Below are 72,089 nucleotides of genomic sequence, written 5' to 3' on the forward strand. Positions count from 1 at the left end.
CTCTAATAGATGTCTAGCCAATGAAATGGGCACGTTAGATCCTTAAACAAATTACACTATACTAGATATTTCAGGCTGGGTCTTCCTGTATCAGTTATAGGCTGTACTTTTTTGTGATTGCAAAACAAAAAAACCCTTAGCAATACACCCCCCTCATATATCTCTGTCTACAAATCCTTCCCCACTCTTTTATTTACCCAGGACCTAAGTCTCTTTTCCTCTCTCATTACTTTCTTATATTTACGTATATAAATGTAGGATTTTAATGTTTAAGTTTTAGGGGTTTTTTTCTGAAAAAAAAATGTTCTTGTGCTGGAAAAAAAGTGTTAGGCTTTATGTTTATGGGGATTCTCAATCAATAGAGCCATGGAATTGCCCATGTGATATCAGTCCCTTAAAGGGACAGTCAACACTAAAATTATTATTGTTTAAAAAGATAAATAACGCCTTTACTACCCATTGCCAAGCATTGCACAACCAACATTCGCCTAGATTTAGAGTTTTGCTGGTAAAGACCCGCGGTGCTAACGCTGCTTTTTTTCCCAGCGCACCCTTAAGACAACGCTGGTATTTAGAGTTGTCTGAATGGCTGCGTTATACTCAGAAAAGGGAGCGTAGAGCATAATTTAGCTCCACTTCAACCCTCAATACCAGCGTTGCCTACGGTAGCGGTAAGCTGGAAAAACGTGCTCATGCACGATATCCCCATAGCAAACAATGGGGCTGAGCTGGCTGAAAAAAAAACCTAACACCTGCAAAAAAGCAGCGTTCAGCTCCTAACACAGCCCCATTGTTTCCTATGGGGAAACACTCTCTAAGTCTACACCTAACACCCTAACACCCCGAGTCTAAACACCCCTAGCCTTACACTTATTAACCCCTAATCTGCCGCCCCCGCTATTGCTGACACCTACATTATATTATTAACCCCTAATCTGCCGACCGGATATCGCCGTCACCTACATTATAGCTATGAACCCCTAATCTGCTGTCCCTAACATCGCCGACACCTACATTATATTTATTAACCCCTAATCTGCCCCCTCCAACGTCGCCGCCACCTACCTACACTTATTAACCCCTAATCTGCCGACCGGATATCGCCGTCACCTACATTATAGCTATGAACCCCTAATCTGCTGTCCCTAACATCGCCGACACCTACATTATATTTATTAACCCCTAATCTGCCCTCCCTAACATCACCGCCACCTACCTACACTTATTAACCCCTAATCTGCCGACTGGACGTCGCTGCCACTATAATAAATGTATTAACCCCTAAACCGCCACACTCCCGCCTCGCAAACACTATAATACATTTTATTAACCCCTAATCTGCCCTCCCTAACATCGCTGCCACCTACCTACAATTATTAACCCCTAATCTGCCGCCCCCAACGTCGCCGCTACTATAATAAAGTTATTAACCCCTAAACCTAAGTCTAACCCTAACCCTAACACCCCCCTAACTTAAATATAATCAGCCAATAGAATGCGAGGTCAATCCGATTGGCTGATTGGATCAGCCAATCGGATTGAACTTCAATCTGATTGGAATCAGCCAATCAGATTTTTCTTACCTTAATTCCGATTGTCTGATAGAATCCTATCAGCCAATCGGAATTCGAGGGACGCCATCTTGGATGACGTCCCTTAAAGGAACCGTCATTCGTCGTTAGTCCGTCGGTTGAAGAGGATGGCTCCGCGTCGGCTGGCTGGAAGATGGCTCCGCTCCGCTCCGGATGGATGAAGATAGAAGACCCCGCTTGAATGAAGACTTCTACCGGATGGAGGACCTCTTCTTGCCCCGCTTGGATGAAGACTTCTACCGGATGGAGGACATCTTCTTGCTCCGCTTGGATGAAGAATTCGGCTTGGCTGGGTGAAGACGACTCAAGGTAGGGAGATCTTCAGGGGGTTAGTGTTAGGTTTATTTAAGGGGGGTTTGGGTGGGTTAGAGTAGGGGTATGTGGGTGGTGGGTTTTAATGTTGGGGGGGTTGTATTTTTTTTTACAGGTAAAAGAGATGATTACTTTGGGGCAATGCCCCGCAAAAGGCCCTTTTACGGGCTGGTAAAAGAGCTGATTACTTTGTAATTTAGAATAGGGTAGGGCATTTTATTATTTTGGGGGGCTTTTTTTATTTTATTAGGGGACTTAGATTAGGTGTAATTAGTTTAAACTTCTTGTAAAAATTTTTTATTTTCTGTAATTTAATGGGGGTTTTTTGTATTATAGATTAGTTTATTTAGTTGTATTTTAGTTTAGCTAATTGTAGTTAATTTATTTAATTAATTTATTGATAGTGTAGTGTTAGGTGTATTTGTAACTTAGGTTAGGATTTATTTTACAGGTAATTTTGAAATTATTTTAACTAGGTAGCTATTAAATAGTTAATAACTATTTAATAGCTATTGTACCTAGTTAAAATAAATACAAAGTTGCCTGTAAAATAAATAGAAATCCTTAAATAGCTACAATGTAACTAATAGTTATATTGTAGCTATATTAGGGTTTATTTTATAGGTAAGTATTTATTTTTAAATAGGAAAAATTTATTTAATGATAGTAAATTTATTTAGATTAATTTAAATGATAGTTAAGTTAGGGGGGTGTTAGGGTTAGGGTTAGACTTAGGTTTAGGGGTTAATAAATTTATTATAGTAGAGGCAATATTTGTAGGTAGGTGGCGGCGATGTTAGGGAGGGCAGATTAGGGGTTAATACTATTTATTATAGTGTTTGCGAGGCGGGAGTGCGGCGGTTTAAGGGTTAATACATTTATTATAGTGGCTGCGAGGTCCGGTCGGCAGATTAGGGGTTAATAAGTGTAGGTAGGTGGCGGCGACGTTGGGAGGGGGCAGATTAGGGGTTAATAAATATAATGTAGGTGTCGGCGATGTTAGGGGCAGTAGATTAGGGGTTCATAGCTATAATGTAGGTGGCGGCGATGTCCGGTTGGAAGATTAGGGGTTAAAAAAATGTATTATAGGGTTGGCGATGTGGGGGGGGGGCTCGGTTTAGGGGTTCATAGGTAGTTTATGGGTGTTAGTGTACTTTATAGCACAGTAGTTAAGAGCTGTATGTTCCCACGTTAGCCCATAAAGCTCTTAACTACGGACTTTTTTTGACGGTAGGAGTTTTGTCGGTAGAGGCTCTACCGCTCACTTCTTCCAAGACTCGAAATACCAGCGTTAGGCAAATCCCATTGAAAAGATAGGATACACAATTGACGTAAGGGGATCTGCGGTAGCCTCGAGTCGCAGAAAGAAAGTGAGCGGTAGACCCTTTCCTGCCTGACTCTAAATACCAGCGGGCGGTAAAAAGCAGCGTTAGGACCCCTTAACGCTGCTTTTGACGGCTAACGCCAAACTCTAAATCTAGGCGATTGTTATTAATATACTTTATAACATTTAAACCTCTAAATTTCTGCCTGTTTCTAAGCGCTACAGACAGCCTCTTATCACATGCTTTTTTATTTGCTTTTCCCAACAGGAGACTAGTAGTTCACGTGGGCCATATAGATAACATTGTGCTCATGCCCGTTGAGTTATTTAGGAGTCAGCACAACACAGCACTAACTGGCTAAAATACAAGTCAATAGATAGTAAATAAAAAGTAATGTGATCAGGGAGCTGTCATAAGATGCTTAGATACAAGGTAATCACAGAGGTAAAACATACATTAATATAACAGTGTTAGTTGTGCAAAACTGGGGAGTGGGTAATAAAGGGATTACAATCACAATTATTGTGCAGACTGTCCCTTTAAAGTTAGTTCGGCACTAACATGAACTGCCTGTTATTTTTAAAAACAAAATAAAAATAAATATATGATATATGTTAAATAATGCTGGTACATTTTTTATTTTTTAAAAAAATATTCCTTTAAAGGGACAGTCTACACCAGAATTGTTATTGTTTTAAAAGATAGATAATCCCATTATTACCCATTGCCCAGTTTTGCATAACCAACACAGTTATATTAATATACTTTTAACCTCTGTGATTATCTTGTATCTAAGCCTCTGCAAACTGCCCCTTTTTTCAGTTCTTTTGACAGACTTGCAGTCTAGCCAATCAGTGCCTGCTCCCAGATAACTTCTCGTGCACTAGCACAGTGTTATCTATATGAAATACGTGAACTAACACCCTCTAGTGGTGAAAAACTGTTAAAATGTAATCTGAAAAAGGTGGGCTTCAAGGTCTAAGAAATTAGCATATGAAACTCCTAGGTTAAGCTTTTTAACTAAGAATACCAAGAGAACAAAGCAAAATTGGTGATAAAAGTAAATTGGAAAATTGTTTAAAATGACATGCTCTATCTGAATCATGAAAGTTTATTTTGGCCTAAACTGTCCCTTTAAACTTTAATATATGAAGCAATCCCGAAAAAACACACAAACTGTTCAGGAATTGATATAACCCACATTAGCTGATTTCCTCGCTACATATATTTCACTTTCTTTCACAATTGCTCCCAGTGCACTTGATTTGACATAAACTCACAAACCCTCCACCCCTGTAGAGATCACCTTGCATCAAGGTGCTGTATATAAATCAGCAGCGCCCTCTATCGTCCTAACGTATAATTTCCTTGCATTTTACATTGTAACTATGCACCCAATACATTATTATTATTATTAGTAGTAGTAGTTATAGTAACAATAATAATAATAATAATAATAATAATAATAATAATAATAATAATACTAATACTACTGCTACTAATAATAAATAGTATAAAGCACTCTTGCTAGCTATATATTAGGTTTCAGTTAACAAATGCATACGATGTACAAAGGGAAGGAAACAGGGGATGTATTAGCAAATCAAGAAAAGATATGTGTTTAATTTGGTCTAGCACAAATTATCAGCAGTTTTGTGTAATGACCCTTTCATTCTCAGACTGCATAATAATGTGTGATAACAAATAGAGAAAGGTGTTTATAGTTAACTGTTAACAATAGTACAATCACAATAGCACCTTTGTGTGTATATGTTGTTTATTGCGATAGGGGTATAGAATAGATGGGTAGCAACATTTCCTAGTTGAGACCCCATATAAGTATAAAGTAAATAGGCTAATTACTTTGCTGCATCTTTTTATCACTGTCTGATACACTGAATTAGTATCGAGCAGGAGACTTTAGGAAAACAATAAAATAAAAAATAAAGTGAGACAACTAGGTCTCACTTTATCTCATCTCTGTAATAAATACATGAAACAAATATAATGAAAATATTATAGTATCAATGGCTAATTAGGAACAATGAAACAAGGTTTTTGGATACTAAAATCTGTTTCTGATTATTATTTTTGTTGCAGATTTATCCTGATGTTGCTACAATAAAAAAGGCACAAGACAAAAGCTAATTGTAAACGTTACTAGCAGTTTATAAAGGCTGAATAAAGTGGAAATATCCACCAGAGTGTATGTAGCTAGGGCATAAACTGACATTATCTGCTTAAAGGGACACGAAACCCAATTTTTTCTTTCATGATTCAGATAGAGAATACAATTTTAAACAACTTTCAAATTTACTTCTATTATCTAATTAATTTCATTCTCTTGGTATCATTTGTTGAAGGAGCAGCAATGCACTAATGGTTTCTAACTGAAGACATGGGTGAACCAATCACAATCGATATATATATATATATATATATATATATATATATACAGTATATATATATATATATATATATATATATGCAGCTACCAATCAACAGCTAGAACCTAGGTTTCTGCTGCTCCTGAGTTTGGCAAGATAAACCGTTCAGCAAAGGATAACAAGAGAAGGAAGCAAATTTAATAATAGAAGTAAATTGGAAAATTGTTTAAAATTGTATTCTCTGTCTGAATCATGAAATAAAAATGTGGGGTTTCATGTCCCTTTAAATTCCAAATCAAATCATAAATTCATGGTGCTTTTGTTAAATGTTTTTTTTTTCTATTATTACAGAAAAAAATATTTTTATTACTAATTTAAAAGAATCCGCTATTGTCTTGCAATTAAATTGTAGCAGCTATAACAAAGAACTTTCACTCATTTAATTTACTGACCTAAAATGCATTTTGATTTTATTTTATTAATCTATAGCAAAGCTTGACTCTAAATTTATATCTAGGAAATGAAACAGTAATTTAAATTATTTTGTTCTTACTGAAAGTAAATTATATGCTGAGTGGCAGAATAGTTTGTACACCACAGAACAGCAGCAAATTATCTTCAGGACCACTAAGAATAGTTTTCTCGCAACTTACGAAATGCAATAGCAATCTAAGGAATGTCATTTTTTTATTTATTTCATAAAAAATAATGTTAACATCTTGGAGAAATTGTTTATATCGTTTCAATCATAGAGTAATAGTAATTACAAACATGTTTTTTCAATAATTTTATTGATATGTACAAAAAACATATAGGCAATATTAAGCTTCGTGCATTAATTGTTACTCTTTTATAAATCACCAGTTTGGACATAATGGTTATTAGCAAATGTTAGTGTTTGTGTGTGTGTAATATATATATATATATATATATATATATATATATATATATATATATATATATATATATATATATATATATATATATATATATATATATATATATATATGTATATATATGTGTGTGAGTATGTGTGTGTGCATATATGTGTGTGTGTATATATATATATATATATATATATATATATGTGTATATATATGTCTGTGAGTATGTGTGTGTGCATATATATGTGTGTGTGTGTATATATATATATATATATATATGTGTATATATATGTCTGTGAGTATGTGTGTGTGCATATATATGTGTGTGTGTGTATATATATATATATATATATATATATATATATATATATATATGTGTATATATATGTGTGTGAGTATGTGTGTGTGCATATATGTGTGTGTGTATATATATATATATATATATATATATATATGTGTATATATATGTCTGTGAGTATGTGTGTGTGCATATATATGTGTGTGTGTGTATATATATACATATATATATATATATATATATATATATATATATGTATATATATGTGTGTGAGTATGTGTGTGTGCATATATGTGTGTGTGTGTATATATATATATATATATATATATATATATATATATATATATATGTGTATATATATGTCTGTGAGTATGTGTGTGTGCATATATATGTGTGTGTGTGTATATATATATATATATATATATATATGTGTATATATATGTGTGTGAGTATGTGTGTGTGCATATATGTGTGTATATATATATATATGTGTGTGTGTGTGCATATATGTGTGTGTGTATATATATATATATATATATATATGTATATATATGTGTGTGAGTATGTGTGTGTGCATATATGTGTGTGTGTATATATATATATGTGTATATATATGTGTGTGAGTATGTGTGTGTGCGTATATGTGTGTGTATATATATATATATATATATATATATGTGTATATATATGTGTGTGAGTATGTGTGTGTGCATATATGTGTGTGTGTATATATATATATATATGTATATATGTGTGTGAGTATGTGTGTGTGCGTATATATATATATTTGTGTGTGTGTGTTTTTAAATTAGTATATTAATTATATTATTCAATTAATTGGTACTCTTCTTTATAAATCCTTACTTTGGATGTTGTGGTTTTAAGAGCTGTGTGCATATGTGTGTGCATGTATGTGCATGTGCATGTGTGTGTATCGTTATTTAAATTCATTGTTACTCTTTATAAATCATCAGTTAGGACATTGTGGTTTTAGCAGATGTTAGTGCATGAGTGTTTTTATTTACATGTATATATTTATTTTATATATTTACTAATATGTGCACATTACCCCCATAATAAGATACTACAGAAGCTTATAATAGGTAGGCTAACCATATTGCCGCTTTAAGAAGAACACATATGAAAAATACATATGTGAGGGTTCTTATACAAAACCATTTCTTTAAACAGCACTGAAAACAGCCCTGACATATGTATCTGTCATGTGTCCCTTTTTAAAGCGGCAATATGGTCAGCCTAATGAAAGGTTGAGAATACCTGTGGTAGGTGGGGCCTCTTGCGTTCGCTATAAAAGCTGTACAAGGTACTTGCAGAACAAATGCAGCCGGAAACATTTATGTGACAGAGGGAGTAAAAGTGACATTATTTCACCCCCCAAGAACAGGTTTAACGCTGACATAAAAAGGTCCTTGCTTGGGGAATAAGTAATCAAAGGATCGTACATTACAGACTCAAGAATTCCATTTGAATTAGTGACAAAAAGTGATTGATCCTCTGATAAAGGGGAACTGAGACTTCTGGCACCCAGACCTCGGTAGGTACCTACCTCTTACCCTTCTTACAGATTGTTTAGACTGATGCTAAAAGGGTTTTCATTTGTTTTATCTACTTGGTATGTTTTTTTTTTTTACTGTGTTATTATTTAATGAAAAACAATCTGGTTCTGCTTGGATGAATAATAAACTGTACATAGGCATGTAGTGAATCACATAGCATAGGATTGAAATGCCTATCGGTGTAAACAAAGGAAATGACACTATCAAATACTTGGTGAATAAAACTTTTTAGTTTATAATTAGAATAGATAGTAAAGAAATCTTTCAGAAAGAAAGAGACACCAGAAGGAAAGAGACCTCAATTTGTTCCTGCATGTGATATGGAAACCACGCAGGTACTTGTAAAATAGCTTTTCTTTTAGATTGATTTACTAATGTAATTAACATTGCCATTCTTTAAGCTGTTCTTCAATCATTATGGGTGTTTACTTGAGAAATAAGTAGCTGGGTAGCTGCCATTTACGCACAGACCTATTTGGCATATTAAGTTATGATTCAGCTTGTCATTTTTTTGTCTGAGATTGATATTTAACTCATTCCTTTATTCATAGAATTCTATTATAAGTGGTACTTCCAATAATTTACTCTCAATGACTATCAATAGAATTCTGTATAATGTACAGCTGTATTTGTGCCAGACAGTGTAGACAAATACATTTATGATAATAGTGGGTATAACTGGTATAAAATATCTGTTCTGTAATGAATACAGAGAGATAATGAGTATATCCTATATGTTATCAGTAGAGTGATCATCATTTTATAGGAAATATAGAAATAAACATAAAAAAGAGAGAATATGTAGCAGAAGAAAACCAAGAAATAAAATCTAATGCAGTTTTCTATGCGTGTTTCAACAAAGTGTAGGATGACTACAGTACTAATTAAAGGTGTATATTATGACACACCTGGAAATATATAGCTTATGAAAAATATACTGGTTGAATAGAAGCCTGGTTAATCAGATCACATGGAACTGCCCATCCCAAACAGATGACATTTACCTGAGGTTTTTTTTTGTTTGGGATTATAGTTTATCTCTCATTTCTCAAGAAAGGAAATGTTTGATTTTTGACTTCCCTTCATGAAAAAGTCATAGATCACAGTGATTAAAAAACGCATTAATTTGCAGAATGTTTAATAGGAATGAGACTTGTCTGTGATATCCTTATATAGAGAGTACTAGTGTGTCAAGAATTTAGGAAAGAGAGGGGTTCTTTGCTCAAAACAGCGTTTGATGCTAATCCCAGGAGATTATCCCTGCACAATGAGTTTATAGTGTAGCAGAAGTAAAGGTTTTTCTCAAGTGACATATTTATAAATTGACCAGCCTTGTTTTAGGTTAAAAAAGAATAAATTAGGCAGAATTCCTGGTGTCTTCAATTTCCATATATATATATTTTATCTAAACTATATCATTTTCAAACACTGTAATAATGAATCAGTTTGTGTATGGCTATTTTCTGCTTGTTATTTCTTGCTTTTTTTGTAGGTTTGAAAAAAACAAACACAAAAAAAAACCCATCGGTTTTGCATGTTTAATAAAATCCAGAGGTTTCAGAATTATTGCATAAATTGCTTTAGTTGACTAATTATGAAGGAGTTTAAAATTGAGGCCTTTGCCAGCTCACACTATTTGCAATGTGCCAGAACATTTCATAGTTGCAATATTGCTTGCATAACCTATGTGCTTAAGCTAAACGTTAAACACGTGAGGGCAGCACTGCCAAACAAAAACTGAAGTCAAACAGTGCATGAGACACCCCTGGTTGGCACACTGCCCACCTTCAGCTACAGACCAGTGGAGTACATTGTCAGTATGGAGCTGATGTGATTATAACTATGGGTTTGCATTGATAGCATTGTATTTATTTATTTGTATGTCCCTTCATCTGAGAACATAATTGATGCACAAACCACCACTATAAACAGACCATGCTGAGTATGAGCTAATATGTTTGAGATATTCAGTGGAATTTATGTAGATATCAGTCTTTCTTGATAGCTATTCTCTCTCGTTTTCTTTTATTTCTATTGATCTTTCACTCCCTTTCCTATTTCTCTATCTATTGATCTGCCAATCTCTAAATTTGTGTCTGTCTGTCTATCATCATATCAACAAGTATTTATAACTGTACAGACCCAGCATGTCTAGTTAGCAGCTAGTGCAGATTGTGTAATAACATCAATTCAGAAGGCCACTGAGTACATACATTTAGCTATTTACAGAACACTTGTGCCAAAAGATTTATTCTGATTAATTACTTTCTAAACCTGTATGGAATAATACCCCACCCAAATAATTCACTGTGATGTACGTAGATTATGTATTTAACATTGTGTCCATACTGTCTTCATTAATTTTCTATAATTACCAAGGTTAATACATTATTATAAGCTCTTAATTTAATTCCACCCTTTGTACCGCTCGGATCCAGATGCCGTACCTGCTATAACCCGTACATTTGTTGCGTCACACAGTCACTAGGTACATATTTATTTATGCCATCTGTACACAATTCACTTTCAGATATATGCCATTACCGTTTTCACCTCCAGATGTCACTGTTTTGTTTATTCCTTACACCAGTTTGTTCGCTAACCTGATGCTGAAGCTGCAAGTATTTACTAGATCCCAGTATCCCACGATACTTTTTGCTGTAGTAAGTCTTATAAATTCGCTGACTTGCAGGAAGAGATGACAGAGGTTTTCATTTTAGCTCACAGTTTAGCAACATGTACTTCCTATGAACATGTGGGTAAAGGAGCAAATTCCTCGTGTGTTGTAAACATTAACAAACATTAACATAAGTTGATGAATTAGATTGTGTTGTGCGCCCTCTAGCGTTGAATCTAAATAGTTGGTTTAATCTTAAACTTTTGCCGAGTATCTCACTCAGGGTGAGCAGTGGTTTTACTACCTATGCACTGCACAGGAACATATTATCGTACAAAATGTTCCTAAGCACTATCAAACTCTTAAAGATTAATATAAAGTCTCCTTCGTAATAATTTATTCTGCAGAACTACATGTGGAACAAACCTTCCTAATGTGTTGCTGGTTTCACTTGTAACTGAGCTAAACTGCAGTCATCAGTCTTATTATTATTATTATTATTATTATTATTATTACTACTACTAGTATTTCACTAGTCCCAGACTGATAATAAATTACAGAGGACACATAAGACACAGTAGGCTTTTATCTATATTTAGCATTGAGTATATGTTCTGCTTAAATGGACATTTCACCCAAAAATGTTATCCCATTTCAATTATTCCCAAATGATCTTTTTTACCTGCAAGAGTGTATTAAATTAGTTACAAGTCGCTCCTTTACTCCAATTTCAGCATTTGAAATAGATTATTTAGTCTGTGGTTTTGCCACCTATACTGAAAGATTTGATACTTGAGTATATGCTATTGAGATGCTATTGAATAGCCTAAGTAAACACAGCCAGCAGAAGAAGTTACACTCTCAGTGGGATGCAGGATAGTTAAGTAATAAAATTATAATTTTCCATTGTTCTCTCTATGTATTGAGTTTTGATGTTCCAGACAAATATAAGATAAGGATGTAAGTCTGTGTACATAAAGTTATAACATAATGAGATCTGATATTACCTGAAGCTCAACCCATTGTATAGGCTGTGGTTTCAAATCACAAAACCAGCTACTTCATTGTGGCAAACCTAGCCACTTCTGGACTATAACGTAAGAAAGCTTGTCTATAGGCTGTATATTGTGCTATGTAGATGTGACAGACCCTTCTGTCAGCACTGAAAGAGTTAACTGTGTTCAGCTTTAGCCTCAACTATTGTGCACTGTCATTAATGTTATTAATACACAGTCCATTGTTTAATCACCCTCAGAGAGCAAATGCTTAGGTGATAAGAAAAGCCAAATGTATCTTGTGTTTAAATTGTTATCAGCTTAAGCAAGGTAAATCTATTGTATCATGTCAAGGGTGTGTTCCCTTCATCTAATGTACAACATTCTTTCAACCCCCCTTCTGGGGGGGGTCAGACCTGCATAAATACTGGGCATATGAGCCTTAATAAAAGTCATTCTGTTTTAAAACCTGAAAACTGGCTGGGTTGTGAATTGCTGATTCCCTATGCAGGACATTGTTCCCTGGTGTTAACCCTTGGTATCCGGTTGGTACCGTTACAATTGGTGGCAAGCGACGGAATGAACCTTATCGCCCAGAAGAGCAACTACACAAGCCAGTAACCTCAGGAAGAGGGGGATTACTACAATACTGACTAAGATGGAAGGAGTACCAGGGACCGAAGTGAATGGAGATGGATTATTCTAAGCTAAAGAGACAAACGTTAAAGGAACTGCTAGAAGCCAGGGGAAAGATAGGCAGCAGCAAACCCAAGGCTATATTAATTGCTGAGCTGATGGAGGGAGACAGAGCTCGCAGCGCTACGCCTCCAGCAGCCATGGAGGAGACCCTATACCAGAGGGAAATGAGGACCAGGCTGGAATTTTTACCCCAACCTGTACCACGGGATATGCTATCCGTGGTAATGGCAGATGTGCAGGAGTACGTGATGGCACACAGTCCGCGGAATGCATCCTCCCGAGCAGAATCCATTTTGGACGCACTCAGCAACCCAGTAAGACCTAAAATCCCATACCATGCATTTAAAATGTTTTGTGAGGAGAAGGATGAGATCGATGGGTATTTACAGGATTTTGAGAGACTGTGCGAGTTACATGATTTGGAGCAGTCCGTATGGGTGCCGGTGCTAGCAGGTAAGCTAGCCGGTAGGGCAGCGGAAGCGTATCGCGCTGTACCCAGGGAGGACAGCAAGGATTACGCTAAAGTGAAGAGAGCGATCTTGGAAAGATATGCCATTACCTCAGAGGCATACCGGCGCAAGTTTAGAGGCCTGCGCAAGCCAGAAAGAGATTCACATGCAGAGTGGGCCCACAAGCTGGATCAAGCATCTCAAGGGTGGATACAGGCCAGCCAAGCTACCACCATGGAAGAATTGCGACAACTGATGCTGTTGGAGCAATTCTTTAACGGCTTGTCCCCAGAAGCCCAAGAATGGGTGAGAGATCGAAAACCCCTCACCTTAACCGAAGCAGCCAGATTAGCAGACCAGCATTTTGATGCCAGGAGGCACCATGGACTACAGCCTAACAACGGACGGGCGAATATACAATGCCACACCTGCAAGCAGTGGGGACATATGGCACGTGAGTGCACCCAAAATCGGAGCAGACAAGCTTGGAACCAGGTCAGACAGAACCAGGCCCCAAGGGCGGCTGCTCACCATTACCAAACGGAGCCAGCCGCTCATGAGGTGTTGAGCACCCAAGCCGAGGAACCCCTGGGAATTCTGCATGAGGTGATGTCGGTCCGGGCCGCCGATAACTGGCAACATCCCCGCCAGCTGGGGACCGTAGAGGGGAAGGAGGTCCAGGGACTTCGGGATTCGGGAGCTACTTTAACCCTGATAGCTCCCCATTTGGTGCCGGATACAGTACACACGGGCGGATCCGTGGCAGTACGAGGAGCAGGGGGAGCGGTATACCGATTGCCCACTGCTAGAGTGGAGTACAGACCCCCAGTCACCCCAGCAGCGGCCAGTTACCAGCCCCCGGCGCACCGCTATACTACGCGGCCTCCGGCCACGAACTACCCTCAGAGAGCCCGGTTCAATTCGCGGGGCTACTCACAACCTATTCGGTGCTTTGGATGTAAGCGACTAGGGCACAAAAGACCAGAGTGTCCCCTAAACGCAGCAAATCAAGCACAGTCCTGGAGAAGACCCGCCGGCGGAATCCCACATGATCCTCAGCCTGCGGCCCGCTACGTAGAGGCGCCAGAATGCTGGGGCAGCCTACATGAAGCAGACCCCGTGCAAGCTGCCCACCGGAATAACCGGCAGCGGGTTAAAGTGAATGGGAAGGAGGTCAGTGGTCTACGGGATACTGGTGCTACCATGACCTTGCTTCAAGAGAACTTGGTGTCTGAGAAACAGCACACTGGAGACACTATGGCTGTGAGGGTAGCAGGGGGCACTGTGTTCCGCCTACCTGTTGCCAGGGTACATTTGGATTGGGGAGTGGGCGCTAGACTTGTGAATGTGGGGGTCAAGAAGGACTTACCTGCTGATGTTCTCCTTGGAAATGACTTGGCCCCCCTTGTTTCTGCCTATGCTCCCATGGATCCCGCTGATGTTAACCCTGTGACTACCCAAGCCCAGTCCCTCTGGGAAGAGACGCTTCCATGTTTGGGGTGGGGGCAGTACTGAGCCAAGTTGGAGCAGATGGCGGAGAACACCCCGTAGCTTACTTGAGCCGAAAGTTGCCCCGGACATCCCCAAGCCGATCCGTTGGGATCAGACTGTGTATGCCGGCTTGGTTCTGGGGGAGCATTGTGGCAAACCTAGCCACTTCTGGACTATAACGTAAGAAAGCTTGTCTATAGGCTGTATATTGTGCTATGTAGATGTGACAGACCCTTCTGTCAGCACTGAAAGAGTTAACTGTGTTCAGCTTTAGCCTCAACTATTGTGCACTGTCATTAATGTTATTAATACACAGTCCATTGTTTAATCACCCTCAGAGAGCAAATGCTTAGGTGATAAGAAAAGCCAAATGTATCTTGTGTTTAAATTGTTATCAGCTTAAGCAAGGTAAATCTATTGTATCATGTCAAGGGTGTGTTCCCTTCATCTAATGTACAACATTCTTTCAACCCCCCTTCTGGGGGGGGTCAGACCTGCATAAATACTGGGCATATGAGCCTTAATAAAAGTCATTCTGTTTTAAAACCTGAAAACTGGCTGGGTTGTGAATTGCTGATTCCCTATGCAGGACATTGTTCCCTGGTGTTAACCCTTGGTATCCGGTTGGTACCGTTACATTCATATAAACAAATAAACCTGAAAATGCAATTTCTCAAATATTTTATACTCTGCAGCTGGTATAACAAGTCAATAAAATACATTAAAGAAAAAAACTATTTTACAATGTACTGTCTCTTTAAAGAGACAGTCTAGTCAAAATTGCACTTTCATGATTCAGATATAGCAGGCAATTTTAAGCAACTTTCTTATTTACTCCTATTATCATTTTTTCTTCATTCTCTTGGTATCTTTATCTGAATAAGCAAGACTATAAGTTTAGGAGCCAGCCCATTTTTGGTTCAGCACATGGGTAGCGCTTGCTGATTGTTGGCTACATTTAGACACCAATCAGCAAGCGCTACCCAGGTTCTAAACCAAAAATGGTCCGGCTCCTAAGCTTACATTCTTGCTTTCTCAAATAAATATGCCAAGAGAACAAAGAAAAATTGATAATAGGAGTAAATTAGAAAGGTGCTTAAAATCACAGTTTATGGGACCTGGATCTATGCCTTCCCTACAATTTCAATCCAAACGTGGATAGCTGGATGGGAATGGGGAAAGGAGAACAATTATTGTTTATTATTTACAGAACCTATAGAATAATGATGTGCTTGTTCTATAATTCTATACTGAAGTACATTTTTAAAGCAACATTTTGGGGGCACACATTTTGCAATGTGCACATAGCTTTATTTTATTTTTTTTAGTTCATAATCTTTCAAAACATTTCAGAGAAAACAACATATGTTTAAAAGTATTTTCGATTTCCCCAATGTTTATATTGATGTTTTCTGTCTATGGAGATACAAAGTGCAAGTTTGTTGTTAATATAAAAGAAGAATCATTTTTAAAACATTAATCTTTAACAAGTTTTATGCACTTTGACAACAGTTTCCTTTTTTAGCAGTGACCTTTGTCATTATGGCAAGAGAAGATGTCTTAGATTCAATTTTCATTAGATAAACGATTTTGGTCAAAGAAAATAAGATATAAATAAATACTGCATATTACAATATTTCAACAATTTTGTAAAAATCAGATTGGACTTAGAGAAGGTGATTATACCCTCCCATATGTTTAAGAATATAAACACAAATTATATTATATATTCATTGTACAATAATATTCTGAATGCCATGTATGACTCTGTTAATACATTACAGATTTATTTTTCACAATAAAGGGACATACAACTAATTTTCATATTAAAGGGACATAAAACAGAATCGAAATAACCCATAGATATTTATTTATGTGTATTGAAAACACTTTATAGTAAAATGTCTTTGGTCACTTGCCCCTTTCTTTTATATAATACAATTCTGAAAATTTTAGTTTCCCAATGTTTTGGACAGGTTGAAAAGCATATTCCATTCTGCACATTGTTCGCTTACTAAATAACTTATTTATAACTGTCCTTAAAGGGACAGTTCACCCAAAAACTTTCTCCCCTTTAAATTATTCCCAATGATCCTTTTTACCTGCTAGAGTGTATTAAATTGGTTGCAAGTAGCTCCTTTACTCATATTTCAGCATTTGAAATAGCTGATTTAGCTTGTGGTTTCCCAACCTATACTGAAAGTTTTGATACTGGCGTATAAACTATTGATAAGCCTAAGTAAACACAGCCAGCAGAAGAGATTACACCCTCAGTGGGGGCATGATAGTTAAGTAATAAAATGATACTTTTCCATTGTTCTCTTTATGTATTGAGCTTTGGTGTTCCAGACTAATATAAGATAAGGAAGCAAGTCTGTGTACATAAAGTGATAACATAATGAGATCTGATATTACCTGAAGCTCAATCCATTGTAATAGGCTGTGGTTTCAAAGCACAAAACCAGCTACTTCAGATACACAAATAAACCCGAAAATGCAATTTCTCAAATATTTTATGCTCTGCAGTTGGTATAACAAGTCATTTAAAATACATTTATGGAAAAACAATTTTACAGTGTACTGTCCCTTTAATTGTGTGTGTCGTCCCTTTAATTTCATGTAATACATTGTACCCTTTCTCTGTCTCTCACTGTAATATATAATAATTCTGTTTTGTTTTTTTAGACACGTTGTTTAAATAACATGGATTGGGGAACTCTCTATGAAGTAATTGGAGGAGTCAACCGACATTCCACAAGTATTGGCAAAATCTGGTTGTCAGTCCTCTTCATATTTCGCATTATGATATTGGTTGTGGCAGCAGAGAGTGTCTGGGGCGATGAACAATCAGACTTCACTTGCAATACTTTACAGCCTGGGTGCAAAAATGTCTGCTATGACCATCACTTCCCAATATCTCACATTAGGCTCTGGTGCCTTCAACTCATCTTAGTGGCTACACCTGCCCTTTTGGTAGCCATGCATGTAGCCTATATAAAACATGGAAAAAAGAAGGAGGCAAAGAGCAAAGGTGGCTGTGAAGAGAAGGATTTGGAAGAGTTGAAGAACCGTAAAATTAGAATTAAGGGAACCTTGTGGTGGACCTACACAGTCAGCATCATGTTCAGAATCTTGTTTGAAGCTGCCTTTATGTACCTCTTCTACTTTTTGTACACTGGTTTCCACATGCAACGCTTGGTCAAATGTGACAACTGGCCCTGTCCTAATGTGGTTGACTGCTTCATTTCCAGGCCCACTGAAAAAACGGTGTTTACCATTTTCATGGTCATTGTATCTGGTATCTGTATGGTACTGAATGTGGCAGAATTGTGCTATTTGATCATACAGGCTTCCTTTAGAAGGTCGAGAAAAAATGTCCAGAAACATAGCCTCAGCAATGGCAAGGAAGAAAAACAAAATATGTTGAATGAACAAAAAGAGGCTTGAGTTGGCCAAATATGAGTCTTGGTGATATTGTGAAAGCTAGTTGCAATTCACTAACTGACTTATTATGTCTTATTGTAGCATTAAGGACATGCAGACAGGAAACAAATTAGGCAATAATTGATGTTAAAAAAGAAACATTTTTTTAACATGTTTTCCTTATCAAACCAATACCAGCATTGTAACAAAAGTGTTCAAAGGGACACGTTTGAGTTCTGAGCTAGAATTGTAGCCTTTACTTGACTGACAATCAATAATAGTATTTTATAAAGCAATGTGTGTATTTATGTTACAAAACTGATTTGTTTTAGGGTCATTATAAATGTAAATATTAAAAACAAATATGTTTTGTAACTCTAGTGATAATATTTTACTGAAACACTGCCACTTTTATTATCCATGAAATGAGTCATGGGCAATGAATTTATATTTGTTTGTTTTGTTATATATTATAATGTTTTTGTGTAATTTTATGATCTATGTAAAAAAAAAAATGTTAATTTTTAAACTTGCCGGAAAATACATTTGCCAATCTTTAATTTTGTTTGTTAGTGAAGAAGAGTGTGTACATATTTGATTCTAAACTGGATTACTGCTCATTAATTGATAAGAACTAACTTGACACTTGAATAATACTGAACTTTTGAACTGTTTGTATTTTTGGCCGGTGATCCTATTTTGGGTCAGATCCTGTCAGCTAAGGGGTTAAGATACTGCCTGTGTAGATTTAAATGTTATGTGGATCAATTTATGTCGGATGAATGTGAGTGTATTTGCTTCTGTTTTACATTAACAGGTAAATGGTTATTTTATTGTAATTATTTTTTTTTTATTGACCTGCAAAGACTTAGAAAAAGTCGTTTTAGTGAGTGAAAAGAGCACAATGAACTTACACCCCTCTCACTTATTTTGAGAGCTGGGCTTCAATGGTTACATCATTATGACCTAGTTGTATGTCTGTTAGTACTTCCACAACTGGTCACTAGAGGGAGCTGTACGTGTACACAATGTCTGAATGTAAGAATTGCTTTTGTATTAGTTTTAATAAAACAACATTTGTATTACGTCTGCTTTATGTGTAGCATTTAATATCTTGAAATACTTGTTTAACAAGTATTTGAGTTGTGTTTTATTTTAGTTATGTATGTTTGTGAGCATAATAACATTCTATCTATCTATCTCTATCTATCTGTCTATAGATTATCTATCATCATCTATCTATATATCATCATAGCAAATCAACAACTCATTGGGTGTAACTGAATACTTTCAAAATGTATTTATAACTACTGACCTCTGGGTGGGTTTAAAGGGACAGTCAAACCCAAACACTTTCATGTTTCAAATAGGGCATGTCATTTTAAACAGCCTTCCAATTTACTTTTATCACCAATTTTGCTTTGTTCTCTTGGTATTCTTAGTTGAAAGCTAAACCTAGGAGGTTCATATGCTAATTTCTTAGACCTTGAAGGCCGCCTCTAATCTAAATGCATTTTGATCGTTTTTCACCACTAGAGGGCATTAGTTCAGTGCTTCATATAGATAACATTGAGCTCATGCATGTGAATTTATGGAGACAACTCTGATTGGCTAAATTGCAAGTCTGTCAAAAGAACTGAAATAAGGGGGCAGTCTGCTGAGGCTTAGATACAAGGTGATTGCAGAGGTAAAACGTGTATAATTATAACTGTGTTGGTTATGAAAAACTAGGGAATTGGTAATTAAGGGATTATCTATCTTTTAAAACATAAAAAATTCTGGTGTTGACTGTCCCTTTAAGTAGTAAAATCCAGACTCAACATGTCTAGTTAACAACCGATTTAGATTATGTAATAACATAAATGCAGTAGGTCCTCAAATACATAGGTGAAGCGTTTAACAATATCTATCTATATCTATCTATCATCTATCTATCATCTATCTATCATCTATCTATTATCTATTATCTATCATCTATCTATCATCTATCTATCTATCATCTATCTATCATCTATCTATCTATCATCTATCTATCATCTATCTATCATCTATCTATCATCTATCTATCATCTATCTATCATCTATCTATCATCTATCTATCATCTATCTATCATCTATCTATCTATCTATCTATCTATCTATCTATCTATCTATCTATCTATCTATCTATCTATCTATCTATCTATCTATCATAAACATCCAATTAAATTAAATAAAAACGCTTCTGATCTACTTTTATTGGGTATTTATACATTAGATTGTTTAATTACTAGTTAATTACAGATAAACATTTATTGTTAAAGCCAACATATATGAACAACGTTTTTCTAAAATGTTTTCTTATCGGTACCGTATTCTGAACGTGGCACAAAGTTTGTAACTGATCATAGCATGCACAAAATAATACATGGTATTGGTTATTGACAGTGTAACCTTATTGAATTTAATAGTTTATTTTTTTAATAAGAAAACACTGTTTGAGTATTGCATTACCTATAACCTGAACAGTATGTGATAGTTTACCTGCAAATCGTGTCCAATAGGACCTGCAGGTGCATTAGGGCTTCACTGGGGTAGATGAGGTTTAGGTTTGGCACACAGGGCGTGGTTTTGCCCAGCCTGCTGCTAACTTGTGGGATTCAACCATGCATGGGCACACAATGTGACAGCAGAGATGGATGAAGAGGGGATCCTGGACTCTATGGAATCCAAACGTTTACAATAAGACAATCCTGTTGTCTACAACTACTTTAAAGATTTTCCCCACCTTGGCCCTTACCCAATGCCCACAGAAGGAGATCTATAAAGTAAAGGTGGCTGGCTGCGGTCAGAAGTGTTTGGTAAGCTTGTGCTTTGTGAGTTGGGATGTGGGAGGGTTGTGTCTGGTTTTCCACTACACTGTTCTGTTTTCAGCTATAGGACTCCTGTCCTAACCTTGTTTACCACGTTGTTGATACATCAGAGTTGGATATATTTTCTAGAACGTTATCTAAAACCTCCAGGTCTGCAAACTGTTCTAGTGAATTAAACCCCTGGCACAAGGTACCCAGACCACATCTGTCACATACCTATACCTGGAGATACGCTTAAAGGGACATAAAACCCAATTTTTTTCTTTCATGATTTAGTAAGAACATACAATTTTAAACAACTTTCTAATTTACTTATATTATCTAATTTGCTTCATTCTCTTGATATCCTTTGCCAAAAAGCATATTGAGATAGGCTCAGTAGCTGCTGATTGGTGAATGCACATAGATGCCTTGTGTGATTGGCTCACCCATGTGCATCACTAATTCTTTAACAAAGGAAATCTAAACAATGAAGACAATTAGATAATAGAAGTAAATTGTAATGTTGTTTAAAATTGTTTTCTCTATCTGAATCATGAAAGAAAATTTTGGGTTTAGTGTCCCTTTAATTACGCCATACTGGGCTTTACCTCTAAGATAGGATATGTGAGCTAGTTGCTTTAGGTGGCATATTACAAGGGTTTCAAATGAGATATCTAAACTGATGCACATTGGCCCTGTGCTAGTATTCAAATACAAATCATCTTAATTTTGTAATTGATGCATAATCTAGATAAACTACATTCCTGAGATTTCTAATGGCTTATCAAATACCGAGCATATTTTATTAGAACCTCTGAAATGTAATTAAATATACTGCCTATATTAATCTAGTAATGGATTAAAAACAATTTACACTGATCAAGGAAAATATTTAATTAACCACATGGAAACCAGACCCTTTTTTTTTTTTACAGATAACTCTATGAGTAGATAATGCTAGGTTTTGCCATTACATGCTATATATAGAACTGTAGAAGATACCGCTGGTTATCTAATCTATCAATTGTATTTACTTACTGTACTGTATATCCAATAGTATAACACATTGATCCTCTGCAAATTGTATCATCAAGTTTTATTCATATCCTAGCGCAAGAAATTTAAGCCAGTTCACCTAACCTGTCTATATGACTTGACAAGATTCTATTGTAAATAAATAAACATTGTGCTACATGAATATGATTTTGCTTTTAGACTGCATTGCATAAATTCATTTAGCACTTTGGACAAACATAACCTAGCCCCCTCTATTTAACCCACAATAAAATATATGATGAAATACAACCCATCATCTGGTTTCACGTCATCAATAAAATATCTAGTCTAGGTTACACATCTCTAGTCACCAGCATCTGCCCCAGTATTTCTATTGCTTCAGCAGTTCCAGACTTGCTGAGAGCAGCATGTACTGGCGGGGGCACAGACATGTAAAGCAGGGGCTTTAAAGCATACATTTGGTGTTGATGTAACTCAGCACTCATATATTATTGTATGAGAGAGCTGAGCCTTATACCCATAGATAGAATTTTATATGCAGAGGTTTCACATGGGATATGGTCCATTTCATAGCAATAAATGAGTTTATTTTGCCAGGACTAATACTTACTTATATGTATTTTATAGTTAGTTTTATTGCAGAGAAGGTGAGTGCAAAATACTTGCTCATATCTTTTTACTGGGACTGTAGGTTAATAAACAAGAAAAAGACATGTGAGTCATCATTTGTCATATGAATGCTTCTTTGGTCAAATATGTGTCAAACCCTATCTATAAATTAAATGTTTTCCCCTCTGAGGAAGCGTATAAGTGAAACGTGACCGCGTCAGGGGCTTTGTGTTTATTTTAACTGCACTCTGTTAATTTCAGACTATCTACCAATTGATATTTTTATTTGTTGTTGAAACATTTGTTGTAACATTCGGGGAATATTGTGGGAAGGATGGGGAAGAGATATGTATCATATTTAGCGTAAAAAAGTGGCTTATCTACCCTAATATAGGGCAATACAGGACATACTTCCTAAATAGAGGCTCTTACATTTACCTAATATCATTGATTTTTTTCCCCTCCTCCATATGTGATAGACAACCTATAATCAGCAACATTGAAGTACTTTATACAAGTCACAGTTACAGTTGTGTTTTTAACTATTTTTCTGGCACGCCAGATACAACTTCTATTTCTGCTGCCTTTTTTAAATTAATACTAGTAAAATTGCAAAAATTGGGAAGAGTAGGGGACCCTCCGCAACAAGTATACACTAATAGCACTCCTGAGTCCTAAAAGGTGGGTTAATCCCAATATGTATTAATAATCACAGAGAACTGTTGTCAATTCTATTTGAATGACAAAATGGGTCAGATAGTGGTGAAGGAATAAATTCAAATATAATATTGATTAATATTATTAAAATTATCACACACACAACACACAAATTAAAACTATGAATAGGGGGGATTTTCAGCGTGTCGTACAAATAATAGATGCTATCAGTATAGCATTAATGGTGTCATAGTAACATATGATAGTTAAATATTATAAGGAAAAAACTAGCTAGAATTCACAATTGATATCTCCTATTATATTATATCTGAGTTAATGGTGACAACTACTCATAGATTAGTATGGCGTTGTTACACGGAGGAGGAAATTAAATTGTAAGAAATATATGTTACCAGGTGAGCATGTATGCTTGAGCACTATGGGATAGCTACTGAGTATGTAGGAATGTAAGTGTTGCTGAACAATTAATGATGTCCTTAAGTAACTGAATTCACATGATTGTGTAGGAAAACAAGACTGATAAGTCAAGAGATAGAAAATCTATATATATATATATATATATATATATATATATATATGTATATACATATATAAATGAATGTTGGATAATATTATGGTACACACACATTAAGTGAGTGCCGCTGTAATCCTATCCACTTAAAGGATTACTTTCTGTTATAATTTTTAAGCTAAACAACTAACATATTAAAGTTAATAAACATTAATTAAAACCTACTGACCTATATTTTCTCCAAAACGAAGTTTCATAACGTTCTAAAAGTTATATATTTTATTCGCCGATGATGTCACGTTATCCTGCCCACTATTTTCAGCACTGCGTTTTCAAAATACTTAAACCAATAACTTTGTGTTTAAAGCTCCATTTTGAAACCTAGGTATTGTAAACGGATTGGTACAGAGCAAAGGATACCCACGGAGTGGGTTTGGAAAACAATTAAATTTGCAGACAAGATTTCTGATATACGGTAGAGATATGTTAATGAAATGCTATTGATAAAAAGCGTATTTGGGGTAGTTAGTTAGTAACAGGCATAGAAAATATTTACTTACAGTGGCCCTTTAACATGTGATCCTAAATGGGCTGCAACAAGACCGTTAGCTTCAAATGAAACAAGCTGACTAATATGACAGTATGTTTGTAACAATAACACATCAGGGAAACATACATTAATCTGATTGAGAAGTTAGCTTGAATGAATTAAGAGTCAATTCTTACATTAAGCTAGTGCGCTAGTGTGTCAATGGGCTCCCACTAACAGGAGAGCATAGATTGTAATTGAGTATATAGTTGGTGGTTTAAGGCACATAGAAAGTAAAACACAGTTCACATGGATTATGCCACCTAAACAGTGGTTTGGGTTTATTGTAAAGTTGCAGCACATCAGAGATTGGGATGAATAATTTAGTATATAACAGGTTAAGGTAGATATTCGTATCGTCTTATTCCCAGTAAATGTGATCCAGAATACACTGCAACTGAACCACTAGCTTATGATGAAACAAAATAGCTACTGTGGTAACATGCTTACTATGAACTGTTATTACTGTAGCGTTATGCTTGATATGTAATTATGCCAGAAAAGCAATCATAAATCTGATTGGGAGGTAGCTCTGATTGATTAAGGTAACATATAGTCAGTACGTGAGTTAGGCTAGTTTGCTTAATATAACAGCAGGCCCCCACTTGTGCAAAGGCATTTATTTTGTGAGTATATAGTTAATATGTGGTTTTTAGGTTTAAAGGCACATAAGAGGTTAAGCATAGTGAATACTCATTGTGTCTCATTAAACATGGGTGGGTTAATTTATATCATATCGATTTAACATAAAAAAAGCCAATTTTGGCAAATCAATACTTATGTATAAAAAGATTATTAAATGCCCACTCTTGATATAAGCTGCATTAAATAAAACTCTCAGGTTAAACAACAAATCAACTACAATCCGTTGGTTGAGATAAATGCTTATAGTTAGCTATCCAAGGAGTGCAGTATAAAGTCAGCGTCAGGGGCGTATTTAGGTTTTGTGCTGCCCTAGGCACTCAAAATTCTGCTGCCCCCCCCACCCCAGGTTTAAGGCCTTTTTTTTTAGACATAATACTTTTGGGGCAGGGTGTAAAAAATTAAAAAAATGTATTTTTTAAGTAGATGTTCACCAGGGCTTGCATTCACTCTGGTCACACACACACACACACACACACACACACACACACACACACACACACACACACACACACACACACACACACACACACACACACACACACACATATATACACACACATATATATATATATATATATAAAGACATTATTTTGCAAGTCAGTTGATTAAAGTGTTTATATCAGAAAACAATATCCTTCACAGTATGATAGTTTGTCAGTAGGTAGTTGTTCACCCTTAAACATCTTCTTTGGTGATTGACAGTTATTTAAGCAAAATATCTGCTTGGATAAATATGTAATGAATATACAAACTGGCCTTTAAAAATACTTAAAAAATACAACAGTAGTTATGATAGGTTTAGGAATTGTATCCTAGGGTATAAAGTCACATGATACAATCATAATAAAGTATATACTTGTATTGTTTCTGAATGTATTAAATGCATACAACATATTTTCAGTTGTGTTTTAAGTCACATCGTTGTATAGATTCAGCAATAAATACTTATTCTTTGCATGTATGACAGATAGACAAACAGTAAATGTACAAGTATTTAGTGACTAATCCGTTTAAGTATTTTAATACGTAATGAAGATGTATTGAAGGGAGAAAGGCATATGCTGTTTCACAGTGGTCACGGTGTAGTGCACACTGCACTGTGTAGTCTGTGCGAGTCTCAATCATGCGATGGAGCCAGGAAGAATACCGCATTCCCTCTCAGTCCAGGCCAGGCTGCGCAAGTGAGCTCCGCCTCCACTGTCAACACGTAATGCGCACCCACATACAATCCCATATGATAGCAATAGCTGGGTCAGCCATTTAAATAATTTGTTATTGGTTGATTTACCCACCCGGCCCTGAGTTCAGTAGAGTGGCCCTAGGGACTAAAAATTCTGCTGCCCCTTAAAAATCTGTCGCTCTAGGCACCGGCCTCGTTGGCCTATGCCTTAATACGCCCCTAGTCAGCGTTAGTAACTGGGTTTGTAGCTGCAGCATGAGATACCAATAATGCTGTATATAATTCCTGCTTATAAATGCTGTATTTGTGATAAAGTTAGCTACCATAAAGTATGCACTTCAAATAAGCCTATTAACCCCACAAACTATAAAATGGTTAACATCTGAAGACACTGGAATGGTTGTCAAAGTAGGTAACATGAAATCTTATGTGGATCAAATAGTAACAGCCAGACCGGGTCTGTCAGCAGCATGCTGCATTAAACTAATGCCTTATGTCCTCCATTGTGCAATAGTAACAGGGTAGGTGAGCCACTATAACAATATCGGAGTACTATTGAGGATATTCAATACAGGGACACGCTGATCGTTCCCCACTAAGCGCTTCCTAAAACACAGGAGTTCACTGGACTCCTCACCATTGCCCTAATATTTTTCGCCGCTTGTCGGCTTTGTCAAAGGGTGCGCGCGCAACGCACATGGATGGGTTTTTGTAACGTCAGTGTCCTTACGTACTGCCTCCTAATTGACATCACGAGGTACTGCCTTTGTTGTGTGCTGGGTCATATGCGGTGTCCGATAAGCTTTGACAGTAACTCAATAGGTTTGCCACATAGAAGTATATAATTATTCTGAAATGTTTACGCTACCAGTGAGTGTAGTGATAATACAAAACAAGAGGTGTTTATTTATTGAAGACTAAGTATGTGACATTGATCAAGTAATTGCATAACTACTGACAATGGAAGAAGTAACTGTGATGTGTGTATAAACACAAGAGAAATAAGGTAAAGAGTGATCATGTGTATGATTGATGTTATATTATAAAATATTACATACATATATTTTTTAGCAAATAATAATGAATAAATTATTTTTACATTGATGTGAATTGCATAATAATTCTAATAAGTAATAGTGATGAATAAGTGAATAGTGGATATTGAGATAAAACTACCAAAATGAAATGTGACTAAGTGATCTAATGGTAATAGGTGCCTAACTAACTTGTGAATAAGTGATGTCTATAATTCACTGGTATATGAGAAATAGTTACCACATACGTTGTGATATAGATGTATAAGTTCCAGAAAGTATCGATATTCTCTATTGATATGACATAGCTGATTATTATGTAGATGTCAGTAACACAATCCAAAAGAATGTGACGAATTATAAATTAAAGGAGAACGAACTTGGACACTGGAATATCTAAGTTTAAAGGAATGCAACAAAGTTATTATTTTCATTAAGTCCAAATGGTTGAATTGTATTCAACAAGTAAATCCATCTACTTTCTGCTTTCAAAAGGGCTTGTTCCACACATTGCCCCCTCGTATTCCTAGTTCAACTTTCTGTATACCCCAACATTGGAGATCAGACTGTTTGGATTTGTGGGTTTTGAGAAAATGCCTGGCGACTGAGGTAATGGTTTTGCCAGCTTTACTGTCATTTGCTGCGTTTTTGATATTCCTAAGGTGTTCTTGCAGTCTGATTCTGACTTTCCTGGTCGTCATACCAACGTAAAATTTTGGGCATTTACATTGGAGTACATAGATAACACCCTCAGTTGTGCAATCTATATGAGCTCTGATTTGATGTATTTTGCCAAAGTGATCTTCAATTTGATTGGTTTTCTTCATGAAGCTACATGTACTGCACGTACCACATTTAAAGGAACCATGTCTGAGTTGCGTTCGAGTTATAGTGCCTTTCAGGTGGCTGGGGCTGATCATATCCTTTAAATTTGGTGCCCTGCGATACCCAACTTGAATTTTATCTCCCACAATTTTACATAAGGAGTGGTCAGATTGTAAAATATTCTTTGATATGTAATGAATATACAAACTGGCCTTTAAAAGTACTTATAAAATACAACAGTAGTTTTTCCAATATACCTGTAATTATTATTATTATTTTTTTCTTTCTTTTTTCTTTATTTATTAGTATTTCTAAAATGTCCCCTTCATAAGATGTAAACAACCTCTGTTATAACTTCTCTTTCTATGTTATGCTCAAATACAAGGAAAGTCTTAAAGTGACAGTAAAATATAAACGTTCATGATTCTAATTCCGATAGAACAAATTTAAACAATTTATAATTTACTTCTACTATGAAATTTGCTTATTTTTCTTGATATCTTTGTTAAGGTGTTTATCTAGGTAGGCTCAGGATCAGCAGTGTATTTCTGGAATCTAGAAGGTGATTGGTGGTAATGCAAATATGGCTTTTGTCACTGGCTCATCTGATGTGTTTCGCTTTTCCCAGTAGTGCATTGCTGTTCATGAGCCTACGCTTTAAAATATGATATGAAGAGAATAAATCAAATCTGATAATAAAAGTGTAATGGAACCTGAATAATAAAATTTTAATTTCAAGTTAACTGTCACTTTAAGAATAAAACCTCAGTAAAGATGAACTTTGAAACATTAAAGGGATATGAAACCCAAACATTTTATTTTGTGATTCAGACAGAGCGTACAATTTAAAAAAACAAAAAACGTTTTTAATTTACTTCCATTATCTAATTTGTTTAGTGTGCTATTCTTTGTTGAAGAGATACCTAGGTAGGTTTCTGGAGCACTTCATTGCAGGACATAGTGCTGCCATCTAGTGCTCTTGCAAATTGATAATATTCTTACAAAACTGCTGCCATATAGTGCTTCAGACTCGTGCATGCTCCGGAGCTTAACCCCCTGATTTTCAACAAAAGATACCAAAAGAACAAAGGAAATGTGATAATAGAACTAAATTAGAAGGCTGTTTAAAATTGGCTGCTCTGTCTGCATCATGAAAGATAAAAATCTGTGTTTCACGTCCCTGTAATAATAAGTATAATAGTCAGTAGGCGTTATTTCTGGAGTTAAAGGGACGGTGTACACAGCTATGAGCAGAGAAGAGTTCATTGTATTTAAAGATAAGGCAGAAACCTTAGGGCGTCACTCTCTCCCATAAATGGTTCCTCTGATACTATTTGTTAGCATAGCTTATCTGTAGCCATTACTGCAATATGGATTTTATTTGTAGTGTAGGTTGAGATTTCAACAAGAAAAGCAGCTATTTCTAATAACAAAATAAAAGTAAAGGAATTATATGTTAAACAATATACTACAGCAGGTTTGGGAATGTATTAGCAGTTGGATATCTTTTCATATTATAGATGATAGAATGGGACCTGCAGGGAAATCACCCAAGGCCTTTATCTGCCAGTGCTCTAAAACTACTAACCAGGACTGGAGAACTACAGTGGCTGTTTTTTTTGTTGTTAGTTTTTTTTTTTTTGCATCTTATGAAACGTTACACTGAACATTTATGGGACAGTATTGTTCTGTGTGGTCTCAGCCTTTGTTGCCTTTGGATTTGCTTAGTTAAATTCTATTTAAAAAAATCTATCTAATATCCATCCATCTATCTATCTATCTATCTATCTATCTATCTATCTATCTATCTATCCATCTATCCATCTATCCATCTATCCATCTATCTATCAAGGTGTTTTTAAGGACATGAAACAGTAACTAATGTTAGATTCAAAACAAATATTAGCCTATGCACAATATCTATATATTTTGAAATTTTAGTTTATCTGGGTATGCAGTGCCTTTGTCATTGCTATATTCCCCACAACCTCTTCACAAACAAATCTGTCCTTAAAGGGATAGTAAACACCAAAAATGTTATTGTTTAAAAAGATAGATAATCCCTTTATTCACCATTCCCTTAGTTTTGCATAACCAACACTGTTATATAAAAATTATTTACCTCTGTGGTTACCTTGTATCTAAGCCTCTGCAGACAGCCTCCTTATACCAGATCTTTTGACAGACTTGCATTTCAGGCAATTAGTGCTGACTCTTAAATAACTTCTCGTGCATGAGCAAAATGTTATCTATATGACACACATGAACTAACGCCTTCTAGCTGTGAAAAACTGTCAAATGCAGAGGCGGCATTCAAGGGCTTAGAAATTAGTATATGAGCCTACCTAGGTTTAGCTTTCAACTAAGAATAACAAGAGAACAAAGCAAATTTGATGATAAAAGTAAATTAGAAAGTTGTTTAAAATTGCATGCCCTTTCTGAATCATAAAAGTTTAATTTGGACTTTACTGTCCCTTTAATTGTCCTCAGCAAAATAGATTAGATAAGAAAAAAACTAGGTTTCAACATGGTGTCACATATTACTTAAATAACAAAAATTTAGACATGTATATGTATGTATCTTTATGTTAAAGTCCTTTGCCTACCTTTTTTTTCTAACACATGAGACCTCAGATCTTTGAGCCCTTATAACTTTTTTTATGCAATTTGTTTTCCAATCATTTTTATTAGATGGTGTTGATATAAGTGTAACTGTACTGTAATGTATTTTTTATGTGTTTTGTGCAACATTTTATGTGATTGTAACATTAACCAGAGCTTTGTGGTTGCGCTATCCCGACATTTGCGCTCAAGGCAATGCATTTACTTTCAACTTGTAATACACACTCTACTTCCAATGCGCACAGACGCAATAAAGCGATACCGCTTGCCCGCAACAGTTAGCACTCCACTTGTAATCCTTTGAGAGTAATGTTGATGTCGGAAGTTACGTGCATCATATACAGATTTGCTATATTTAGTACTCAAGAACATAAGAAATTATGTTCAATAAACAATGTAATTAGGGCAATTTTGTTAGAGAACCTATAACATACAACAGACAGAACCAATACAATTATGAAGGTGTAAAACGTTCCTGCCAATAAAATGCTGTTATTGAATTAAAATGCGATACAATTTAGAAATGTTTCATGCGGTTTCTATGGTTTTTCAAATTTGGTTTTAAACCGTTCTGAAACATTTAAATGTTTTGTAAGTCATTAGATGTTTCATATGGTTTTCTGTAATGTGCTGGTTAAAGGGGCATGAAACTCACACATTTTCTTACATGGTTCAGATAGAGAATACAATTTTAAAAAGTTTCTAATTTACTTCTATTATCAAATTTGCTTCATTCTCATGTTTTTCTTTGTTTAAGAGATATCTAGCTAGGTAGCGTGCACATGCCTGAAGCACTACATGACAGCAAATAGCGCTGCCATTGAGTGCTCTTGCTAATGTTTAACATTGTTGCAAACTTCTACCATATAGTGCTGCAGGCACTGTGCACACTCCTGAGCTTACCTTCTCCATTTCAACAAAGGATAACAAGAAAACAAAGAACATTTGATAATAAAAGAAAATGGGAAAGTTGTTTACAATTTTATGTTTTCTCTAAATCATGAAATAAGAAAAATTGGTTTTATGTCCCTTTAAGTCAGTTTTTAATGTTGGCTTTAAACCATTCTAAAACATTTAACATTTGTTTGTAAGTGATGTGAAATCAACCAAACACTTTTTAGATGATCAGAATACAGTTTGTGCAAGTTTGTTATTATTATTATAGATTATTTGTAGAGCGCCAACAGATTCCGCAGTGCTTGTTGACAGATTGGTTAAAGATGATTCATATTAAAGTTGGTCCCAGCTGGTGTTATTGTTTAAATGCTGGCTTTTTGTGTCTAGCACACATTAAATGTGTTTATTGTCTCTTTTATTATTGATTAAACTAGAGCTTTTTGGATACACCCATTTAATGATCCATATCTACTTTGTCAGTTTAGACACTGGAATAATATGGAGTAACTCATTCAGTTTAGCATATAAATGATACATAGAAGTGCACACAATTCAATAACAGATTTAAAGGGACATGAAACCCATTTTAGGGTAAGCGATTGCAAACAACATTCCAATTTACTTCTGTTATCTAATTTTTTGTGTGCTCTTAGTATTCATTGTTGAAAAGGATATCTAAGTAGGCTCAGGAGCTGCTGATTGGTGGCTGCCCTTACATGCCTCATGTTATTGGCTCACCCAATGTAGCATTACTGCTTGTTCAAAAAAGGATACAAAGAGAATTATGCAAAAAAGAAGTAAATTGGAAAGTTGTTTAAAATTGTATGCTCTCTCTGAATCATTAAATAAACATTTGGGGTTTTATGTCCCTTTAAGCAACTTTACCAGTTCCTATATTATTCTATGCAGCAGATTTACTGAAGATTTGAAAGGTGCACAGTAATGAATGAATTCTGAATGCCTGAATAAGTGGAGAAAACAGAAAGACTGACAAGGCTGTAGCCTCAGTGTCAAGCATTTCTGTTCATGTGATTTAATATAGATACAAGCATCTTACTGCTCATGTTAAATGATTTTTAATACACACAGATGTACTGTGACACATATCCTTTGTAATACTTATGCACACATCACACAGACATTTTACAGCTCTGACACACAAACATCTATATGCACAGAATGTTCTATTAGAGCTATCAGGTCTTAATACAAGACATTTACTGGGCAGGAAATAAAGTACACGATTTTGATTGTTACTGCAGAATGTCCAGATAATTCTACATAAATTGTAGTTATATTAAATAATTCTGCAGTATCCTCACTTCATGCCATTGGTTTAACTATATCTATCACTCACATGGATGCTGTAATCAGGATGAAAGGTTATTTGCTGTAAGGCAATAGCCCAATTCAGTTAAAGAGACAGTAAACCTTGATATTACAATATTTATTATGGATACTATAGCATCTTTCAATATACTGACATTATTTACCCCTTTCCCTGGTTTTAAAGGGACATAAAAATGCAAATTTTTCTTTTATTATTCAGATAAAACATACAATTTTAAATAACTTTCCAAATGACATAGTATCAAATATTCTTTGTTTTTTTGTTATCCTTTGTTGAAAAGCAAGAAGATAAGGTACACGTGCTGCAGCACTATATGGCAGCAGTTTTGCTACAATGTTATATATGGCAGCACTATTTCCTGTCACGTAGAGCTGCAGACATGTGCCCTCCACCTATTTAGATATCTCTTCAATAAAGAATAACAGGAGAACAAAGCAAAATGTATTATAGAAGTTAAATGGAAACTTTTTAAAAACTTTAGTCTCTATCTGAATCTTAAAAAAAAATTGGGTTTCATTTCTGAATAAGTTCTAAGAACTAAATGTGCACATGGCAGGTTTAAAAAAAACCTAACTGGCTTCAGCAGAAATGATAAGTCATGCACAACAAAGCATGTATTGCTAACATAATGACTGTGGCTAGCTGTGGTTACTCCAGAAACAACTCTGGATTGGCTTCACCAAATCAGGCAAATGATAGGTGAAGTTTGGTTATTGGAAAACAAGTGCAGCTAACAAGTTGTTAATGCAGAAATGTCCCACTTGCCTAATATGTTCATGTAATGCATTTTGTATTGCAGAACGGTCTCAGTAGCACAGATTGTCAGACGGACAGTAAGGGGCACATATAGCTGTTTACGCTAATTGCTAGCACTGAGGGAACACAAACGTCACTTATGTGCTGAGATTATTTTATTTGTTTTGATATATTTTTTAAGTTTTAAAAGATTTTAAAGATCCAGATTAGCGTGGGCGAGTTTTGTGCCATAATCAAACCATTGCACAGATATGACAGAGCACGGTAAAGCTCAGTATTTGTGAGTCTAACTCTTTGGAGTATATTTGGTAGTTTTGATTTTACGGTATCACATTATTTAAGTCCTTTCTCTTTGTAATGCTGTGTAAAAAAAAAAAAATCACTTGAGGACACCATATGAATAAACTTCAACTGAGAAACAGACGGCTAGATTACGAGTTTTGCGTTATGAGCAGCGCGGTGCTAACTTGCAAGTTATTGTCACTGCTCACTTACCTACAGCGCTGGTATTACAGGTTTACAAAAACCCGGCGTTAGCAGGCAATATTGCAGCGTAAAGCAAAATTGAGTTCCATACCGCACTCCAATACTAGCTCTGAGCTGCGGTGAGCTGGTTTTACGTGCTCGTGCATGATTTCCCCATAGACACCAATGGGGAGAGCCGGCTGAAAAAAAGTCTAACACCTGCAATAAAGCAGCGTAAAGCTCCGTAACGCAGCCCTATTGATTCCTATGGGGAAACTACATTTATGTAAAAACCTAACACCCTAACATAAACCCCCAGTCTAAACACCCCTAATCTGCTGCCCCTGACATTGCCGCCACCTACATAACACTTATTAACCCCTAATCTGCTGCCCCCGACATCGCTGCCACCTACCTACACTTATTAACCCCTAATCTGCTGCCCCCTACCTACACTTATTAACATCTAATCTGCTGCCCCAATGTCGCCGCCACCTACATTACACTTATTAACCCCTAATCTGTTGCCACAATGTAGCCGCCACCTACATTACACTTATTAACCCCTAATCTGCCACCCCCAATGTTGCCGCCACCTACATTACACTTATTAACCCCTAATCTGCCACCCCCAATGTCGCCGCCACCTACATTACACTTATTAACCCCTAATCTGCCGCCCCCAATATCGCCGCTACCTACATTACACTTATTAACCCCTAATCTGCTACCCCTAACATCGCCGCCACCTATCGACACTTATTAACCCCTAATCTGCCGCCCCCAATGTCGCCGCCACCTACCTACGCTTATTAACCCATAATCTGCCACCCCCAATGTCTCGCCACCTACCTACACTTATTAACCCCTAATCTGCTGCCCCCAATGTTGCCACCACCTACATTACACTTATTAACCCCTAATCTGCCGCCCCCAATGTCGCTGCCACCTACATTACACTTATTAACCCCTAATCTACAGCCCATAACATCGCCACCACCTACCTACATTTATTAACCCCTAATCTTCCGCCCCCAACGTTGCCGCCACTATACTAAAATTATTAACCCCTAACCCTAACACCCCCTAACTTTAATGTAATTAATATAAATCTAAATAAAACTTACTATTAATACCTAAATAATTCCTATTTAAAACTAAATACCTATAAAATAAACCCTAAGCTAGCTACAATATAACTAATAGTTACATTGTATCTATCTTAGGTTTTATTTTTATTTCACAGGTAAGTTTGTATTTATTTTAACTAGGTAGACTAGTTAGTAAATAGTTATTAACTATTTACTAACTACCTAGCTAAAATAAATACAAATTTACCTGTAAAATAAAACCTAACCTGAGTTACACTATCACCTAACCTTACACTACAATTAAATAAATTAAATAAATTAAATACAATTAACTAAATTACAAAAAAACAAATACTAAATTACACAAAATAAAAAATAAATGATCAGATATTTAAACTAATTACACCTAATCTAATAGCCCTATCAAAATAAAAAAGCCCCCCCCAAAAACAAAAAACAAAAACCCTAGCCTAAACTAAACTACCAATAGCCCTTAAAAGGGCCTTTTATGGGGCATTGCCCCAAAGAAATCAGCTCTTTTACCTGTAAAAAAAAAATACAAACAGCCCCCCAACAGTAAAACCCACCACCCACACAACCAACCCCCCAAATAAAATCCTAATCTAAAAAACCTAAGATCCCCATTGCCCTGAAAAGGGCATTTGTATGGGCATTGCCCTTAAAAGGGCATTTAGCTCTTTTTCAGCCCAAACCCCTAATCTAAAATTAAAACCCACCCAATAAACTCTTGAAAAAACCTAACACTAACCCTGAAGATCCACTTACAGTTTTTAAGACCGGACATCCATCCTCAACGAAGTGGCAGAAGTCTTCATCCAAGCGGCAAGAAGTCCTCAATGAAGCCGGGAGAAGTCTTCATCCAAGCCGGCAGAAGTCTTCATCCAGACAGCATCTTCTATTTTCATCCAACCGGCGCGGAGCAGCTCCATCTTCAAGACATCCGGCGAGGAGCATTCTCTTCAATCGACGTCTTCTTCCGAATGAAGTTTCCCTTTAAATGACGTCACCCAAGATGATAGATTTCTATCAGCCAATCAGAATTTAGGTTAAAAAAAATCCTATTGGCTGTAGCAATCAGCCAATAGGATTGAGCTTTCACCCTAATGGCTGATCCAATCAGCCAATAGAATGCGAGCTCAATCCTATTGGCTGATTGGATCAGCCAATAGGATGAAAGCTCAATCCTATTGGCTGATTGCAACAGCCAATAGGATTTTTTCAACCTTAATTCCAATTGGCTGAAAGAAATCTATCAGCCAATCGGAATCTAAGGGACGCCATCTTGGATGACGTCATTTAAAGGGAAACTTCATTCGGAAGAAGACGTCGATTGAAGAGGATGCTCCGCGCCGGATGTCTTGAAGATGGAGCCGCTCCGTGCCAGAAGGATGAATATAGAAGATGCCGTCTGGATGAAGACTTCTGCCCATCTAGAGGACCACTTCTGCCGGCTTGGATGAAGACTTCTCCCGGCTTCGTTGAGGACTTCTTGCCGCTTGGATGAAGACTTCTCCCGGCTTCGTTGAGGATGGATGTCCGGTCTTCAAAACTGTAAGTGGATCTGTAATTTAGTTAATTGTATTTAATTAATTTAATTAATTTAATTATAGTGTAAGGTTAGGTGTTGGTGTAAGACAGGTTAGGTTTTATTTTACAGGTAAATTTGTATTTATTTTAGCTAGGTAGTTAGTAAATAGTTAATATCTATTTACTAACTATTCTACCTAGTTAAAATAAATACAAACTTACCTGTGAAATAAAAATAAAACCTAAGATAGCTACAATGTAACTATTAGTTATATTGTAGCTAGCTTAGGGTTTATTTTACAGGTAAGTATTTAGTTTTAAATAGGAATTATTTAGTTAATGATAGGAATTTTTAATTAGATTTATTTTAATTATATTAAAGTAGGGGGTGTTAGTGTTAGACTTAGGGTTAGGGTTAACTTTAGTATAGTGGCGGCGACAGATTAGGGGTTAATAACAGTAATGTAGGTTGTGGCGATGTTAGGGACAGCAGATTAGGGGTTAATTATATTTAACTAGTGCAATGTGGGAGTGCGGTGGTTTAGGGGTTAATATGTTTATTCTAGTGGCGGCGATGTCGGGAGCGGCAGATTAGGGGTTAATAATTTTATTTTATTATTTGCGATGCGGGAGGGCCTCGGTTTAGGGGTTAATAGGTAGTTTATGGGTGTTAGTGTACTTTTTAGCATATGAGTTTTATGTTACGCGTTGTAGTGTAAAACCCATAACTACTGACTTTCAGTTTACGGTATGGATCTTGACGGTATAGGCTGTACCACTCACTTTTTGGCCTCCCATACAGACTCGTAATACCGGCGCTATGGAAGTCCCATTGAAAAAGGACTTTTTGAAAGCTGCAATAGTTACGCTGCTTTACGGCCAAAAAAGTGTGCGGTGCAGAAATACCTGCAAAACTCGTAATACCAGTGGTAGTGAAAAAGAGCGTTAACGCTGCTTTTTCACTCATACCGCAAAACTCGTAATCTAGCCAAGAGTTATTATAATTTTTCTTCACAATTTTTCAGGATTTTTTGATTTGTTGTGAATTTGGTTACTTTTTGTTATCTAAAATTATAGGACAAGGTAGAAAAAATGTCAGCCTCATTAAAGGGACGTTGTATACTAGATTTTTCTTTGCATAAATGTTTTGTAGATGATCCATTTCTATAGCCCATCTGAGTGTTTTTGTAACAATAAATAGTTTTGCTTATTTTTAAATAACATTGTGCTTATTTTCAGACTGCTAACCAGGCCCCAAAATATCATATGCAGACCCAAGTCTATAGACTCCTTGTTTGTGTAACAGGGGGGAGGCTCTACTCTTCTTGCTTTCTCAGCTCTTTTCAGTGGGTGTCCCAGCCTAACCTCAACAACACTGCTAATTGGGAGCTTCTTAATATGTTTTTATACTGGATTTTTAGATCAGTATCTGTGCATATTCTTCTTTTTAGCAGTGTCTACTGCATGCGGTTATATGAAAATTGGTGTATACTGTTCCTTAAGTTGCTTTGGTAGAGTTATTAAACAATTCACTTAAAATACCAAATTTTATAGCAAGACAGGAGGCTTTGTATTTTGCATCAAATCTTTACCAAATCCAAACAGCAGCAAAGAAAACCGAACAGAAAAAATGTACATAACATTGCAACAATACTGCACCAATTAGCACAAATCAGCAGTACAAAGTGTCCAGAACATATTAATAACTTCCTCTTTTCTTTGCTGCCTTCCAGACAGCAGGTCATGTATAATTATATATTTATATTTTAACTGCACCTAATGTATACTTATAAATATGTCTCTTGTAATTTTTCTTTTAATATCTGTTAATTCTAACTTTGTCTCTTTTAGACTTTTTCCCTTTTTGTATATTTATTCCTTCTATCCATTCCCTTGGAGGATTCTTTAATCCTCTGTGTGTTTTTCTCTGGTGCTTAATATTTTTTTCTGTAACACTCATTGGTGGTAGTGGCACCTGAGGTGACCGGACGCATTCCTTTCTCGCTCCTGTTACCTTCAGGCAGCCGTCTTGTTGGTCCCTTCTGTTCCCCATTCTTGTGCTTCTCACCCTTCGGGGAGCCATAGGGAGTCAGAAGACGAGTTGGTGGACCCATCTGGGAACCCTATATTTAGCCCTAAACACATAAAATACCCTAGGTCTTCAGACTGGTCCCTGGCTCCTCATCTCTCCCGTTTTTTTCAGAGGCGACTCAACAAATCCTTGGATCGCAAAGAGCGCAATAAGCTCCAGGCAGAATGACGCAGACACTCCCTTCCTGGAAGGGAATCTGTGACACCAGAGTTTGATGCCAAATTGGCCACTTTTCTCACTAGAAAGGGTAGAGCTTTCAGAGAGGTGCAATATAAATTACTTGACATTTCTGGCCCCTTGGCCCAGATTCTTCACCTCGTTGACAAAGATCTTCTCTACCAGGCCACCAGCAATTCCTGTCACAATAAAGCCCACAAGTGCTTAGATTCCAGCAGTACCCCTCTCAAACTCCTAGGACCCACTTCCTACCCCGCTCCGGAGCAGCCAGGACAAGACCTGCCAGAGCTGCATTGGCTGCAGGACCAGCTCCCCCTCAGAGTGAGTACCCCCCTCCTCCCCCCTCCCTCTTCCCCCTTTCCCTTTGAGGACAGGCTCTCCCATTTTCCCCCATGTGGGACCTAATCTCCCTAGACCCTTGGATTTCCCAGACAATTCGAGGCTTCAACCTATAATTTATTTGCCCTTCCTTCCAACCCTCCTCTCTAAATCCCTTGAATCTGTCCAAAGAGACTTCTGCCCTTGTCCAATCAGAGCTTCTCTCCCTCAGTCTCAAAGGTGCTATAGAATCGGTTCTCAACCTGGACCAGAGTTTTATCAGCAATCTTTTCCTCGTCAAGAAAAAGACAGGAGGTTTTCGCTCGGTCATCAACCTTCGAGACCTCAATTACTTTGTGGTATACCTCAATTTCAAAATGGAGGGCATTCACGTGCTCAGGGATCTTCTTCAAAATGGGGATTGGTTAGTCCATTTAGACTTGACCAACACCTACCTCACGGTTCCACTGCTCCAAGATCACCGCAGATTTCTTAAATTTTTCTGGGAGAACCAACTCTGGCCATTCACCTGCCTTCACTTCGGCCTCAGTTCAGCCCCATGGTGTTTTACCAAACTTATGAAACCTGTGGTGGCCGCCCTCAGAAGCAGAGGTATTCACCCTATCATATACCTTGGCGACATCTTCCTGATGGCAGAAGATCAGCCTTCTCTCCATCATTTAGGCATCACCCTGAACATTCTTCAAGGTTTAGGGTTCGTCATCAACTTTCAAAAGTCGACACTTTCCCCCTCTCAACAGGTAGAATTCCTGGGATTTCTCATAAACTCCTCTTTGGGCCTTTTTTCCTTCCTCAGGAAAAAATAGACAGGATAAAATGGAGATTCAAGAAGCACTGTCCGCTTTAATGATATCCACTTGTCAACTGTCTAGAATTATTGGCCCCCTGTCCTCTTCCATTCATTTCCTGCTCCGCTTCCCTACCGGCGATGCAACGCTAAAAGATCCGGTCTTTCTTACCATCAAATGATTTTCTTGACCGACAAAGTCAGAGCAAAGATGTCCTGGTGGCTCCTCCACATAGAATCATGGAACGGAAAAGCTATATTTGGCTCAGGTCTGGATTTTGTGATGTCCTCGGATGCCAGTCTCCTGGTCTGCAGTGCTGCCTGCGGGGATCTGGCATCAGGAGGCTCTTGGACCTCTCAAGAATGCTCTCTCTGAATCAACTGTCTAGAGCTTTTGGCAGGCTCTTTCGCGATCCTGCTGCATCCTCATCTGGATGGACAACATCTCTGCTGTGCAATAAATCAACCGATTGGGCGGTACCAAATCCCAGGCCCTGTCGGATCTAGCCTCTAATCTCTTTCAGTTTTACGCTTCTGGCAACATCTCCCTCCAGGTTCAATACATTCCTTGTGTCTCCAATACGGTGTTGGACTGGTTCTCTTGTTTTTGGAGAGATTCCAGTGATTGGCATCTGCTTCGCCCTGTTTTTCTGTCTATTTAGAAATTTTTCGGTCCCTTTTCTCTGGATCTGTTTGCCTCCCTTACCAACCACCAACCTACCAGGTATTTCAGTTGTCTCCCAGATATAGGAAGCAAAGCTACGGATGCCTTCCTTCAACCATTGCCTTTTCCCTCCTTTTGCTCTCATTTTGAGGACCCTCTGGATAGTTTGGAAGACCAGGTGTTTTCTTACTCTTCTCACCCCCCTTTGGCCAATGCAACCCTGGTTTCCTCTCCTATTGGAGATGACCATCTCCCTCCCCCCTCTTTTTCTTCTTTAGAGGCTGGATCTCCTTCTAGATCTGAGAGGGCGTCCTCCCCCCTAATCCTCCAAGGTCACATGCCTTGGCTAGCCTGGCAGATTTCAGAGGATCCTGGTCTACAGAGGGCCTTTCTAGCGATTCTAAGTTACTCCTTTGAGAGTCTTGGGACTCTGGCACCCGGAAATGTTATGCTTTAGCCTGGGCATTATGGATTCATTGGTGCTATAGCAGACAAGCTGATGCCTTTTCAGCTCCTCCAGCTTTGATTGTCAACTTCTTGACAGAGCTTTTTTTCTCAAGGAGAGGCCTATCGTTCCATTAAATTGGTGAGCTATGCTATCTCTGCAGGACATTTTCCAATTGAGGGTATTCCTGTAGGTAGACATCCTTTGGTGTGTCTCATCTTGAAGGCCATTCGTTTGAAATGCCCTCCACTTCTGCTCTATTCGCAGCTTTGGGTTGTTTCTATTGTCCTTAATTTTCTTCTTAGCTGGGCTCCGAACGATGGTCTCTTTCTCAAACAATTGTCTGCTAAGCTGGCCAAGTTGCTTTGCTTAGACTCCTTTCCGTGATTCTCTGATATTCATGCTTTGGACATAGACTTCCTCTTCTTTTCTCAGGCGGGCATTTCATTTGTTGTTTTTTATCTTACAAGTGCTCCTCTTCCTCAATATTTTACTCATATTTTCCTGACAACCCTCAGCTTTGTGTGGCTCTTTGCCTGAAATCCTATCTGGCTAGGACCGAGTCCTCCCGTGCCTTGCAGCTTAGTCAACTTCTCGTTTCCTACATCCCACCTTTCAAACCGGTTTTGCTCCCCCACTCTAGCCAGATAAGTTTGTTGGCTTATGTCCTCAGCGGGCACTGATTTGTCCTTTGGAGCCCATTCAGTTAGGGGGGCAGCTGCTTCCAGAGCCCTTTTGTCTGGTAGTCAACCTTAAGACATCTTGAAAGCCGCTGATTGGTCTTCTGCGTCTACCTTTTCTCGCTTTTACTTTAAACTGATTCTTGATGCCGCTGATGTTCTTCCTGATGTGTGTTAAAATGCTAAATATGAAACCTCCTGTCTTGCTATAAAATTTGGATTATTATAATCTTGGTGTCTAAATAATCTAGATTTTATTAAAGGGACAGTACACTGTAAAATTGTTTTTATATTAATGTATTTTCAATTACTTGTTATGCTAGCTGCAGAATATACAATGTATGAGAAATTGCATTTTCAGGTTTATTTGTGTATTTGAAGTAGCTGGTTTTGTGCTTTTAAACCACAGCCTATTACAATGATTTGAGCTTCAGGTAATATCAGATCTCATTGTGTTATCACTTTGTGTACACACAATTGCTTACTTATCTTACATTTGTCTGGAAAACTAAAGCTCAATAAACAGAGAGAACAAAAAATTATCATGTTATTACTTAACTTTCCGGCACCCCACTGGGAGTGTCATTTCTTGTGCTGGCTGTGTTGACTTAGGCTATTCAATAGCTGAGACTCCAGTATCAAAACTTTCAGTATAAGTTGGGATACCACAAGCTAAATCAGCTATTTCATATGCCAAAGGTAAAGGATCAACTTGTAAAGAATTTAATACACTCCAGTAGGTAAAATGGATCATTGGGAACAGTTTAAATTGTTGGCCCATTTTATTGAGCATTGGTTATTTTCTGTTCTCCTTCCTTTGTTTTCTAGTGTGATAATTTTGGTGGCTCTTTCTTCTCTGCTTCCGGAGCGATTGCCGTATGGTTGAAGATTGTCTTTTGGTGTTTTTTTCTCTTTGGTTCCTGTGTCTTCGTCTCAAAGAAAAGAGGAAGTTATAAATATGTTCTGGACACTTTGTGCTGCTGCTTTGTGCTAATTGGTGCAGTATTGTTGCAATGTTATGTACATTTTTTCTGTTCAGTTTTCTTTGCTGCTGTTTGGATTAAGTAAAGATTTGATGCAAAATACAAAGCCTCCTGTCTTTAAAACAATCTATATTATTTAGACACCAAGGTTATAATAATCCGAATTGTGTGTTATTCTTTGCAGGAGGTGGTATAAAATATAATGTACCTTGTGCTATATATTGCTCTTGATAAAGCTCTGTTATAGGATGAAACACGTTGAAAGAAGCGGATAGCACTTTGTGAAGTATCATTTATTCACTTACTCTTATGTGGGTAACCCGGGTACACATTGTTTTGGAACTAATATCACAATTTGGAATTAATATCTACTAAGAGCAGAGGACTATTAAACTTCTTTGAGAAGTCAGCTACAACAAGGGCACTACAAAGCATTGACACCCCAAATCTTTTCAACTTGAAGTGAAGGAAAGAGGATTGGTATATTCAATCAATCACAGTAGGAGGCTTGACATATCTGACCAATCTCAGTAAGAGCCTGTAATCCACTACATCACGCAATGCACCTGAATACGTGACCGGGCATTCTAACCAGACGCTGGATAAGATTGGGAGAAGCTGAGGCGGAGCGGCGAAGCCCCGTGGTCAGTGTTCATTTCACCTGTCAATAGGAAGTCTTTTACGGTGGTAGTCTGCAAGAAACTGTAAGTCCCTTTGAACATCTAAATTGATATGGGAGTTTTCTGCTCCGGATTGCTATTGCCATAAGTTATGTGGTATTCCTCATAAGCGCCTTTACACTAACGGCACTTGAACTGTGGCTTATCATCTAACCGGACTGATTTAACTTGAACACTGTTCTTAGACTTTTGGATATCATTTGTTTTTTTAACTTTTGGATGCTATTTTGTTTATACATAATCGTGTATTTTGTCACTTCTTTTTATGTTGCTTGATTGCTGTATTTTGAGACAACCCATTTTACTGTTTAATATACCTTGTCCATACTATACTGTGCAATTTAGGCATTTTTAATTAAATTCTCTTAGTATCTTAAGCCTGTGGAGCGCACTCACTATTAGTTATTTGATCTATATAAAATATAATGTGCCTTGTGCTATAGATTGCACTCTACTTGTAATATCTAGCCTGAAAGTTTGTATTTAATTAATTAATTGTAATTTGTTATATATATATATATATATATATATATATATATATATATATATATAATCAATATAAATTGTTGTACAGGAAATTAGCACATCTAGGCAAGTGTCCCCGCTTGCTTTCAACCAGTAACACTCCATATACACTGTTGCCAGTGCACAAGAGGATTCTGGGTGAGATATTCAAATTAGATATACAACATCTCAGATTTTTGCTCCAATACTGTGTGTTAACACAGTATTGGAGCAAAAAATCTGAGATGTATAACTAATTTGCATATCTCACCCAGAATCCTCTTGTGCACGGGCAACAGTGTATATGGATTGCTACTGGGTGAAAGCAAGCTAAACAGCATTATAAACCTAATAAAATAATCACACAACACAGAATATATAATTAAACTAAGTTAAATGAACAAAAACATTTGCTAAACAGCATTATAAACCTAATTTTTTCTGCAAACAGTTTATTTCTATGTATTCCAATCTGGACTGATTTATAGACAGGAGGATCTTGTTCCTTTGAAATCTGCTCAATAGCTCAGGTCTGGTTAAACTGATTAATTTCAGCTTCCTTGGCTTTGCTGCAACACAAGCGGACAGCTCCACCTACTGGTTATTTTAATAAATGCACTGCTTCTCAATGCTTTTCAATAGCAGTCACAAAAAAAGGTTGTTATTCTGAAATGGTGTAAATTGAACCATTGTAAAACGAGGGCCACCTGTATATATATATATATATATATAAACATTATAACAAAGATCTTTATTTCTGTCTGGTAATTTTGTTTCTTTTTTAGTCACAGGCCTCTAGTTATCAAGCCATCAACCTCAAATACGCTGGAATTCCGCAGCGTATTTGTGGCGAGGCTGATTCGCCTTAGTTATCAAAGGCTAGAGACCGGCAAAAGTAGAATTTAGTGACGTAAGCTTCGATCCACCGGACTCAGTCCGACACAGATCGATTCTTATGTCACTCCAGATGTTCCGCACACAAGTGCGGCACAATCTGACTACTTTTGCTAGTTATCAAAAAACTAGCAGGTACGCTCGGCACTTTTCCGGCCCAGCGTACCTGGTTTTCAATCCGCCGCCCTGGAGGCTGCGGATCCCATAGGAATCAATGGGAGTCTGACCATAGCGAAAGTACAAGTTCGCTGCTGCCAGACATCCCATTGATTTCTATGGGAGCTGTCTGCACCTAACACCCTAACATGTACCCCGAGTCTAAACACCCCTAATCTGTCCCCCCCTACACCCCCGCAACTAAATAAAGTTATTACCCCTAAACCGCCGCTCCCGGAGCCCACCGCAAGCTACTCTATACATATTAACCCCTAAACCGCTGCTCCCTGACCCCGCAGCAACTATAATAAATGTATTAACCCCTAAACCGCCGCTCCCAGACCCCGCTGCCACCTACATGATACCTATTAACCCCTATCCTGCCCCCCCTATACCGCCGCCCTCTATAATAAAGTTATTAACCCCTATCCTGCCGATCTCAGACCTCGCCGCAACTAAATAAATAGTTTAACCCCTAAACCGCCGCTCCCGGACCCCGCCGCCACCTATATTAAACTTATTAACCCCAAATCTGCCCCCCCTACACCTATAATACATTTATTAACCCCTATCCTGCCCCCCACTACACCGCCGCCAATGTAATAAAATTATTAACCCCTAAACCTAAGTCTAACCCTAACCCTAACACCCCCCTAACTTAAATATTAATTAAATAATATTTCTATTAACTAAATTAATCCTATTTAAAACTAAATACTTACCTTTAAAATAAACCCTACGATAGCTACAATATAAATAATAATTATAGTGTAGCTATCTTAGGATTTATTTTTATTTTACAGGCAACTTTCAATTTATTTTAACTAGGTACAATAGCTATTAAATAGTTATTAACTATTTAATAGCTTACCTAGCTAAAATAAACTGAAATTTACCTGTAAAATAAATCCTAACCTAAGTTACAATTACACCTAACACTACACTATACTTAAATAAATTATTTCTATTTAAAACTAAATACTTACCTGTAAAATAAACCCTAAGATAGCTACAATGTAATTAATAATTACATTGTAGCTATTTTAGGATTTATATTTATTTTACAGGTAACTTTGTATTTATTTTAGCTAGTTAGAATAGTTATAAATTGTTATTAACTATTTAATAACTACCTAGCTAAAAGAAATACAGCGCCGCTTGGAAGATGGCATCGCCCGGATGGAAGACTTCTTCCGTGCCGCCTGGATGATGACTTCATCAGATGGAAGACTTCTTCAGCGCCCCTTGGAGGATCACTTCTGCCGCTCCGGATCTCCTCTTCGGTTCCATCGGTGGGTCGGCTGGCTGAAGACAACTCAAGGTAGGATGATCTTCAGGGGGGTAGTGTTAGGTTTATTTAAGGGGGGTTTGGGTTAGATTAGGGGTATGTGGGTGGTGGGTTTTAATGTTGGGGGGGTTGTATTTTTCTTTTACAGGCAAAAGAGCAGTTTTCTTTGGGGCATGCCCCGCAAAAGGCCCTTTTAAGGGCTGGCAAGGTAAAAGAGCTTTGAACTTTTTTAATGTAGAATAGGGTAGGGAATTTTTTTATTTTGGGGGGCTTTGTTATTTTATTAGGGGGCTTAGATTAGGTGTAATTAGCTTAAAATTGTTGTAATATTTTTTAAATGTTTGTAACTTTTTTTTATTTTTTGTAACTTAGCTTTTTTTATTTTTTGTACTTTAGTTAGTTTATGTAATTGTATTTAATTGTATTTATTTGTAGTTAATTTATTTAATTAATGTAATGATAGTGTAGTGTTAGGTTTAATTGTAATTTAGGTTAGGATTTATTTTACAGGTAATTTTGTATTTCTTTTAGCTAGGTAGTTATTAAATAGTTAATAACTATTTAATAACTATTCTAACTAGCTAAAATAAATACAAAGTTACCTGTAAAATAAATATAAATCCTAAAATAGCTACAATGTAATTATTAATTACATTGTAGCTATCTTAGGGTTTATTTTACAGGTAAGTATTTAGTTTTAAATAGAAATAATTTATTAAAGTATAGTGTAGTGTTAGGTGTAATTGTAACTTAGGTTAGGATTTATTTTACAGGTAAATTTCTCTTTATTTTAGCTAGGTAGCTATTAAATAGTTAATAACTATTTAATAGCTATTGTACCTAGTTAAAATAAATTGAAAGTTGCCTGTAAAATAAAAATAAATCCTAAAATAGCTATAATATAATTATTATTTATATTGTAGCTATATTAGGGTTTATTTTAAAGTTAAGTATTTAGTTTTAAATAGGATTAATTTAGTTAATAGAAATATTATTTAGATTTATTTAATTAATATTTAAGTTAGGGGGTGTTAGGGTTAGTGTTAGACATAGGTTTAGGGGTTAATAAATTTATTACAGTGGCGGCGGTGTAGTGGGGGGCAGGATAGGGGTTAATAAATGTATTATAGGTGGCGACGGTGTAGGGGGCAGATTAGGGGTTAATAAGTTTAATATAGGTTGCGGCGGGGTCCGGGAGCGGCGGTTTAGGGGTTAAACTATTTATTTAGTTGCGGCGAGGTGCGGGATCAGTAGGATAGGGGTTAATAACTTTATTATAGAGGGCGGCGGTATAGGGGGGCAGGATAGGGGTTACTAGGTATAATGTAGGTTGCGGCGGTGTCCGGGAGCGGCGGATTAGGGGTTAATACATTTATAAGAGTTGCGGCGGGGTCTAGGAGCGGCGATTTAGAGGTTAATAACTTTATTGAGTTGCGGGGGGCTCCAGGGGCGACGGTATAGGGGGTAGAACAGTGTAGTTAGTGTGGGTGCTTAGTGACAGGCTAGCAATAAAGCTGTAAAAAAGCCGAAGAGCAGCGAGATCAGATGAGTGATAACTCTCACAGTCCGCTGCTCATCGCCCCATACTTGGTGCGCGGCTTTTTGACAGATTTATTGATAACTTAGGCAAAATTTTTCTGGTCCGCGGCGGCGATGGTAGGCGAGCTTAGGAGGGCGTATTGGTCCGGCGAAGGCAGGAAAGTTGACACGTTGATAACTAGGCCTCACAGTCTTATGCAATCACTATATTATTGTTATAGTCCTGTGTAATATCTTGGTGCTTACATACATTACAGGGATAATAATAACGTGACACAACCAGTTATTCAAGCTTTAGTCACCTCATGTGTTGCCAGATTTTTCTTTTTTTAGAAATATGTTTTTAGTCTGTGTCTGAATAAACAATGAAAATCCACAACTTAAAAATTAACCTCTTATTTCTAGTTTTATGTAATCTTTACATGGCCATATACACTCACAGCTTAGTGTAAAATTATGATGATGTGTGATTTCTGGGTCCTCTGTGTAGAACTTTTGTATTGCTATATGAAATACAATAACCCATGATAGATAGTGCTGAATAATAACATTACAATGTGCCAGTCAGTTTTGATCCACCTAATAATTCTGAATATATACAGTCTTTTCACTGACACTGCAAATACGTGTTTTTATTAGTCGATCTCTGTGTTATTAGACATTTTGTGCAGTAATATTTTATCCTATCAATTAATCACAATGGACCAAATAGTAAATAAACATATTGTCACAGGGACATCATTTTTTAAGAATAATTTTAATTAAAAAAAGTTGGTCAAATCAATTGATTCAGGATATTTTGAGGCTACAAATATGTCACAATTTCAGATTTCCCCTGCACAAGTACAGGTGCATTAAATAAAGGGATATGAAATAGTATGAGATCGTAATATAAAATCTTTAATTGTATTTAGTTAAAAACCTTGCAATTCACTTTCATTATTTATTTTGTCCCCTTTTCCTTTGTCCCCTTTTTGTTTATTTTCTAAATTTCACCTGAGAGCAGGTAAAATAACAATCGGCTAGATTACGAGTTTTGCGGTAAGGTGAAAAAGCAGCGTTAACAGGTCCTAACGCTGCTTTTTTTACGCCCGCTGGTATTACGAGTCTTGCAGGTTTAGGGGCACCGCACACTTTTTTGGAATTACCGCAAACCAACTTACGTAGATTTCGTAAAGGCTTTTTTCAATGGGACTTGCATAGCGCCGGTATTATGAGTTTGTCCTGGGAGGCCAAAAAGGGAGCGGTACACCCTCTACCACCAAGATTCCTAACGCATTTTAAAGTCATTAGTTATGAGTTTTACACTACAAATCTGTCGCATAAAACTCATAACTAAAGTGCTAAAAAGTACACTAACACCCAAAAGCTACCTATTAACCCCTAAACCGAGGCCCTCCTGCATCGCAAACACTAAAATTTAATTATTAACACCTAATCTGCCGCTCCGGACATTGCCGCCACTAGAATAAACATATTGACCCTTAAACTGCCGCACCCCAGCCTTGCAAACTCTAGTTAAATATTATTAACCCCTAATCTGCTGCCCCTAACATCGTCGCCACCTACATTATACTTATTAACCCATAATCTGCCGCTCCGGACATCGACACCACCTACATTATACCTATTAACACCTAATCTGCTGCCCCCAACATCGCCGCCACCTACATTATACTTATTAACCCCTATTCTGCCGCCCCCAACGTTGCCGCCACTGTACTAAATTTATTAACCCCTAAACCTAAGTCTAACCCTAACCCTAACACCCCCTAACTTAAATATAATTTAAATAAATCTAAATAAAATTACTATCATTACCTAAATTATTCCTATTTAAAACTAAATATTTACCTATAAAATAAACCCTAAGCTAGCTACAATATAACTAATAGTTACATTATATCTAGCTTAGGGTTTATTTATTTTTTTACAGCCAAGTTTGCATTTATTTTAACTAGGTAGAATAGTTACTAAATAGTTATTAACTATTTAATAACTACCTAGCTAAAATAAATACAAATTTACCTGTAAAATAAAACCTAACCTAAGTTACACTAACACCTAACACTACACTACAATTAAATAACTTACCTAAATTAAATACAAATAAATAAATTAAATACAATAAGCTAAATTACAAAACCAAACAAACACTAAATTACAGAAAATAAAAAACAAATTACAAGATATTTAAAGGGACACTGAACCCAAATGTTTTCTTCCGTGATTCAGACAGAGCATTCAATTTTAAGCAACTTTCTAATTTACTCCAATTATCAATTTTTCTTTGTTTACTTGCTATCTTTATTTGAAAAAGAAGGCATCTAAGCTCTTTTTTTGTTCTGAACAACACTTTTTTTTTATTGGTGGATGAATTTATCCACCAATCAGCAAGAATAACCCAGGTTATTCACCAAAAATGGGCCGGCATCTAAACTTACATTCTTGCATTTCTAATAAAGATACCAAGAGAAGGAAGAACATTTGATAATAGGAGTAATAAATTTGATAATAGGAGTGAATTAGAAAGTTGCTTAAAATTGCATGCTCTATCTGAATCATGAAAAAAAAATTGTGGGTTCAGTGTCCCTTTAAACTAATTACACCTAATCTAAGAGCCCTATCAAAATAAAAAAGCCTCCCAAAATAAAAAAACCCTAGCCTAAACTAAACTATCAATAGCCCATAAAAGGGCCTTTTGCAGGGCATTGCCCCAAAGAAATCAGCTCTCTTACCTGAAAAAGAAAATACAAACAACCCCCCAACAGTAAAACCCACCACCCACACAACCAACCCCCCAAATAAAACCCTAACTAAAAAAAACCTAAGCTCCCCATTGCCCTGAAAAGGACATTTGGATGGGCTTAGACTTAGGTTTAGGGGTTAATAAATTTAGAATAGTGGCGGCTACGTTGGGGATGGCAGATTAGGGGTTAATAAATGTAGGTAGGTGGCGGTGATGTTAGGGGCGGCAGATTACTGGTTAATAAATATAATGTAGGTGTCGGCGATGTCGGGGGCAGCAGATTAGGGGTTGATAAGTGTAAGATTAGGGGTGTTTAGACTCGAGGTTCATGTTAGGGTGTTAGGTGTAAAAATAAATTTAGTTTCCCCATAGGAATCAATTGGGCTGTGTTACTGAGTTTTACGCTGTTTTTTTGCAGTTGTTAGACTTTTTCTCAGCCGGCTCTCCCCATTGATGTCTATGGGGAAATCGTGCACGAGCACGTACAACCAGCTCACCGCTGACTTAAGCAGCGCTGGTATTGGAGTGCAGTGTGGAGCTCAATTTTGCTCTACGCTCACTTCTTGCCTGTTAACGCCGGGTTGATAAAAACCCCGTAATACCAGTGCTGCAGGGAAGTTAGCGGTGACAATAAAATGAAAGTTAGCACCTCACCCCTGTTAATGCAAAACACGTAATCTAGGCGAATGTTTACTAATTAGCTGATTATTTCAACTGTGCTCCAGTTCAGATATTCTCAAAATGTGGTCTAAGGACAGGTTTGAAAACCAGTGATCTAAAGTAATGGGCGCTATTAGCTCATACAATTATCTAACAGGCTTTCCACACCGCCTTATTTGCCCAAACTCTGTTTTACTGCCTGATTTATTGTTTATTGTTGGTTAAAATTGTATGTTCTGTCCAAATAATGAAAGAAAATGTTGGAGTTTTCTGTCCCTTTAAACTAAATGAAACTAATGCACTACAGAATTTTATTATCGTAATGACTCAAACTATTCCATTCTTTCCTTTCCTGTTTGTCAGCGTTTTTTCATCTCCCGATCTGTGTTTGTCAACTTATGAGTGATCATAATCTAAGGTATAATAATATTTCTGTATTGGGAAAAGATCAGATCCAAGCAGATAGCAGGAAAATCACCCATACAATGCATGCACAGCAATGTCTTCAGTGATCACAATCTCACCGACCATGGGCTAGATTACAAGTGGAGCAGTAGTTTGCGCTACCACTTGTGTGTTAACCCCGCTAGACTTCTTGTGCGCAAAAAGCTGAACTTCGTATATCGCGACCGCATCAACGTATTCCCCCATAGACTTCAATAGGGTGCAATAAGTGAAAAAAACACACATGAACTATTAATATTTCTTTACATAGAAGAATATGTTCTATTTATTCTTACATACATACATTTAAAAATAGTTAGAACATATTCCCCTATGGGAAGTAACAATGTAATGTGAAATATTTACAGTAAATACATACTTAAAGGCTTTATTAAATATGAATATAAAAAATCATATTTATGCAATGTTTTCAGCTACTTGACAGCAAAGGGCTACAAAACACTTATATATATATTTCTATATATGTATATACATGTATTTATCTGTTTATATATGTATATAAATACATATATACACATATAAATACATAAATACATATATACACATATAAATACATAAATACATATATACACATATAAATACATATATACACATATAAATACATACATACATATATACACATATAAATACATATATACACATATAAATACATAAATACATATATACACATATAAATACATATATACACATATAAATACATAAATACATATATACACATATAAATACATATATACACATATAAATACATAAATACATATATACACATATAAATACATAAATACATATATACACATATAAATACATATATACACATATAAATACATACATACATATATACACATATAAATACATACATACATATGTACACATATAAACACACACACACACATACATACATACATACATATATATATATATATATATATATATATATATATATACCCACATATACATATTTAGACATGTTTATGTATGTAGCTCTATGTTAAAGCCTTTTGTTTTTCTTTACACCTGAGACCTGATCATTTTGAGCCCTTATAACTTTTTTATGCAATTTTTTAAAAATAATTCTTATTAGACAGTGTAAATGTAAATATGGGTTTAAATGTACTTTTAAATGTAATTTTAATGTGTTTTGTGCAACTTTTTTGTCACGCATAAAAGTTAACCAGAGCTCTGAGGTTGCGCTATTCCAACGCGCTTTAAATTCAATTGGGCTCCAGCAAACATGTTTACTTTCAACTCTTCATACCACGCTACTTCTGATGTGCGCAAAGACCCGCGATAAACCCTTTTTCGTTCATGTCGCTTGTAATCTAGCTCCACGGATTTGCACTTTGCATCAAAATGGACACATCAAATTCAACACACAAAGGGTGTTGATAAAGTGCAAAAGTGGAAATTTGCACATGTTTTTTGACAGTATTACAAGACAATTTGGATTAAATATATTATCTTGTACATGTGAAATTCCCTGTGAAATGGCCACAGACGGAATATCAATATATGGGATCAGGTCCGACAGACATCGCTGAATGCGGAAAGCAATACGCTCTCCGTATTCAGCATTGCACCAGCTGCTCACAAGAGCTGCTGGTGCAACGCCGCCCCCTGCAGACTCGCGGGGTGTCAATCAACCTGATCGTACTCGATCGGGTTGATTTCGGCGATTCCTGTCCGCCTCATCAGAGCAGGCGGACAACTTGTGTTTCTGGCGAATCTGAAGACTCGCCAGAAACACGGGCCTTCAAGCTCTGTTCGGAGCTTGATAGATAGGCCCCAATATATGGTCTAGTTTCATTAAACCTATAATGAGTACTATTTATAGTCCCTCAGTAGTTGGCAGAACAGACATCTACATATGTATATGTATTTAATATATGTATATGTATTAAATATATGTATATGTATTTAATATATGTATTTAATATATGTATATGTATTTAGTATATGTATTTAGTATATGTATTTAATATATGTATTTAATATATGTATTTAATATATGTATATGTATTTAATATATGTATATGTATTTAATATATGTATATGTATTTAATATATGTATTTAATATATGTATTTAATATATGTATTTAATATATGTATATGTATTTAATATATGTATTTAATATATGTATATGTATTTAATATATGTATATGTATTTAATATATGTATTTAATATATGTATATGTATTTAATATATGTATATGTATTTAACAAACAGATACTTGATATCCTGTATAGCTAACAAGATTTGCAGAAAAGCGAGAAAAAGGAAAACACGACCGAGCTGACAAATGGCGTTTAGCAATCACACTCTCAATATTTTTGCTTTTATTTTATGCTCTTATTTTTGTGATTGTAAAGTACTCGTCTATAGGAACAGGATTTATCTTGGCAATATTGCATTGTTATGTTCAGTAGTTAAAAGGATATAAAACCCAAACATTTTCTTTCACAATTCAGACAGAACATACAATTTTAAGCAACTTTCCAATTTACTTCTATTATCAATTTTGCTTCATTCTTTAGCATCCATTATTGAAGGAGTACTGTGAGCTAGTTGAGCACATCAGTAAGCCAGCAATAACATTTATGTATGCACAGTCACCAATCAGCAGCTATTCCAATCTCCTGAGCCTACCTAGGTATGCTTTTCAACAAACAATACTAACGGCTAGATTTAGAGTTTTGTCGGTAACGACCCGAAAAGCTAACGACGACTTTTTTCTGGCCACACCATAAAAATAACTGTGGTATTGAGAGTCCACATAAAGGCTGCGTTAGGCCCCAAAAAAGGAGCATAGAGCATATTTAACGCAGCTTCAACTCTCGATACCAGAGTTGCTTACGGACGCGGCCAGCCTCAAAAACGTGCTCGTGCACGATTCCCCCATAGGAAACAATGGGGCTGTTTGAGCTGAAAAAAAACCTAAAACCTGCAAAAAAGCCGCGTTCAGCTCCTAACGCAGCCCCATTGTTTGCTATGCGGAAACACTTCCTACGTCTGCACCTAACACTCTAACATGTACCCCGAGTCTAAACACCCCTAACCTTACACTTATTAACCCCTAATCTGCCGCCCCCGCTATCGCTGACCCCTGCATATTATTATTAACCCCTAATCTGCCGCTCCGTAAACCGCCGCTACTTACATTATCCCTATGTACCCCTAATCTGCTGCCCTAACATCGCCGACCCCTATATTATATTTATTAACCCCTAATCTGCCCCCCACAACGTCGCCTCCACCTGCCTACACTTATTAACCCCTAATCTGCCGAGCGGACCGCACCGCTATCATAAAAAAGTTATTAACCCCTAATCCGCCTCACTAACCCTATAATAAATAGTATTAACCCCTAATCTGCCCTCCCTAACATCGCCGACACCTAACTTCAATTATTAACCCCTAATCTGCCGACTTGAGCTCACCGCTATTCTAATAAATGTATTAACCCCTAAAGCTAAGTCTAACCCTAACACTAACATTCCCCTAAATTAAATATAATTTTAATCTAACGAAATTAATTAACTCTTATTAAATAAATTATTCCTATTTAAAGCTAAATACTTACCTGTAAAATAAATCCTAATATAGCTACAATATAAATTATAATTATATTATAGCTATTTTAGGATTTATATTTATTTTACAGGTAACTTTGTATTTATTTTAACCAGGTACAATAGCTATTAAATAGTTAAGAACTATTTAATAGCTAAAATAGTTAAAATAATTACAAATTTACCTGTAAAATAAATCCTAACCTAAGTTACAATTAAACCTAACACTACACTATCAATAAATTAATTAAATAAAATACCTACAATTACCTACAATTAAACCTAACACTACACTATCAATAAATTAATTAAATACAATACCTACAAATAACTACAATGAAATAAACTAACTAAAGTACAAAAAATAAAAAAGAACTAAGTTACAAAAAATAAAAAAAATATTTACAAACATAAGAAAAATATTACAACAATTTTAAACTAATTACACCTACTCTAAGCCCCCTAATAAAATAACAAAGCCCCCCAAAATAAAAAAATGCCCTACCCTATTCTAGATTACTAAAGTTCAAAGCTCTTTTACCTTACCAGCCCTGAACAGGGCCCTTTGCGGGGCATGCCCCAAGAAGTTCAGCTCTTTTGCCTGTAAAAAAAAACATACAATACCCCCCCCCCCCCACATTACAACCCACCACCCACATACCCCTAATCTAACCCAAACCCCCCTTAAATAAACCTAACACTAAGCCCCTGAAGATCTCCCTACCTTGTCTTCACCTCACCGGGTTTAAATGATGTCATCCAAGATGGCGTCCCTCAAATTCCGATTGGCTGATAGAATTCTATCAGCCAATCGGAATTAAGGTAGGATCGGAACAGCCAATAGAATGCGAGCTCAATCTGATTGGCTGATTGGATCAGCCAATCGGATTGAACTTGATTCTGATTGGCTGATTCCATCAGCCAATCAGAATATTCCTACCTTAATTCCGATTGGCTGATAGAATCCTATCAGCCAATCGGAATTCGAGGGACGCCATCTTGGATGACGTCATTTAAAGGAACCGTCATTCGTCGTTCAGTCGTCGGCCAGGATGGATGTTCCGCGTCGGAGGTCTTCAGGATGCTGCCGCTCCGCATGGATGACTATAGAAGATCCCGCTTGGATGAAGACTTCAATCGGATGGAAGACCTCTTCTGCCCCGCTTGGATGAAGACTTCTACCGGATGGAGGACCTCTTCTTGCTCCGCTTGGATCAAGACTTCGGACCCTCTTCTGGACCGATCACTGAACCCGGTGAGGTGAAGACAAGGTAGGGAGATCTTCAGGGGCTTAGTGTTAGGTTTATTTAAGGGGGGTTTGGGTTAGATTAGGGGTATGTGGGTGGTGGGTTGTAATGTTGGGGGGGGTATTGTATGTTTTTTTTACAGGCAAAAGAGCTGAACTTCTTGGGGCATGCCCGCAAAGGGCCCTGTTCAGGGCTGGTAAGGTAAAAGAGCTTTGAACTTTAGTAATCTAGAATAGGGTAGGGCATTTTTTTATTTTGGGGGGCTTTGTTATTTTATTAGGGGGCTTAGAGTATTTTTTGTACTTTAGTTAGTTTATTTCATTGTAGTTATTTGTAGGTATTGTATTTAATTAATTTATTGATAGTGTAGTGTTAGGTTTAATTGTAGGTAATTGTAGGTATTGTATTTAATTAATTTATTGATAGTGTAGTGTTAGGTTTAATTGTAACTTAGGTTAGGATTTATTTTACAGGTAAATTTAATCTAGAATAGGGTAGGGCATTTTTTTTATTTTGGGGGGCTTTGTTATTTTATTAGGGGGCTTAGAGTATTTTTTGTACTTTAGTTAGTTTATTTCATTGTAGTTATTTGTAGGTATTGTATTTAATTAATTTATTGATAGTGTAGTGTTAGGCTTAATTGTAGGTAATTGTAGGTATTGTATTTAATTAATTTATTGATAGTGTAGTGTTAGGTTTAATTGTAACTTAGGTTAGGATTTATTTTACAGGTAAATTTGTAATTATTTTAACTATTTTAGCTATTAAATAGTTCTTAACTATTTAATAGCTATTGTACCTGGTTAAAATAAATACAAAGTTATCTGTAAAATAAATATTAATCCTAAAATAGCTATAATATAATTATAATTTATATTGTAGCTATATTAGGATTTATTTTACAGGTAAGTATTTAGCTTTAAATAGGAATAATTTATTTAATAAGAGTTAATTAATTTCGTTAGATTAAAATTATATTTAACTTAGGGGGGTGTTAGTGTTAGGGTTAGACTTAGCTTTAGGGGTTAATACATTTATTAGAATAGCGGTGAGCTCAAGTCGGCAGATTGGGGTTAATAATTGAAGTTAGGTGTCGGCGATGTTAGGGAGGGCAGATTAGGGGTTAATACTATTTATTATAGGGTTAGTGAGGCGGATTAGGGGTTAATAACTTTATAATAATAGCGGTGCGGTCCGCTCAGCAGATTAGGGGTTAATAAGTGTAGGCAGGTGGAGGCGACGTTGTGGGGGGCAGATTAGGGGTTAATAAATATAATATAGGGGTCGGCGGTGTTAGGGGCAGCAGATTAGGGGTACATAGCTATAATGTAGGTGGCGGCTCTTTGCGGTCGGCAGATTAGGGGTTAATTATTGTAGGTAGCTGGCTGCGACGTTGTGGGGGGCAGGTTAGGGGTTAATAAATATAATATAGGGGTAGGCGGTGTTAGGGGCAGCAGATTAGGGGTACATAGCTATAATGTAGCTGGCGGCTCTTTGCGGTCGGCAGATTAGGGGTTAATTATTGTAGGTAACTGGCGGCGACGTTGTGGGGGGCAGATTAGGGGTTAATGAATATAATATAGGGGTCGGCGGTGTTAGGGGCAGCAGATTAGGGGTACATAAAGATAACGTAGGTGGCGGTCGGCAGATTAGGGGTTAAAAAAATTTAATCGAGTTGCGGCGATGTGGGGGGACCTCGGTTTAGGGGTACATTGGTAGTTTATGGGTGTTAGTGTACTTTAGAGTACAGTAGTTAAGAGCTTTATGAACCGGCGTTAGCCCAGAAAGCTCTTAACTACTGACTTTTTTCCTGCGGCTGGAGTTTTGTCGTTAGATTTCTAACGCTCACTTCAGACACGACTCTAAATACCGGAGTTCGAAAAATCTCATTGAAAAGATAGGATACGCAATTTACGTAAGGGGATCTGCGGTATGGAAAAGTCGTGGCTGAAAAGTGAGCGTTAGACCCTTTTTTGAGTGACTCCAAATACCGGAGGTAGCCTAAAACCAGCGTTAGGAGCCTCTAACGCTGGTTTTTACGGCTACCGCCAAACTCTAAATCTAGGCCTAAGTGAACAAAGCAAATGAGATAATAGAAATAAATTGAAAAGTTGTTTAAAATTATGTATTCTATCTGAATCATGGAAGAAAAAAAATGGGATTCATGTCCTTTTAAATATTTTCCCTTCAGTCTTGTTTGTTTAAAACCGCAATCTTCTTACGGAAATATGGTAAAGTGGAACGGCATTCTGTACAGTGAGAGTGAGGTTTGGAAATCACAGTCTGTACAGTGAGAGTGAGGTTTGTAAATAACAGTCTGTGCAGTGAGAGTGAAGTTTGTAAATAACAGTCTGTGCAGTGAGAGTGAAGTTTGTAAATAACAGTCTGTGCAGTGAGAGTGAAGTTTGTAAATAACAGTCTGTGCAGTGAGAGTGAAGTTTGTAAATAACAGTCTGTGCAGTGAGAGTAAGGTTTGAAAATTGTAGACTCTTTGCAGTGAGAGTGAGGTATGGAATTCAGTCTGTACAGTGAGAGCGAGGTTTGAAAATTACAGTCTGTGCAGTGAGAGTGAGGTTTGGAAATTGTGGTCTGTGCAGTGGGTTTTTGAAATCATGGTCCGTCTATTGAGTTCTGCAACTTTAGACTTTAGACCTTGTCACTTAGTCGCTTTATGATTTACAGTATGAGAACTGTTAAAGACCTGCTTTAGAAGATAAAATAAGATTAGGTCACTTTATTCTTATCAAAATTAATATCCTGCACTGTTTTTATTGATTTTAGATGACAATATCACCAAAAAGTAAAACAAGGTTTTCTTAATGAGTTTTTAAAAATGTAAAAAATATAACTGTTCAAAAATGCCCAGTACAGTCATCATGCCGCTACAAACAGCATTCATATTGCTGACACTTATCGTAAACACCACTTCATACAGTTGCTAAACACACACACAGACTCCTTTAAAGGGACATTATACACTAGATGTTCCATTTATATAGCCTATACATCTTTTTTATATATATATTTTTAAAAAAAGTATAGTTGTGCTTATTTTTAAATAACATTGTGCTGATTTTCAGACTCCTAACCAAACTCCACAATTTTAGGAGAATACTGTTTGTGTAAAGGGTCTTTTCATATGCATATGAAGGGGGATGAAGGGAGAGGGGGAGTGTCTGCTTTTATTGCTATAGAACCACTTGCAGTGGGTGTTCCAGCTACGTTATTAACAGAGCTAAACTGGGAGCTTCTAAGTAAGTTTTTAAACGGTTTTATACTGGACTTTTAGATCAGCATCTGTGCATATTATTCTTTATAGTAGTGTCTATTACATGCAGTTAAATGAAAATTGATGTATACTGTCCCTTTAACCCACGTGTTATTTCAGTAATCAGCATCCATTGTTGGGAATATGGAGATCAAATCTTGTGTGAGTTAACAATGTCTTTTTTTTAACTCACAGTGATTGTGATCACTTTGTTAATAAAAAAAATAAAAAAATGTCCATTCCTGTTTTTCCAACATTGCAAAGAAAAAAAAGAAAATAAATTGACCCCTATGTGAACTTTAAAGGAGCAGTATACAACAAGTTTAATATAACTGCATTTAATAGACACTACTATAAAGACTAATATGCACAGATACTGATGTGTAAATCCAGTACAAAACCTTTAAAACCTTACTTAGAAGCTCCCAGTTTAGCACTGTTGAAAAAGATAGGCTGGGACAACCACGAAAATGGGCTGTAAAGCAAAAAGTGCAAACGCTCCCACCCTCCACCCTTTACACAAACAGGAGCAAGCTGGAGTAGGTAGATAACAGTATACTTCTAAAACTTTGGGGCTTGGTTAGGAGTGTGAAAATCAGCACAATGTTCAAATAAAAAAAAATACAAAAATGTACAAAAATACATTTATGCAAAAACTAGTGTACAATGTCCCTTTAACTTGCAATGGTCCTAAGTTGAACGCTGCTGGTGATTGGTGGTATGCACATATGCGGCTCTTTGCCAGTAGTGTATTGGCTGTCTATTGCAGACTTTAAGACAATTCCTTTGCACTTTAAAGTGACATGAAACCCAAAATGTTTCTTTCATGATTTAGATAAAGCATGCATTTGTAAACATTTTTCTAATTTACTACTATTATCAATTTAGCTTTATTCTCTTGGTATCCTTTCTTGAAAAAGCAGCAATGCACCACTGGAAAAAACTTAAAACACCTATAAGCAGCTAGCTCCCAACTCCGAGCCTATCTAGATATGCTTTTCCACAAAGGATACCAAGAGAATGAAGCAAATTAGATAAAAAACGTACATTAAAAAGTTTTTTTTTAAAAAGTATGCTCTATCTAAATCATGAAAGAAAAAAAATGTGGGTTTCCTGTCTCTTTTATTCACCACTTATAATATGAGGGCAATGAGCACACTAATAGCGCTCCTTTTGCTAGCTATTAAAAGTATAGGGTGCGCTATACATGTTTTGGATAGGTTAAGATGCTTTGATTAACATATTTTACCATCTACTTGTAAAATCAGATTGTGTCTTATTGTTTGTGAGGTCACGCAAGAGATAGCACATTTATAAAAAAATTAAGCTCACCTAGATTGCAATCGATTGCCCAGAGTGTGCTAATAGCTAAAGTCTCCACCCGTTGCCTTATTAGAATGAACCAATCTGGACTTGTTACTGTAATAGACACCGATAGCCACTGTAACTTAGCAACATTTCTGTTATTTTGCGGTTTCTTATCTGATCATAGAAATATAGTTATACCACAAAAGCACACAGCTTTGATAAAAAAATACTTTTATTGATTCTGAAAAATGAAAAAGTAAAACCTTAACTGATAATTTGCTTCATTCTTTAGGTATCCTTTAAAAAGCAAACAAACAAACAAACAAACATGTCAAGATAGGCTCAGGCGCTAGCTGCTGATTGGTGGCTGCACATATATGCCTTTTGCGAATGGCACACCAGATGTGTTCAGCTAGCTCCCAGTAGTGAATTGTTGTACCTTCTACAAAGAATACCAAATTAATTAAGCACATTTGATAATAGAAGTAAATTGGAAAGTTGGTTCAAATTGTATGCTCTATCTGAGCCAATAAAGGAAATGTATACATTTCTTTTTTTTAAATACAAATTTATAAAACTTTCTTCAAATCACACAGACAATCTATACCACCATGCAGGAATTAAATAAAACGTGTAAATGTTCATTTATGATTGCAGTTAATTGACTGGGAGTGTAAACATGTTAATTATACAATTACTCTAAACTGTATGATGTATTGGACGGAAGTCATGAATAGATCAGTCATCATCAATCTTAAGATATAGCTGCAATTTTAGGTTTGAACAATTAGTTTTTGCTTTTCATGTTTAGCTAGATTTTTCTGTTGTATTGTTTTATAATTCATATGATTTTTTTGAAATTCAAATGTGAACTTTTTATTGGTTAGAACGGCTGACAACAAAAAACAAACAAACAAAAAAAAACATAAAACAACAAAACAAAACAAAAACACTCAAACCTTTATGACATTTTGGGCCAGATTACAAGTGGAGTGCTAAATATCGGGTTTGCAAAAGCGATATTAGCGCTCCACTGAGTAATACCAGCACATGCTAAAGTGCGCTGGTATTACAAGTTAAGTGCAATGCGAACACAGGCTCGTGTTCGCATTGCTGGGAAGAATTATGAGAGCGCGCTCCAATAGGCTCCAATGGGAGCCTCGTTCTGATGGTGTCAGAGACGCACAGAACCTAAGTGCAGGGAAGGGGGTAAGTTGCGCAACGATGGCAGAAATATTAAATATATGTGTATATGATTATATACATATATATGCATGTGTTAATATGTGTATATATAAATATATATGTATATAATCGTATCATATACATATAACAGGGAACACACAGTACCCATAGACCGCAATGTAAAGGCACTTTTCAGTGCTGTTTTCTTTTTAGCACCCCACTCCCACCAACTTTACGATCAAGGTACTGCCTAGAGCAGTTATTTTATGAAAAAGCTACAATTTTTATTTTTTAATAAAATACAGTACACTGTATTTTGGGGGTATTTGGGTCACACTTATAAAATTAACCTGAGATCTGATCTCTAATTAATTTTATAAGCGCTAATTTCTACCACCAGCTCGTGGTAGCAATAACCAGCGACTTGTAATGGCTGGTTATTTATCGCATGCCTGCAAAGGGCAATAAATTAGTGCTCCACTTGTAATCTAGCCCTTTGTGTGCAAACTCAAACAATTTAAATGGGGACCTATGACAGAAGTCGATGTTTACTCTAGAGTCATATTTGTTCTAATGGAAGACATATAGGGGTAGATTTATCAAAGGCTTCGCCTGCTTTGGTCCCCCTATGACTGCAGGTTCTCACAAGAGAACCTGCAGTCCGTATTTATCAAGCAGCTGTCATCAGACCGCTACTTCCCTAACTCTTCTCCCAGTTTTGTCTCACCGGGGAGATTGACAGCTCCTGCCCGCACGTGATTGGCTGTGCACAAAATAATGCTCTTGTGCAAAGCTGAATTCCGCCAATGGAATTCAGTCCACCAGAGGCGAGCTGCGCCGGACAGGGGCGCATATGTATGCCCCTGTCCGAGATAGCTTGATAAATTAACCCCATAATGGCACCAAAAGACCAGTTCAAAATGGAAACTAACTTATCAGGATCAGTTTTCAGTTCTTTAAAAGGAAAAGGAAGCCAACATTTTCATGGGAATGGGCAGTTTTAAAAAGAAAATCCCATTTACTTGTGTTATCAAAAGTAGGGGTTGTCTGATGATTGTCATCATGTTAATGGCTGCTGATGGACTATATTCCATGTTGATGTGATCATAATCATCCATTTTCATTTTCTACAATTTATCATTATTGGTTCAGGGGAAATAGTTCTATACTAACTTAGCAATTTCCAGTCTTGATACCCCCCCCCCAGACAACACTTTTCAGATAAACAAGTATTAAAAAATGTTTTCAAATGCAAAGTTGGTTTTGCAGATGGGAAAATCATACTGAAATTACTCTCTGCCATATTGGATGACATCAGGAAGCAACATCAACAAACATATAAAAACACTACTTGCTCAATCAATACGTTTAAAAAATGTAATACTAAGCACTTTTACACTAATACAAATTATCCAAATCCACAACTCAACAAATACACATGTTTATTTTATCGATAATGGAAGTAATCACCAAACCCAAAAATCGCCATTTTCTGTTAGTCAATAATGGTGCACTTTTGATTTTTGGATTACAAAATCTGGAGATTATTAAGGCAGAAACTGATTTCCTGTTGTTTTTGGGAGGCAATAATACTGAGCTTCAGGAGTGTTAACTACACAAGCATTTTAGGATTGTGGACATTAGAAAAACACACTAACAATACCCGCACAGGTTCATAAAATTGTGATAAACTCCACTCTTTCAAATGATGGATCTACAGATCTAATACTACAGATCTGTAAATATCTGCAGCAACATGTAAAATGTTTTTTAACCTGGAGGGTGCTCTAACAGACCATATATCTTTTTTCTTTTTTTGGGTTAGAGGGACAAATGACACCTCATTAAAAAGAGCAGACTCTTTCAAACGAGGGATCACTTGCCCCCTAGCTAGGATGCAGCTGATCACCATTAAAGAAAGTGGTTTCTGTTGTAGTGGCTACTATAGATTTGTGATTACCTGCATCAGCCTTTAAAATAATGTTTAACCCGAGGGGTTGCTCTAACAGACCGCTCTTTTTTGGACTAGAGGGACAATTGACACCTCAGTGATCAGGAGATCAGACTCTCCTTTCAAATGACGGATCCTCTATATTCTTTTTTTTAGTGGGGGGGGGGGGGTATAGGGAAAAATGACACCTCATTTGAAAGAGCAGAATCTACTATCTACCCCTCTGATTTAATTAGAAGTGTATAAACCTCTTAAGTGAAATACAGATACCATTATCATTTGTAGGTGATTGGCATAAAAATGACAATCACCTACATAATGTATTTCTTTAGCACCTATCCCTTAAAGATAGCATACAACACACATAAACATAATACCCCTCACATGAAAAAGGTGATTATTCATTTTAAAATAAGAGATCTCATATCCCTTTAGGTAGCAGATGATTGCCATAGAAATGTCAATCATCTGGTGACTTTTGTAGTGCTTTGGTCTTTGAAATGGACCCTAGCACCCCAAAATAAGCACTATAATGGGATAATTGAGGTCCCTCATTCAAAAGGAGGGTCACATGCCTAGTTGGTTATCTGCTGGCCACTGTGTTAACAGTGATCATATGCCAGAACCATAAGCATATTAAACAACATCAGGGAGTAATATATCCCCTGGTTGCCCCCACAATACATACAAAAATGGGACACCTTATATGAAAGCAGAAGACCTGTCTACATGTTGCCAGCTAATTATCAAGTCAACGACAAATACCTTGGAGCATTGGTTTTATTTTGGGGGTTACAGCATTTTTTTAACAGGCCTTTATTATCTCCCACCATTATAATATATTGTAAGACCCCACATTTGAAAGAGTGAGGTTTCCCAATTTAAATAAGGGGTTTCATGTCCTTATAGCTGTGATCCGCATAGTAAGAATAATAACCTGGTAGTCACCGCTAGCCACATTTTGTTGTGTTATTGATGTTACGGCTCATAGATCCATGTTTCCCTGAACTAATTAAAAAAAAATAGATTCAAAATAAATTGGAGAACTGGGTGAGTGTAAAAATAAGTGATATTTTGTGAAATTCCATATCGGTTAACTTTTGGTAAAACTTTTATTGTTTTTTAAAGAATATTTTATGCTGTTCTGACTGGACAGGGCAGGGACATGCCTAAATTTCCCCATTGGTAAATCAGAATTTTGTGTACTTTATATGTATCTAATATTGGTATGCTTCGTTATTTTATACCTACTTCATTTTGTATAACTTGCAAGATGATGCATAGTGCCAAAAAAAAAATAATTTTACCTTTTGATTTTCAATGATCATTGATCAACTGTTATTGAAAAACATAAATCTAAAATCACACCGCTAGATTTGGAGTTTTGTCGGTAACGACCCGAAAAACTAACGCCGGCTTTTTTCTGGCCGCACCATAAAAATAACTCTGGTATTGAGAGTCCACAGAATGGCTGCGTTAGGCTCCAAAAAAGGAGCGTAGAGTATATTTAACGCAGCTTCAACTCTCGATACCAGAGTTGCTTACGCAAGCGGCCAGCCTCAAAAACGTGCTCGTGCACGATTCCCCCATAGAAAACAATGGGGCTGTTTGAGCTGAAAAAAAAACCAAACACCTGCAAAAAAGCCGCGTTCAGCTCCTAACGCAGCCCCATTGTTTGCTATGCGGTAACCCTTCCTACGTCTGCACTTAACACTCTAACATGTACCCCGAGTCTAAACACCCCTAACCTTACACTTATTAACCCCTAATCTGCCGCCCCCGCTATCGCTGACCCCTGCATATTATTATTAACCCCTAATCTGCCGCTCCGTAAACCGCCGCTACTTACATTATCCCTATGTACCCCTAATCTGCTTCCCTAACATCGCCGACCCCTATATTATATTTATTAACCCCTAATCTGCCCCCCACAACGTCGCCTCCACCTGCCTACACTTATTAACCCCTAATCTGCCGAGCGGACCTGAGCGCTACTATAATAAAGTTATTAACCCCTAATCCGCCTCACTAACCCTATAATAAATAGTATTAACCCCTAATCTGCCCTCCCTAACATCGCCGACACCTAACTTCAATTATTAACCCCTAATCTGCCGACTGGAGCTCACCGCTACTCTAATAAATGTATTAACCCCTAAAGCTAAGTCTAACCCTAACACTAACACCCCCCTAAGTTAAATATAATTTACATCTAACGAAATTAATTAACTCTTATTAAATAAATTATTCCTATTTAAAGATAAATACTTACCTGTAAAATAAATCCTAATATAGCTACAATATAAATTATAATTATATTATAGCTATTTTAGGATTTATATTTATTTTACAGGTAACTTTGTATTTATTTTATCCAGGTACAATAGCTATTAAATAGTTAAGAACTATTTAATAGCTAAAATAGTTAAAATAATTACAAAATTACCTGTAAAATAAATACTAACCTAAGTTACAATTAAACCTAACACTACACTATCAATAAATTAATTAAATAAACTACCTACAATTACCTACAATTAACCTAACACTACACTATCAATAAATTAATTAAATACAATTCCTACAAATAAATACAATTAAATAAACTAGCTAAAGTACAAAAAATAAAAAAGAACTAAGTTACAAAAAATAAAAAAATATTTACAAACATAAGAAAAATATTACAACAATTTTAAACTAATTACACCTACTCTAAGCCCCCTAATAAAATAACAAAGCCCCCCAAAATAAAAAAATGCCCTACCCTATTCTAAATTACTAAAGTTCAAAGCTCTTTTACCTTACCAGCCCTGAACAGGGCCCTTTGCGGGGCATGCCCCAAGAAGTTCAGCTCTTTTGCCTGTAAAAAAAAACATACAATACCCCCCCCAACATTACAACCCACCACCCACATACCCCTAATCTAACCCAAACCCCCCTTAAATAAACCTAACACTAAGCCCCTGAAGATCTTCCTACCTTATCTTCACCCTGCCAGGTTCACCGATCCGTCCTGAAGAGCTCCTCCGATGTCCTGATCCAAGCCCAAGCGGGGGGCTGAAGAGGTCCATGATCCGGCTGAAGTCTTCATCCAAGCGGGAGCTGAAGAGGTCCATGATCCGGATGAAGTCTTCATCCAAGCGGGAGCTGAAGAGGTCCATGATCCGGATGAAGTCTTCTATCAACTGCATCTTCAATCTTCTTTCTTCCGGATCCATCTTGCAGACCTCCGACGCGGAACATCCTCTTCTCCCGGCGCCTACTAGCCGAATGACGGTTCCTTTAAGGGACGTCATCCAAGATGGCGTCCCTCGAATTCCGATTGGCTGATAGGATTCTATCAGCCAATCGGAATTAAGGTAGGAATATTCTGATTGGCTGATGGAATCAGCCAATCAGAATCAAGTTCAATCCGATTGGCTGATCCAATCAGTCAATCAGATTGAGCTCGCATTCTATTGGCTGTTCCTGTCCGCTCGGCAGATTAGGGGTTAATAAGTGTAGGCAGGTGGATGCGACGTTGAGGGGGGCAGATTAGGGGTTAATAAATATAATATAGGGGTCGGCGGTGTTAGGGGCAGCAGATTAGGGGTACATAAGGATAACGTAGTTGACGGTCGGCAGATTAGGGGTTAAAAAAATTTAATCGAGTGGCGGCGATGTGGGGGGACCTCGGTTTAGGGGTACATAGATAGTTTATGGGTGTTAGTGTACTTTAGAGTACAGTAGTTAAGAGCTTTATGAACCAGCGTTAGCCCAGAAAGCTCTTAACTACTGATTTTTTTCCTGCGGCTGGAGTTTTGTCGTTAGATTTCTAACGCTCACTTCAGCCACGACTCTAAATACCGGAGTTAGAAAAATCCCATTGAAAAGATAGGATACGCAATTTACGTAAGGGGATCTGCGGTATGGAAAAGTCGCGGCTGAAAAGTGAGCGTTAGACCCTTTTTTGACTGACTCCAAATACCATAGTTAGCCTAAAACCAGCGTTAGGAGCCTCTAACGCTGGTTTTCACGGCTAACGCCAAACTCCAAATCTAGGCTTTAGTTATTTAAGACAACAATGACACAGCCAATTCTACATTCACTCCTAAAATTTATATACCTCATTTTCTTACTTACTAAAGAAAAAGAAATTAAATTTAATTTCTATCTTTAATTTCAGCAAATATTAAAAGACATAAGTATATCAGTTTAAAGGTCAATCTAGTAATTGAATACATATAAACACAAAAATAGAAAAATAAAACAATGTCACTCACACTCAATAGGCACAATAATAATAAATATCATAAGCCTTTTTAGGCATTTTATTTTTCACTGAATTTCAATCAATTGCGCACATCACACTATCAATAGTCACTTCACTTAATAGTAATATTTTTTATTTATCTCTATTAGTGGCAAACCTTACTACTATTCAGATTTTAGATACAACTCACAATCAGCAATAATAAAGTAACACTCACTCTCACTAACTTACGATACAATATAGGAACAGCAATAAATACTTTACACATAAGTAACTTTATAATAAGTATTTCATCAAATCCTCTGAAAATTTGTTTTATGTACATCACAACAATGCACGATTTTAATATGGTACTCATTTATAATTTATTGTTTTACACATCACTCTTTATAACACACATTTTAAGTTAGCACATAATTCAAATCACAAAGGACTAAGCTTTTTCTTTTATACTTGGTCTTTTTTTGAGAGTCTTTTCCCTTCCTCTTGTATTTCCTCTTTCTTTTTTTAATCTTTTTTCGTTCTCCTATATTAGAAATTTATATCCCTATAAAAAGCAAAAGGGTTCTCACAAGTTTCCCTTTCTCACCATAGTAACAAACGTTTTATTTTTATTCTGTTTAAATAAAACACAAAAGTCAGATTGCCAAAATATCATATACAAATTCAATACAACAATCAGTATAATCAAACACCGTAATGTAATATCTGAATGTAGGTTATTCATATGAAATTTGCACTGCATGAATAACAAGCCTTTTAGTTTACACGTAATGTCATTGATATGTGAAGCGTAATAAAACCGGTCTCAAGATTGACATTTTATCCAACCAATGACAATACTTACCGGTATCCTATTTGAAAAAACAGGCGCGTACTTTGAACCAAAAAAAACAAGCATATTTGCCACCTTGCGTAACCCCCTCTGAGGAAGCGTATGTGAAACGCAGCGTCAGGGGTTTCCATTTTTTAACCTGCTCTCCTAAGTTCAAAAATAAAGTTGTACTTTATAAATTAGAAGTTGGTAAAGTAAAATAATTGTTGAAATTATGGTAAAAAAGTTAAATAATGTGGATGAGTCATAGCTCATGACACAGATGTGCCTATAGCTTAAACAATCTGTTAATGTGGCTTAGAAAATAGTAAAAAAAGCGGCATAAAAAATATAAGTATAAGATTTGATGCAATTTAAGAAACTGAAGCATTTCATTTGCAAACTATTATAGGCAAAGATATTGAATATAAACTTCTAAGTGATTCAACTAAATTGCATTAGACGGTGAAAAGATAACAGCAAGCTGGAAACAGTTCTGAACATAATACGCTTAAAGCATATTTTAAAAACAAATACAAACTGTTTTTGCTAAATAACAACTAATACAAGTGGAGTTAAGAGGAATAACCTCCAATAATTATATAGTTTTTTAGCAATACATAGCAAATAATGTATCAAAATTACAAACGGATACAATAATATACTCAATATAGGATCTTAAAGAGAAACATTTTGTTTTCTTTTTCACCTTGCATACGCAGCAGTATATTTAATCGTTCAGCAGAGTAAATCCAGCTATTGAATAGTTACCATAATTGTACTAATATTCCAGTACACCAGATCTAAATAAAAGGCTTGAATTAAATAAGCCTCATATGGACTTAATATAATAACAGAGAAGCAAAAACGATATTATAAGGAAGAAATACAAGTACAATATTACTTAAAATATCAGCATACGTTCAGCTAGAATTAGTCCAAATACTATATTATTTTATGCTGCAGATAATCGAAGAACTCTCTTTCTATCAGCTCTTTTTCCTGAGCATCAACTTATAAGAACAAGCATAACACCATAGGTTACTGCAACACTTAGTAACCAAGTGTGCACAAACATCTGACCATAAGTAAAATCTAAGTTGAGTTCAACACAATTTACTATCCATATATATAGCCACATTCCCCACATTATCACTTGTTTATCACGTTTAATTTTTTTTTTTTTAAACAAGCTTTATTGAAGTGTTAAAATTACAATGACATATTTGGATGTAATAACAATTCGGCACATTAGCACATTATAAATATAGAAACATAAACAAAGAGGAAACTATTCACTTTGCTTCTATGTGCATCGATATTGTACACTTCAAAATGATACATGACTCATGCTCCGTAACACATAGCAGGAGCAAGAGGAAACAGATACAAACTTTTCGGTTTTTCCTTATCATCATAGGTTTAGTGGGGTTAGGATAGAGGGGGAAGAGGTTGGGGGTGCAGCGAGGGGAGGTCCGTGGCTAAGAGGGGAAGGGGGGGAGGTGAGAAAAAGAAGAAAAAGAAAAAGAAAGAGAAAAAAAAAAAATTAAAATAGTAATATTATTCCGTTTTTTTGTAGGCAGCATACGTAGTCAGTTAATTAATTATATTGTACCTTGCCACAAAGCTCTCAGGAGCTCGTATTCTTCTAGCTTATGATTTTTAAGGTAAAAGTATCTTTCCAACAGCAAGACCTCTTCAACTTGCAAGTACCATTCTCCTATCGTGGGAGGGTTTTGTGTTTTCCACTTTTTAGGAATCAGTTTCTTCGCGCTAGTGAGCATAATTAGTAACAAGGCGAGGTGTGTTCGACTTTGTGTTTTGGGAAGCGCTAAGAATAATAAGGCCTCAGGTGTTTTTAGAAGAGGGATATTGAGGATTTCAGTCATTTTGTTAAAGACTTCTGTCCAAAAAGGCATTATGAGTGGGCAAGACCACCATATATGAAGCAAGGAACCATTGCCTCCGCACCCTCTCCAACACAAATGGCTAACTGTAGGGAATATCTTATGAAGTATGACTGGAGTCAGGTACCATCTACCTATGAGCTTAATGTGGAGTTCCTGGATGGATGACGAGACTGATGATTTTTTAATCAAGCTAAAAGCTTTTAACCATAATTGCTCATCGTTATCTAACCCCAGTTCTGTGTTCCACTGAGAGACAAAAGTCGGGAGTGTGTCTGTACCCGGGGTGGCGACTAATTTATAGAGGAGAGATATCAGGTGTCTTGGTAGGGATTTTCCTGTGCAGAGTTTCTCAAATGGGGTAAGTGTCCTGCCCAGGTTCTGATTTTGTCTGTGACCGGATATAAAATGTACTAGCTGGTTGTAGTGCAGCCAAGAAGAAAAGATCTTGGGGTGGGCATCCTTAAGTGTATCTTGTGGGATTATCTTTCCATTTTCAACTACTCCATAGACAGTACCCTCTTTAAGTTTGTATGGTGCGGATCTGAGGTATCCTATTTTGCGATAGGGAATTTCAGGATTTTCAAGTATTGGTGTTAAGGGGGAGTGTCTTGAGGAAATGTGAGTGGAGGTTGCAACGGTTGAGTCCCAAGTGTTAAATGTTTCTGTTAACAGATGATATTTCTTAATTATACTAGGTCGCTGGGAGGGTGGAAGCCACGCCAGGGTGCTCACATTATTTATTTTAAGGATTTGTCTGTCTAATTCTATCCAGGCTTTATGCTTTT

The 72,089-nt window shown here is 36.5% G+C and overlaps 1 protein-coding gene across 1 annotated transcript; it reads left to right on the forward strand.

The window, feature by feature from the left end:
• Positions 1–8,153: 8,153 nt before the first annotated feature.
• On the forward strand, positions 8,154–18,364 carry LOC128652112 (gap junction beta-2 protein). The gene is made up of 2 exons (XM_053705055.1): positions 8,154–8,353; positions 17,312–18,364. The coding sequence occupies exon 2, from the start codon at positions 17,330–17,332 to the stop codon at positions 18,071–18,073; it is 744 nt and encodes a 247-aa protein (XP_053561030.1). The 5' UTR covers positions 8,154–8,353; positions 17,312–17,329; the 3' UTR covers positions 18,074–18,364.
• The last annotated feature ends 53,725 nt before the right edge of the window (positions 18,365–72,089 follow it).

Source organism: Bombina bombina, chromosome 3 (genome assembly GCF_027579735.1).
Source record: "Bombina bombina isolate aBomBom1 chromosome 3, aBomBom1.pri, whole genome shotgun sequence".
Classification (NCBI taxonomy): Eukaryota; Metazoa; Chordata; class Amphibia; order Anura; family Bombinatoridae; genus Bombina; species Bombina bombina.

Coding starts and splice junctions, on each gene's coding strand:
- LOC128652112 (XM_053705055.1), top strand. CDS start 17,330: ATGGATTGGGGAACTCTCTATGAAGTAATTGGAGGAGTCAACCGACAT.